This window comes from Mus caroli, unplaced genomic scaffold (genome assembly GCF_978045245.1).
Source record: "Mus caroli unplaced genomic scaffold, Mus_caroli_1 scaffold_15, whole genome shotgun sequence".
Taxonomy (NCBI): Eukaryota; Metazoa; Chordata; class Mammalia; order Rodentia; family Muridae; genus Mus; species Mus caroli.
In genome coordinates, this window is record NW_028227270.1 from 27,735,673 (window position 1) to 27,807,761 (window position 72,089).

The 72,089-nt window shown below is 43.9% G+C and overlaps 1 protein-coding gene across 1 annotated transcript; it reads left to right on the plus strand.

Annotated features, from left to right (window-relative positions):
* The first annotated feature begins 5,071 nt into the window (after nucleotides 1–5,071).
* Nucleotides 5,072–25,990, plus strand: LOC110307549 (betaine--homocysteine S-methyltransferase 1). Its single transcript, XM_021179785.3, has 8 exons — nucleotides 5,072–5,226; nucleotides 9,236–9,368; nucleotides 15,660–15,778; nucleotides 17,509–17,700; nucleotides 18,068–18,215; nucleotides 21,474–21,656; nucleotides 22,726–22,954; nucleotides 25,217–25,990. Exons 1-8 carry the CDS (start codon nucleotides 5,194–5,196, stop codon nucleotides 25,401–25,403), a joined length of 1,224 nt encoding a protein of 407 aa, XP_021035444.1. The 5' UTR covers nucleotides 5,072–5,193; the 3' UTR covers nucleotides 25,404–25,990.
* Nucleotides 25,991–72,089: the final 46,099 nt, after the last annotated feature.

Consider the following 72,089-nt stretch of genomic DNA (forward strand, 5'->3'; position numbering starts at 1 on the left):
TATTAAAGATTCCACACCGTGGGTTCTGTACATTAATATCTTACTTAGTGGGTAAACCAGTTTCTTCTCTCGTCTACATCTGGAAGCTTCCTTAAGTAAGTGTAAACAGAGATGTGTGTGTGTGTGAGAGAGAGAGAGAGAGAGAGAGAGAGAGAGAGAGAGAGAGAGCACCCAAACCCAGCCAAGAGCAGTTCCACTAGTATAAATATTCCTCCAAAGATATGTATAAGAATGTTTATGGCCGGGCAGTTGTGGTGCATGCCTTTAATCCCAGCACTTCGGAGGCAGAAGCAGGCAGATCTCTTGAGTTTGAGTTCAGCCTGGTCTATGGAGTGAGTTCCAGGACAGCCAGGGCTACACAGAGAAACCCTGTCTCGAAAAACCCAATTATATATATATACATACATATATGGTGGCCAAGGGTGGTAGTACATGCCTTTAATCCCAACACTCAAGAGGCAGAGGCAGGAGGTTCTCTGTGAATCCAAGGCCAGCCTGTTGCTCCCAAAGAGGATGCTCTGAGATTATCACAGCCAAGGTCACGGAAGGTCACACAGCTCTCAATCTGGCTAAAAGGCAACACTGCCATATGGGCTGGGCCTAGTCCTGCTGCTAACTGATTCAGGATGAGTAAGAGGAATGTCTCCCACTGTGCTAATAGCTTTTTTGTAGGAGAATAGAGTGTGCCTTTTAATAAAGAGCAGGTGGCTGGAGTTGGGGGCAGAGGGGCAGAAAAGAGACAGAAGGACAGAAGCAGGAGATGAGTAGCCTTATATTATACAGATGTCTCCATGTCTTTATTATTGAATTCCAAGGGGGACCCTTGAAAGCTCCCACAGTAGGTGTGTGCTTTCATGCCGACCTTCCTGCAGTTTTGAGGTTCGCAGACAGTGGGGCAATGACAATATTGGTTCTCGAGAATGTATTCCCACTTTCATAACTTGGCATTGCTTGTGTTCCTAGCAATAATTTTAAAGGTGACTCGGGTTACATACCAGTCTATCCCAGAGCAGTTCTTTACCTAGGCACAACTCTTAAAACCCCCTCTCAATTCCTCTTTTTTTTTTTTTCCAAGACAGGATTTCTCTGTATAGCTCTGGCTGTCCTGGAACTCACTTTGTAGACCAGGCTGGCCTCGAACTCAAAAGTCCACCTGCCTCTGCCTCCCAAGTGCCGGTATTAAAGGCATGTACCACCACTGCCCGGCTCAATTCCTCTTTAGGTGCAGTGGATTAGGAAATAGAAAAAGAGAATGGTGTGTGTGCGTGTGCGCACACACACATGTATGTGAAATGACATCCACACAGCATGTGCACCTACACACACATTAGCACACATGTACAGTCAACATATACATACACACAATCAGCACACACACAGTCAACGCACATACACACACACACATACTCACACAGTAGATTGCTCCTGTGAAGTTAAACTGCAAATTGACCTCTGATCTCCACAAGTACAAGGCTGTGCACACATACACACACCCACACCTACATGTATCTGCACACACAGTGGGTTTCAAACCCCCCTATGAGGCTGAGAGCAAGTCATGGGCTTTTCCCTGGGCTATGCGTCTCCAGATCAGGAACTACACATTTAGGCTCCTGTACTCAAAGATTTCAGGTGCCAATCTTGTGAAATGGGAGGTTGTGAGACTTCATTCCAGCCTTCCCCTTCACCCCCAGAATAAAAAAGCAGATAATAGACTAAGGCAGAAAGTTTGAGTTCAGTAGTTCAGAACTAGCCCGGGCAACACAGCAAAGAGGAGTGTTAGGGGAGTGGGGGTGGGAGAGAGAGAGAGAGAGAGAGAGAGAGAGAGAGAGAGAGAGAGAGAAGAGACTGCACTGTGAAGTTAAAGCAGAAATTGAGAAATTGACCTCTGCTCTCCACAAACACAAGCATGCATACACACTCACACCCTTCAGCAGAGGCTGAAAAGTGTACAAATCAGATGTATGTAGCACCCTGAGTATGGCGCGGATGGCACACAGGAAGGGGTGAATGCCCTGCACAAAGGAATCACAGTTTCCTTCTTAATAAACACTGGCTTTGCCAAAAGAAACATGGGCATTGGCTACACTTCTGTCACCAGTTTGCAAAGAGCTCTACACAGGTGTCAAATGTTATTAAACCCTGTATTAAAATACAAAGCACCTTCAATCATTTAGAGCTCAGAGACTCATGGTTTATAATAATAATTTTAAAAGATCTGAGAAAAGTCAGTTTCACATTTTGTTGCTTTATTTATTCGGTCATTCATTTATTTTTCTAAGAGGCGCTTGAGGTCAAATCCAGATGCTTCCTTCATGCATGCAAGGCAAGCACTGTACCTCGGAGCTACACCTCAGCCCCTACTCCATTTAAAAGGAAATCTCAACTGAACCGGAAACGAAGGCCCCCGACATTTGCCACCTACATATTGATAAGAAGGTCATTAACATTGATGCGGAACACTGTCTACTTCCTCTTTGGGGTACACAAAGAAGGGGGTGCTCTTCACCTCTACCTCCATGCACAGTGTCACAAATCCCCGCCTTACAGGCCTTCGTGTTTGCCAAGTGGGATTTAATAAACGTTTCTGAGGTTCTGGGCAGACCAAAGCCAGAACAATAATCTCTGCTTTTGAGGTTATGAAACTCAGGGGTAAAATTTCCAGATTGAACCCTCCTCTCTCCCTTGGGATTTATTTTTAACCCTGAACATTTTGCACTAGGTGAGGACTTCAGCTATTTGACCTCCCTCATCTTGTCTCGTTGTGGAAGCAGAGATCAAAGAACACAGGCGTTTTCCCAAGACCTGCCTATTACAGAGCATGCTGCCTCGGACTTAGTTCTTTGGGATCAGGGCAAAGGAACTGGAGATCTGCTGATTGTAAGAGTTCTTCCCATCTGCCTGTAGGGATGCACAGCCCTGCGGGGAAATAAATAACAACCTGGAGAAGACACATCGGATGCCTGGGCACCGGTAGCACTCAGCAAACTGTGGGTTTAGTATCCAGCACGGAAACAGCATTTCCATAGACCTAGTTGAGGGCTGGAAGAAAAGGTATAAACATCTCTCAGCAGCTGCCTGTAAATCATGTGGGGAAAGGACAAGTCCGTGAGCATTCAGAGAACAAAGACTCCCCACATTCAGATAAGAAGTCTAATAAACATGCTTATTCTCAAACAGGCATAGCATTTCCCCAGAAAGATGGTGGGCTGATCAGGGTGGTTACTTCCTGGGCTAGAAGAGATGGCTCAGCAGGAAAGAGCACCCCCTGCGTTTCCAGAGGACTTGGCTTGGCTTCTCAGCAGTCTACATCCAGATGCTAAAGCTCCAGGGCATCTGATATGCGACTGGTTCTTCACGGTCACCTGCACTTGTGTGCACACATGCATGCTCATATACATAATTCAAAGTCTTTTTTTTTTTTTAAAGATGGTTTTATCCAGAGCAAGGATTTGAATTTGCAACAGCAGCTAGGACAATCTTTTTTTTTTTTAATTGTTGTATGATTATATTATTGACTAAAACTTCATGATTTGTTTCCAATTTAAATCTACTAGGTTTTGTTTGTTTGTGCATTGCCATTTTGCCTGCATATATGTCTGTGTGAGGGGAGGATATCAGATCCCCTGGAACTGGAGTTGCAGACAGTTGTGGACTGCCATGTGAATGCTGGGTGTCAAACCCGAATCCTCTGGAAGAACAGCTAGTGCTCTTAACCACTGAGCTATCCTTCTAGCCCAAAGCTACTAGTTTAAAATCCCCACTGTTTTGTAGGGTTTGGATATGTGTGTAAACCCAGGTAAAGCCCTCTAGCGCCTGGAGTCCCCAGTGCAGTGCACCAATATTGGCTATTACTGCTATAGCCAGCAAGGACATTAACTATTACCTACTTAGCTTCTCCAGGACATTAGTAGGGGAAGATGTGGACCCTGCCAAAGACGGCATTAATGCACTGTGAATGTACCTCGTTCTTCCAGACTCCTGATAGTGTATAAGGTTGATGGATGGGGTGTCGGGGAGGGACAGTAAAATATTGTCTGTCACTTGAATTAATTTCAATATATCTTTTCTCTCTTTTTTTCCATTTTTAAGTTTTTACATATTTATCAGAGGGAAATGGACTTGTAAAAAAGTTTTCTCATTGTATATCATTCATACATCACTTTAAACTTTTACCAATGTGTTGTCTGCTACTGTAATTTCTTCTGCATGTGTGCAATTGAGACCATTGTTCCACAGGAGGAAAATACCCTCCGGTGCTTATTTGGATAAAAGGTTCTGACCCCACTCTTTTGTTGTCTTTAAGTATTTCCTAATATGTTGGGCAGTTTTTGTAGGTGAGATCTCTAGTGTTCTTAAATCATCGTGTTTTTTTTAAATATTTAGGGAATTATCATGACTCACCGAAAGGTTAAACACCTTTTTACATCAGCAGGTCGCTACACTCCACTGCACTGGAGGCTGCTTCCGGTTCCTCTCGGGTTTGCTTTGCTTTGGTTTTTCACATGGAGGTTTAAGGTCTTCAGGGTCTTTCCATTTTGCCTTTTACTTGTTAGACGCTGTGCTTGTTAGACGGTGCAGTATCCTACTAGAAGCTACGGTTACCAGAAACCGCCAAGCCTGCTTGTAAGGTCACTGAGAACAAACCCACTACTTGGAGGACTGGCACTGAGCGCTTCTGCAAAGGGCAAGTTATGTTACTTGTGCCAGATGTAGGTCACGCAGTTTACACTGTGCGAAGTTCTTGTGGGGCATCGCATCCTCATGCAATGATCTTGTATCTTCGCCTTTGTCAAATATTTGGTCACTGAGTGGAATTCTTGGGGGTATGGTCTGGCAGCTTAAGTGGGTCATGGGTACCTGACCCCAGATCAAGGTCAGAGGCCTGCTATTGGACAAAGGTCAGTGTGCAGACGAGCTAGCAGCGACCTCAGTATTTTTTCTTATCTTACTTCGTGTTTCCACCCATCTAGGAGACCAATCTCGACTTCTCCTCCCACAGGCAGCTTCCCAGCTAGACCCTGGCCTGATTCAAAGGCTGGTGGGCGTGTTCCCTGCCTGAGGCCATGTGTTGGACCTGGCCAAGGCTGGGGAACTCTAGCTGCTGTATAAAGAGACCAGCAGCGGCCCAGCAGCACAGACTTTGCTGGGGACAGCTACCCTCCAGTCCGCGCTACTCACTACACCGGAAAGATGGCACCGGTTGCTGGCAAGAAGGCCAAGAAGGTGAGTGTGCAGGGAGCCGGAGAGAGCTCTCAATACACCATCAGCTGGGTACCCCCAATATCAGCAAGTGCAGAGAGGTGCTTGGAGCCTGGCTGTGGCCCAGCATCCTTCTAGTTGGCAGTGTTAGGTCAAAAGGGACACTCAGAACTTTGAGTTCTGACTGGGGGTTCTCCTATTCTGTATGGTCTCTGGCCCTCCTGCACTTCTGGCTCCACGTTGGGCCAATCTGTGGAGTGATTGCCTTCTGGACACAAGGCACCCCCACAGCCACTTTGGATGTCAGGGCGCTCCCTTCAGCCCATCAGACTCAACCCTTCCTGAGTGCAGCACCCCTAAAGACCAGAGAAATATCCCAGAGAAGCTGCTCATGGATCCAGGGGTGCAATTTCCCACAGTGGGAGTTGGCTCTGGCTGGTAGCTTGCTGGGTGCAGGAGGGGCAGGCAGCTGCAGAGCCCGCCTGACTGTTTTAAGGTCTCAGAAACGAATAAGTAGAAGGGTTTTAAGACGCTGAGGAAGAACTGTTCACAGAATTCTAAAAAGCAAAATGCCTGCTGGACAGTCCAAATCTGACCTTCAGTGTTAGGGAATGTAGGCGTGGATGGGGAAGAGATAATATACTTGGATCTGATATCAAGCCTAGGCACACAAGACCCCAGGAGGTGGCTGGGAGACAGATGGAGCCAGGCTGACCATAACCCTCAGCTCTCCCCTGCTGGGAAACCACCTGAGTGTGCCCAGTTTGTAAAGGGACAAACACCAATTCAAAAAGACATCTATGGGAGGGGGAGGAAGAAAGTTAACCCTGTAGAAATGTAAACACCATGGCCCTGAGGGAGACTGCATGCCAGTGTGTGAGAAGGGTATGTGAGTCAAGTAAGGTTTCAATTACTGCCAGTCCATAGATTTACTAAATGATGTCCCCTGAAGACTGCAAAGATGGCTTGTCACACCACACATACAACACACACACACATGCCTTCTTTGGTCCCATTTGTAAAACCATGGATTCTAATCCACTCCCAAATTCAAGCTTACAAACGTCACCAGCCTCTCTACTAGGAGCTGATGGGGCATGGATGAAATCCCAGCACTCAGGAGAAAGAGGCAAGAGGTTCCAGAGTTCAAGACCAGTCTAGGTTACACAGTGCTACAATGTCTGAAAACACAATACAGTGGGGGGAGGGGCAAGATGGGGGAATTTTTACAGTGGGGGGAGAGGCAAGATGGGGGAATTTTTAGAGAATTATCAAGGACAGAACTGAGTGGCATAAGGGTACCTCCCCAATACCTCTGTTTCCATATAAATGTTAGAACGAGGGCTACAGCTATACAGAGAAACCCTGTCTCAAAAAAACAAAACAAACAAAAACAAAAACAAAAAAACCCCAAGGGTTATAGTATGCATTTGATATGACAAGGACACTTATTCATTGCCAAATAAAATCTGGATAAAATACAAAGAACAGCATCTGCAACATTTTGATATGCATTCTGCTAAGTTGTCCAGGCAAATATATGCTTTAAAAGAATAAGCTGATGTTAAATGTGTTCTTTTAATAGTTCACACACACACACACACACACTAAGCTTTTCATAGCGCATCTCACTGTTTAATTTAGAAACAACAAAAAATTCCGAGATTTAGGGAATTAAAAGCTAGTAGAATCTAAGTGTATGATGACATAATCACTCCACATGATTAGCATGATAAGGAAATTACCCCTATTTCCAAAGATCAGATTCCTGGCTATGCTGTGTGCTAAAATATTGTGTACTAAACTTGAAATTGTGTTCAATGAGATATGTTAATTGTCACTGTGTCACTATTTGCACTGGAAATGAGTCATAGCTATTTATAGGACCATTGTTTGTGTGATATATATTTATATTATATATGCTATATAGCTATATATCACTATCACATGCATATATTTATTAATTTATATATATACGTTTAATTTTAAATGTAGTATTTAGGCACATTGTAATCCTGATATATATTTGAATTTCAAAGTTCACATGAGCAATTCTGTATCTTTAGAGTTGTTTATTAACTCACAGACTTCCAGGCTTATCCATGGAGAGTGTACATCCTCATGGGATTTCCAGCTCCACAGGGAAGATGCCAATGGGTTCTCTCTGAGCCCTTGCAATCCTAACGGTGTGGGGTGGGGCTGGGGAGGAGGAGAGTTAAAAATGAAGGAGGCTCTACGGAGATACAGAGGAATTTTATTGCAAAAGCCTGTGGTCCCTCATGCTGTTTACGTGGCCTGTGTTCTCTTCACAGTTCTAAAGAGCCACCGGTTTGGCAAGCAAATAGGATGTCACAAAAAAGCACGTTCCAATGTATCCCCCAGGGATGTCACAATCGAGCATATTCCAATGTATCCCCCAGAGTTATTCACTCTCCTCTGCAGAGCTGCCCCACCCTCCCCCACCTCTATTTAAAATCAAATCTAAAAGCCACTCAAGGATGAGAGAGTCATTAGGACCTTGGATAAAGTATGTAGAGACTCTTGGCTTTAATTTCCCATTTCTAAAATCAGAGAGAGAGAACTTGAACATCAGGTATGTTTAATTTAAAGTTCATGATTCTTAGAAACTGCAAAAACAGTTGTACTAGTAAATTACTTTCCATCCTATAAAAACCCCTTTCCAATTCACAATTCAAAATTCATCTCCTGCACCTGAGCGCAGGGAAAATCGTACCACAGCACTAAAATGGCGTAGCTATGGAGCATGGCCCAGAAATCATCTCGTGAATGCTATGCCTGCCTCTTCCCTGATCTTGGCTCGGGGTACCGGGTGTATATTCTTACAAACTCCTGGGTGCATGACAGATCTGTCATGGCCAAGAGTGCCAAGAACAGAAGCCCATAAGTGATTTGTCCACCTCTGATCTATCTGAATCAGATGTCTCATGGCTTCTTAGTCTTCAAAATACCATACGGCATTCTGTGCTACCCCAAACTCTGACAGTGTTACCCCCCCCCCAGGCTATTGATAGAGTAAGAATATCAGCTGTCACCCTTTAAGAATGTGTGCCCCTCCTGTGACGCATCTCAGAGGAAGAGTGCTGGCCTAGAGTCAAAAAGACCCTGGGTTAAATGGCCAGCACTTCTAAAAGAGGAAGAGGACGGGCTTTGTCAGAGTAGCTATAGGGACAATATAGTATGCATTTTATACGGAACCGAAGGAAAGGAATCTAAGGGTCTCACCCCCCCCCCCAGATGATAAACAATTAAGGAGTTTCAAATCCTAACTGCCCTAATTTGCTCATTCACTGTATATGTGAGCTGAATTATTACAATATACAAATGGAAACTATGTGCTCTTTTTTTATTCTGCTCAGGTTATAACCCAGAGCCTCAAGCATGCTAGAAAAGTGTTTTACCTCCGTGGTCTACCAGACAATAACTTACCCTGTGTACTGAAGACTCCCAGGCTCTGCACACACCCACAAACCCAGCACATACACACGATCGTGCCAACTTCTAGTAGCTGAGCATTCTACCGTAAACTAATGTATAAAATACATATGCACCTTCCTGACGTTGATGCAAAAAACACAACACTTCAAAGGGACGGGGCAGTTTATTCGGGAGTTACTCTGAGTGATTAGGGCTCAGGAACCAAATTCCATGTTCCTAGGTCATAGCAGTTTGATGATTACCATCCGACAGCATTCGTGGCCCTTTGGTTGGTTGGAAACTGAGGCTCTGTTGGAACATTCCAGAGGATTTAACCTAATGGTCACAAAGATGTACAGAGGAAGACTATGTGCCGTTGGGGTTCAAACACATGCCAAGATTGGCTCTGGGTTTGCAACATTTCAACCCCTGCAGATCACTGAAGCTCTGATGAGCCAATCGGCCTCACAGAAGGTGGAAACTTTCACTCACACCAAGGGTGCTAAAGAAATTATACTTCTCAAGAATATACTTGCAAAATCATTAAAAATAGAACTTGACTTTGAAACTCCTTTCTCTCCCTCATCTGTAAATTCAGGGGATCTTAGAACGCTTAAATGCCGGAGAAGTTGTGATTGGAGATGGAGGATTTGTCTTTGCACTGGAAAAGAGGGGCTATGTAAAGGCTGGACCCTGGACCCCAGAAGCTGCCGTGGAGCACCCTGAGGCAGGTTGGTACACGCTCCATCCTAAACTATGATGATGTGTGCTATGTTGAATGAACTGTGAGAGCAAACCACGAGACAGGTGCATACCTGCAATGTTTACCGTCCCTGGTATTGATCCTGGGCACTGCCAACCATCAGTACAGACTCACATGCTGTGAAGCATAATGGCTCTCTCTGCTTCTGTCAGTGACCCACCCACCACCTGGCTCCTGCCCTTCACTTTGGATGAGTCTAGAACTTGGATCACTGTCTTTTTCTCTGCCACTCTCCCACTCACCAGTCTTCAGGGTTCATAGGGACAGTCCACTCAGCAGTTTGCTAATGCCTAAATCTCCCCAGGGACTTTTCCCTTCGCTGTGCCTCAGCCACCCACCCTAGAATTTGCCATTACCAAAAGATGTCCTTCTACAGTGTGCAGACAGCAAGCCCCTTTGACACTCTCCTCCTGTCTTTCTGCTCCCTCTCTGTGATTCTCCTCCTCCTCCATCTCCTCCAGACTCTCCATCTTTTGTTCTTGCCAGCTAAGTCTTTTTCCTCCATGTGTCTGTCCTTCTCTCATACACTTTATGATCCGTGGTACCACATTCCATCTCTCCATTGTATATTTGACAACTAGTCCAGCTCACTCTGCTGTAGCCCAGGCCATTTGCAGTCAGGAATCTACCTGCTCTATACAAATCCCCGTGTGCCTTATTCCCAAAACACCAAACACGGGTGACCAGGAAGGAGTAAGCAGCACCTTCCAAGGCGGAGGTCTTTGCAGAGTCTCAAGCGAGAGGGAAGCATTGTTCTTCAAAAGGGAGGATCTGGGACTGGAGAAATGTCTCTGTTGGTCAAGTGTTTTCTCCTCAAGCAGGAGGACCTGCATTCCACCACCCACCCTACACACACCCTGGAGAGGCAGAGATGGGAGGATCCCTGGGGCGGGGCTTGCTGTCTAGCCTGTCTAGCGGAATCAGTGAGCTTCAGGTTCAATGAGAGACCCTGTCTCAAAAACAACATATAAGGTAAATCAGAAATACACTCAGTATCAGCCTCTGGAGCACGCACACTCGTACGCTCGCACGCACGCACTCATTCATATACATAGCAGAGGAATGGACGACCTCTTCAGCCCAGAGCATTCTGGGAGGGATCTGCCTTCTCAGAGTTCTTGGATGAATCTACTTATATACTTCACCCCTGTCTTGAGGTCCCTTTTCTTTCTTTCTTTCTTTTTTCCTTTCTTCCTTTCTTTCTTTCCTTTCTTTTTGTTGGTTTGGTTTTTTTTTTTTTTTTTTTTTTTGGTTTTTCGAGACAGGGTTTCTCTGTACAGCTCTGGCTGTCCTGGAACTCACTTTGTAGAGCAGGCTGACCTCGAACTCAGAAATCCGCCTGCCTCTGCCTCCCGAGTACTGGGATTAAAGGTGTACACTGTAGCTGTCTTCAGACACTTTTTCTTCTTGCTCTGGCTCTGCTTGCTCAGACCCAAAGATTGATTTATTTATTATTATGTAAGTACACTGTAGCTGTCTTCAGACACCCCATAAGAGGGCACCAAATCTCATTACATATGGTTGTGAGGCACCATGTGGGTGCTGGGATTTGAACTCAGGGCCTCTGGAAGAGCAGTCAGTCAGTGCTCTTAACCACTGAGCCATCTCTGTAGAACCCCAAGTGTAAATAAATATTCTTATCTGAGCCTAGTTCCTGAGTCCCGGCACAAAGTCTGTTGATGGTACCCAACGGTAGATATAACATGGCCCCAACCGCACTCATCCATCTGAAAAACTGTCGCTATGAATGCTCTCCCCTTCAGAAGCAGCCACCACAGTTCACCACGGGTGAACATTTTAACTGTGTCACCTTGACAGCCTGTCAGGAGGTATCAGTGGGGGAGGGTGAGCACTCATTCCTGGCGTGGGAACGCTCACTATTCTGATCGTTATCATGATGATGTTGCGTTGATCTGGTCTGGTCCATCAAGCATGGGTCCGGGCTTACCCTTCTGGGAGGTGCATGCTTTTCAAGAATGAATGGAAACTCCATGACACTGAACCATTTGGTCTCATCTTTTCTGCCACAGACTGAAATCCCATATGGCACCTGGCTCTGCCAGTGCCCCCTCTGTCAGCCTCAGCTGACTCTGCGGGAGTCAGGAAAGACAGATCTGTGACACATCTTTCCTGGACCATTCTTACAGGATGGTGGCTGTTTGCCTTTTAGGGGGAGGTAAAAATAAATGAATATTTAAAACATTGATGCTGAGGGCTGGGGATGTAGCTAAGTATTAGAATTCTTGCCTGACATATCCAAGGGCCTGGGTTCAATCCTTCCCACTGTGCAAAAAGAAAAGAACAAAATACTCATGCTCCTAGTGGAGGGATGATTGGTGGCATGCATATTTTATGCACATAAAACAGTGAGTCTACAGGTGATTTTTTTTTTTTTTTTTTGTAAGTTTGACTGAGTGATAGCTAGAATTGACAGAGGCCCTGAAGAGCTTTCCTACAGGCTGGACTTGATCTGAAACATTTCTTGTGAGCAGAGCAAGACCTGAATTTTCAGTGCTGGAGGGAGACTGAGAAAGGAATGGATGCTGTTAGCCACCCACTACCCCACCCCCAGCCCTCACATGATGACATGCAAACCACACAGGGACCAACTGTGGGCGTGGCTTCTAGAGTCCTGAGGACTGCAGAAGACTGCTTCTATTATTGTGTCTTTGCTGCATGTTACACAGTAAAGGGGGCCCTAAAACGAGCCCCCCTAATCAAATACATTGATATTCCACCTGGCCCCCATACTGGGGCTTGAACTAAGGGCCTCACACAGGCTAGGCTTGTGTTTTAGCACTAAGTTACTTCTTCAGCCCCAAAATAAGTTTTATTTATTTGCTTAGTTTTGAGATGGAGCTTAGGCTGGCCTGAAATTCTTTTTGTTTTTTTTGTTTTTCTAAGACAGGGTTTCTCTGTATAGCCCTGGCTGTCCTAGAACTCACTTTGTAGAACAGGCTGGCCTCAAACTCCAAAATCCGCCTGCCTCTGCCTCCCGCGTGCTGGCATTAAAGGCGTGCACCACCACGCCCGGCCTTTTTCTTTTTTTTAACATCAATATATATGACTACTGACACTAATGTTTTGTGTTAGTTCAGGTCACATTTGGCTCCCGAGTGGTATTTCTGCCAACTTACATTCCACAGGAGAACTGTCTTTGAATCTGTAGGACAGTAGTTCTCAACCTGTGAGTCTTGACCTCTTTGGGAGGTCAAACGACCCTTTCAGAGAGGTCACCTGACACCATTGGAAAACAGGAATATTTACATTATGATTCATAAAAATAGCAACAAAAAAACTTTATGGTTGGGGAGGCACCATATCATGAGGAACTGTATTAAAGGGCCGCAGCAACAGAAAGGCTGAAAACTGCAGAATGTGCTTCGGGATTTCAAAAACTTAGATTTCTCAGCTGGGCAGTGGTGGCACACGCCTTTAAGCCTAGCACTTGGGAGGCAGAGGCAGGTGGAATTCTGTGAGTTCTAGGCCAGCATAGTAAATTCTAGGACTGCATAGTAAGATCCAAGAGAGGGAGGGAGAGAGGGAGGGAGAGAGGGAGAGAGAGAGAGAGAGAGAGAGAGAGAGAGAGAGAGAGAGAGAGAGAGAGAGAGAGAGAGAGAGAGAGAGAGAATGAGTTCAAAGTAAAGAGATCCCATCAGTTACCTTGGATCATTGCCCCATAGGAAACTCCATGAAAACAGACTTTCTGTGTTGTAGAATGTATATGTATGTGCACACACACACACACACACACACACACACACACCCTCTCCTCCCAGGATGCTTTCATGGGTCTTCTGGAAATCCACCCATAGACGACCTTAGTGGACTTTCTGGTGATAAATGATGCCATCCTAGTGCCTGGGATCCCAGTCTGCACTCCTAACCATTCTAAGATTCCTCCCTACTCACAACTGCTCTGTGTGTGTTTGATAGACAGGAACTCCCCATGGGTTGTTTTCATTTAATTCCTGTGCTAATTAAAATGAGCTTTAAAGCTTAGATGTGTGTTTTAAGCTCCTTGCCTACTGAGAGCTAAAGTTTCCATGATTAAAATCATGAAAGGGCTGGTTCCAAGCTTGGGAAGCTATTTTCTCAAATACAGAAGCTTTTTTTTTCTTCTTCTTCTTGTTTGTCCATTCACTTAAAAACAGAAACACAGGTTTCCATCTGAGTTCTAGGCACTCCACAGAGGCACGGGTACAGCTCCAGCCTTAGCCTCTATGTTCGGTGTCCCAGCTGTTTTCCAGGTTTCTGACATAGCTGCCCTTGACTGGGTTTTATAGGCCCCTGACATTTCAGAACTCCCTGCAGAGCTCGGTAGGATTGCTGGTTCGTTCCTTTGCCTGGCTAATTCCCTTGACAAAACAAACAGCAAGTTTCTCATTTTATAAGATGAGTGTTCCCCATCTGTCTTATGCATGACAGTTCTCAGGAAGGCTGGAAACAAGAACCAACCAGGGAACCTTCAAAAGGACAAAAACAGAAGACAAAAAGTGATGCCTGAATCTTCCCCCTAACCCCCAAGTAAGCCAGAATATCTGTGGGGTTGACGCACCCTCAAATCCATCATTTTTAGAAAAGCATGCAGGGGACTTGACGAGCTCCATAGGGTTAGAGGCAACACTTTAGAGCCGAGTAGTGCTCTTTAAACTGAACACCGGTAACTATAAGGGAAACACATACTTCTTCTTCAGCCATGAACGTGTTTGCACTTGCCATTCATTCAGGGCTTATAGTGGGAGCAGCGGCAGAAGCTGGAGCAGCAGCTGGGGCTCAGATATCACAAGAAGGTGGCCAAGTGAACCCCCAACATGGGGAGACTCCTTTTAAATCTCAAAACCGGCCCTCAGTGACACACTTCCTCCAACAAAGCTGCACTTCTCAACCCTTCCTAAAATAGTTCCAACGACTGGAAGCCAAGTATTCCAACATGAGATTGTGGGGGGCATTCTCAGTCAAAGTGCCACAGGATTCTTTCTCAAAAGAACAAGCAAAAAGCACTAGGTTAGGAGAGGGAGTGAGGGAAGAGTGGGGGGGGGGTAGCTGGAGGGGGCAGTGAGCAGGATGTAAAGTGAATAAGCAAAAAAATAAAAATTAAATTAAATTAAATTAAAAACCTAGCAAAAGCCACTGGGTTAGTCCCAGCTACCACCTAAGATTCAGAGCATGAACTGTGGGTACCAGGCTAGTAGGCCATTCGTCCTCTGCTCTAAGGTCCTCTTTTCAACTATATCGCCTACCACCTTTCCAACATCCCTTCAATGTCCCAGGTAGATTCCTGTCATTTCCCCAAATGCCAAACCTGATGCTACTTTGTGTTTGCTAAGGCTGTTCCACTGCGGGGGCTGCGCTTCCTCGCCTCCATGCAGTGAGAACCTGGAATCCTTCAGCTTGCAGCCCAATGGCTTCTCTTCCCATTAGAGAGCAGCTCATGCAGAGCCCACCCACATGGCACTTAGGTCAGATATCCTTGGTGGGTCATAACATTTTCCAAGGACAAGACAACAGAAAGTTCCCCCTCCTGCTAGTACTTTCCAAGATGAGCAAACTAAACCAAGAACACAAGGAGCCTGAGAGGGGCGGGGAATGCAGCACCATGAGCCCTCTCCGCTCTAATCATCCAGCTATCTAGTCATGACAGCTTTGAGGAAGGTTCCAGGAGACTCAGGTTTCCCTCTCCTTAGGCCCAGACATGCAAATGGCAAGCAGCTGGACCGGCCATTTTGGTGTTTGTTAACCCCTAAGCCTCTTGAAAGTGTTGCAGGTTGGTGAATGGATGAGTGAAATCATGGCTTTGCAAGTTGGTGGATGAGTGAAATCATGGCTTTGTAGGTTGGTAGATGGATGAGTGACATCATGACTTTGCAGGGTGGTGGATGGATAAGTGACATCATGGCTTTACAGGTTGGTGAATGAGTGAAATCATGGCTTTGTAGGTTGGTAGATGGATGAGTGACATCATGACTTTGCAGGATGGTGGATGGATGAGTGACATCATGGCTTTGCAGGTTGGTGGATGAGTGACATCATGGCTTTGAAGGTTGGTGGATGGATGAGTGACATCATGGCTTTGCAGGTTGGTGGATGAGTGACATCATGGCTTTGTAGGTTGGTGGATGAATGAGTGACATCATGGCTTTGCAGGTTGGTGGATGAGTGACATCATGGCTTTGTAGGTTGGTGGATGAATGAGTGACATCATGGCTTTGCAGGTTGGTGGATGAGTGACATCAGGGTTTTGCTTGTGTGCTCTCAGTTCGTCAGCTTCATCGGGAGTTCCTCAGAGCTGGATCGAACGTCATGCAGACCTTCACTTTCTATGCAAGTGAAGACAAGCTGGAAAACAGAGGAAACTATGTGGCAGAGAAGATTTCTGTGAGTACCACCCACCCACCAAGGCCACTACTTGTGAAGGGCATCACAGACACTCCACTACTCAAGTTCCCACAGAGGAAAGCTGGAACTTTGTTCTTTTGTTTGTTTGTTTGTTTGTTTTGTTTTGTTTTTCGAGACAGGGTTTCTCTGTGCAGCCCTGGCTGTCCTGGAACTCACTCTGTAGACCAGGCTGGCCTCAAACTCAGAAATCCACCTGCCTCTGCCTCCCAAGTGCTGGGATTAAAGGCGTGAGCCACCACGCCCGGCGAACTTTGTTCTTTTACCAGAATAAGAGGCATGTGACTCAGGTTTGTGCTGCACTCTTTAAAATTAACAGGAAGGCATTGGTGAAGCAGATTAAATCGACAATGAGTCCTGTCTGCTCTTATACTGCTAAGCAAAGTGGCATCTTTACAAGTCCATACATCTCCCTACGTTTCTGAGACAAGCTCTTAGTATGCAGCCTGGCTGACCTGGAACTCACTGAGATCTGCCTGCCTCTGCCTCCCAAGTGCTGTCATTAAAGGCATGCAGAGTACAGGGGCAGCAAGCTGAGACGCAGTCGCTTCTACCATTGCCAAATCACTCACCCATCAAGGCTGAGATCTGTCATATTTAAAATGAATCGGGAGATCTAAATTCCAAGTCTAAATGACCTGTGGTGATGGGTGTGCTTGGTTTTTTTTTTTTTGTTTGGGTATTTGGGGGTGATAGTGGGTTTGTTTTGCTTTGTTTTTTAAGGATAAGGGGGAGGATTTTGTGGTTGTCTGCAATGTGAAGGGTAGAGCCCAGTACCTCAGACATGCTAAGCAAGAGCCCTCCCCACAAGCTACACCCCAGACCAGGCAGGCTTGTTGGCCCCCTGTGTGCTCCTAGCCACTCAAGAGACTGAGGTAAGAGAATCCTTGAGCCCAGGAGTTAAGGCACAGGATGAGATTCTATCTCAGCACAAAGACAAGCTGGCCTGGCTTGTGCATGCCGTGATCTCAGCACTTGGGAGGTGAAGGCAGGAGAATCAGGAGTTCAAGTACAGCCTGGGATGAATGAGACTCCATTTCAAAAAAATAAAACAAACAGAAATGTCATTGTCCAGGACAGCTCAATCTTAAATGTCTAAATGACTACCGGGCAGGTATTTATTATGGGAGCAATGCACTGTAGTCATAAATTTGGTCATCATCCTAATTGAGTTTTAGTCATATTAATTACAAAAGCTATTATCCATTGTCACCACAATTATTTGCTAAGTACTGATCTAAGTGCAGGTTGGTATTAGAAAATTCCAGCCAGGCAGTGGTGGCATACACCAGCACTTGGGAGGCAGGGGCAGGTGGATTTCTGAGTTCCAGGACAGCCAGGGCTACAGAGTGAGTTCCAGGACAGCCAGGGCTACACAGAGAAACCCTGTCTCGAAAAAACAAAAGAAAAAAGAAAAAAAAGGAAAATTCCAGATTAGTCCGTTTTGTGTAGAAACCATTGTCCTCTCACAGACTGTTGACGATGTGCTGCTGTCTAGATATTACTCCTGTACCTACTGCTGTTCTCACGGTAGGAGTGTAGCTTTGCAGACTGCTCAACTCGATCAAGCATTGATCCACATAACCCTTGCTTCCTGGGGAAAAAAAACAATGACACTAAAAATAAAACTGAGAGGTGGGCGTGTGTGTAACAATATATTTTTCCAATTTCACCTGTAAATTTAGATGTGTCCTCCCACTTACCCACTTTAGGGGCAGAAAGTCAACGAAGCTGCTTGTGACATTGCACGGCAAGTGGCTGACGAAGGAGACGCTTTGGTTGCAGGAGGCGTGAGCCAGACGCCTTCATACCTTAGCTGCAAGAGTGAGATAGAAGTTAAAAAGATATTTCGCCAACAGCTAGAGGTGTTCATGAAGAAGAACGTGGACTTCCTCATTGCAGAGGTGAGCAAGGAAAATCCATTCAGACAGAAGAACCCTTCCTTACTCAGACAGAACCCTTCCTTACTCTCAGGAGGCCAGCACAGGATGCAGTTCAAACCTCAACAAGGAGCAACAATATCTACTTAGCTTTCCAGACCTTTGTCCATCTAAGATCTCTGCAGCCTCTGACTCAGTTCACCTAACAGAGCAGCTTTCAAATCGTTTGTCTTCTATTCACACTAAGAAACTGTCTCTTCCTTCTATTCTGGGTCAAAAATGCTTAGAAACCCAGTTACGACTAGACAGTTCCTCAAATAATAATCAGATTGTATTGCTATCGTTTTGTGGGAAACATGATTAAAGGTGTTCTGCCTTTCACTGGTTTCAGTATTTTGAACATGTTGAAGAAGCTGTGTGGGCAGTGGAAGCCTTAAAAACATCTGGTAAGCCCGTAGCAGCCACCATGTGCATCGGGCCCGAGGGAGATTTGCATGGCGTGCCCCCTGGAGAGTGTGCCGTGCGTCTAGTGAAAGCAGGTAAGACAGATTTCCATCAAGTTGCCACTGGTGAAATGTTTAATATAACATGAAGGAAACACACGCTGTTCATGTGTGCAAATGAGAGGGTGCATGTGGCATTTGTGTGCACACGTGGCGGTCTCCCTCTAGCTCTTCACCTTACTTCTTAGGACAGGGTCGCTCACTGAGCCTAGATCTCACTGATGACCTAGGCTGGCCTCCCCTCTGAGCTCCCAGAATCCACTTCTCTGTCTTGACCGCATAGCACCAGGGCTATCGGTGTGTGCTGCCATGCCCAGCGCTTGTGTGGGTGTTGGGATCTGAACTTAGGACCCATTTAGCCATCTCTCCATAAATGTATGTTTTTAAGGGACAGTAAGATGTCATTCTTGAATCCCCAAACCACATATTCACAGCAGCCCTGTGAAAAGGGTAGTCAGGCATGCTGGAGAGTTAATGTTTAGAAATAAGAAGAATGTTTGGGAAAACCAACAGAAATGTTAGGAGAAGCTGTGTTTTACTTAAACATGTCTCAAGTCGAGGCTCTTTAAACATTAATAACTTCAGAGTTAGTTGTCTCCTTGCCAAAGTTTTCCTTTTCTCATCGGCTAGTTTGCTTCGCTTCATGTAATTGGTATAATAAATCAAAAGAAACTTTGATATGAAATACTGACCACCTAATATATCTTTTTATCCAATTTCTGTTCCTAACATTGGGTTTCATTTCAATTAGGGGAAAGTCACAGGCTGTTTTCTAAACTGTCGCATTTTAAATCCAAGTTATAACTCAGTGTCGGGGGAGAGGGAACACACTTGGTGAACTAAAGACACACTGGTGATTTGTTTAATTTATGGTTCTTATCCACCTCTTGATTTTTCCATAAAAAACAATGTTTCATACTTGCCATTAACAGTAACAAACATTTGTATTTAGGAAGAAAATTGTATAATCCTAATTTTTATGGGAACTATAAAATGAGAGGGGATAAGTTAGCTATCTTCAAGATCAGCGGGGACTCTATCATTTGCTGTATATCTGGGAGGTGGGCTGGGCCTGCCGGTAGTCCTTTCCCATCATTTTTCTGGCCTTTTGTATCCTGTGCTCCAATTATAGGTAGCCTCATTTACATCATTTATCTGTTTCCAATCCCTCTCACTAGACTAACATGCATGAAGGTGAAGATTAGGTCTGCTGGGCTCAGCCCTGAGCTTTCTGTGTGGGACAGTGCCTAGCGCATCACAGATCTTTAACAACACCTGTCTAATAAACCCAGTCCCTCTTCCAATGCTTAGCTCGAATTCTACTTCCATGAATCTGATGGGAGCATCTCTAGCCCCTAAAACACATCACTTTCTAATTACACTACTCATTTAAAACGTCTTTTTCTATCTGTGAAAATGTCGGTAGGTCAGATGTAATTAGGTGACGCCACACTAAACTTACTTGTGCACGGATCTCCACTGTAGGCTTCTCAGAGTCTTTAGCATGTTATTGTATCTTGTTATACAAGAAGGAGATGTGATGTGGCTATGTGATGAATAGCCACTACCTCACATCATCCATCATAAAACTGTATGTTTATGGGCCAAATCTTGGCAAGCCCTGAGCTAAAATATAAAGTCTGTGATGTCAGAGAGCAAATTCTATTTACATTTCCTCTTACAAGGAACCCTACATCTATCAAGTATCTAATAAATAGCCAATATATAACTATCAATCAGTATGGCTACAATTAAGGAAAGAGAAACTACGGGTACTCCACATTCAAGATCAAAGTCAAAAGGTCAAGATTCAGATGAGAATGGGTGTGGTCCACACCCATAACCCCTGTCTTGGGAAGGCTAAAGCAGGGGGATTGATTACAGTTTGAGATCAGCCTGGGCTACAGGGTGAGACTCAGTCCTACAAAAACTCCAAGTGAAGATGTTAGGTGAGCAGAGGTAGGGTCTCTCTCACAGAACCTGAAAGCTATCTGTTAGGTCAGGCAGGATGGCCAGCAAAGCTGCTGGGATTGGCCTGGCTCCATCACCCCACGACAGACACCCAGTGCTGTGCTCACAAGCTTGCAAGGTGATGCCAGCAGGTTGGCGCTGGGGATTTGAACTCAGATCCTCTGATTTTCACAGCTCACCAGGCCACCCCCCGACCCTTTACTGAAAGTTCTTAAGTTCAAAATGACGAAAGGAAGCACTATTTGGGAATCCTCTCTTTTTAAGAGGGCAGAACTGTTAGCAGCATCCTGTCTCTCTCTTCAAATCTACAGGATGACAACATTTCCAAAGCCATACCTAACGACGGTCACGTCACAGCTGGGTATCCTGACTCCAGACACAGTTAAGGACAGAATGGCTACAAACATCTTTTTAAAAAATGAGACATCTAAAACATATTCTGTCTCATTAAATCAAACATCACAACAACAGATTTCAGAAGAACACATTAGGGTGCCAGCTCTGTTCCGCTTCTGGTCTGGGAGGCTGACGTGCCAATGAGCATTTTCTTTGATAGGTGTTAAAAAGATGAGTCACTTCAAGTTAAAGGAGTTTTTTGAGATCTTTTTTTCAAACCACTAATCCTGTCACAAAATTCCTTTTTGATAACAGATTTTTAAAACAAAACAAAAAAACAAAACAAAACAACAAAACAAAACAACAATAACAAAAACTTTCCTTAAGTGACTTTCTGTTTTTTGGTTTGGGGGGGGGGGTTGTTTGTTTGTTTTTGTTTTTTGTTTTTGTTTTGTTTTGTTTTGTTTTTTCGAGACAGGGTTTCTCTGTGTAGCCTTGGCTGGGCCCAAAGGGTCTTTGTGAACTTTCTAAACATGCCTGGTGAGAGGGCGCATTTATTCTGGCCTCGGATAACCAGTATAACGCTAAACACAGGTACAATCCGGCAGCTGGGAACATTGAACAATCACCGTGCTTGCCACATAATGTCACACAAGGAAAAACCAACTGCTGAAACTTAAGGGAGAGAGAAAAAAAACAAAGACAAAACAAACCTCTAATAATGATTTAACAAAATAAAAATAAAAAAGACAGAGAACCCAATGCACTCAAGTGACACTTCAATTTTATCCGACTCTTCTGAGCACTTTTCTCAGAAAACATTTCCGGGCTGCTCTGGACTGTTCTTCCTCGCAGGTGACAGAGGTTCTGTGACGGCCAAACGCTGTCCTTCAATTCTTGCTGAGTGCAAGCTTCTGATGGTGAAGGAAGCATGGAACCTGCCAGAATCTGGTGTCTGCCCACACTAACACGCCCCCTCACTTCCAGGCGCCTCCATTGTCGGCGTGAACTGCCACTTCGACCCCAGCATCAGCCTACAGACTGTGAAGCTCATGAAGGAGGGTTTGGAGGCTGCGCGGTTGAAAGCTTACCTGATGAGCCAGCCCCTGGCCTACCATACCCCTGACTGTGGCAAACAGGGATTTATTGATCTCCCAGAATTCCCCTTTGGTAAGACAGACGTTTTTATAAATTGTCTCAATATCTTTGCTTGAGAAATTTCAAATGAATTTATATAGCCGGAGAGTTTTTAATCGCAGGAGAGAAATCACTGTCATCTCTTGCCCCCGAGTTTCTGTCCCTAAAGTCAAAACTCCCTTTATTAGGCAGTGGAAGGACAAACAGAACCACGAAGGGGAACCACAACAACCATGAATTTAAGTGTGAAACCAGAGAGGACAACCAGTGAGTCATGCCTTAGAGGTGACGAAAAGCTGCCCTCTGTGGTGGGTGCACATGCAGAGAGCTCTTCCTGGTCCTGCCTCTGTTGCTGAAGTGTGTGACCTTATTTGTTTATTTTTTAAGTCACAAACATAAGATTAAATTATTTCCAAAGCCCTGCTCCCTCTTAAGAATTTTTATGTTAATTTTGTGTGTGTGCGTGTGCGCACGCGCAAGCGTTGCATGTTTACGAGTATTCATGTATTTACATGCAGAGGCCAGAGGAGGGCATCAAATATCCTGCTCTCTCACTTTCTACCCTTCTTTCTTTCTTTTTTTTTTTTTAATAGCTTCTAGGAAGAAGCTTTTTTGGTTGGTTGGTTGGTTGGTTGGTTGGTTTTTGTTTTTGTTTTTGTTTTTGTTTTCCGAGACAGGGTTTCTCTATCACCCTGGTTGTCCTAGAACTCACTCTGTAGACCAGGCTGGCCTCGAACTCAGAAATCTGCCTGCCTCTGCCTACCAAGTGCTGGGATCAAAGGTGTGCGCCACCACTGCCCGACTTTCTACCTTTCTTAAAGATTTATTTTTAATTATGTATGTGTGTGCATATGTGTGTGTCTGTGTGTGTGCGTGCACATGTATGTCTGTGTATGCATGCACAGTCCAGATCTGAAGCTGAAGCTATAGACTGTTATTTGTGAGCTGCCCAGCATGGTCCCAACACAGGTCCTCATGCCTGAGCAGCAAGTGATCATATTCATTTAGCTATCTCTCCAGCCCTTTGTTGTTTTTTGATTGTCTGTTTGTTTGTATATATATATATATATATATAACTCAAACATAATATTGTTTATTCCAGGATTGGAACCCCGAGTTGCCACTAGATGGGATATTCAAAAATACGCCAGAGAGGCCTACAACCTGGGGGTTAGGTACATTGGTGGCTGCTGCGGATTTGAGCCCTACCACATCAGGGCGATTGCAGAGGAGTTGGCCCCAGAAAGGGGATTTTTGCCACCGGCTTCAGAAAAACATGGCAGCTGGGGAAGTGGTTTGGACATGCACACCAAACCCTGGATCAGAGCAAGGTCAGTTCCTCCCCACTCCCACTGCTTCCCCGATGTCCAATTGAGGCCATGAAAGGTCCCTTGCCACTTCCCGTGTAAAGAGAATGGTCTAACTCCTCCACAGTTTCTCCCTGAGCCGCTTGTAAAGCATCTTCCCAGATGGCCCATGGAGAAGGTTAGGATATATCGCCATTTAAATAGTATGCAAATGTGAGTCTGTGTTCCAGGAAGGCATAGTCCACGAGGTGTCCACTCATGCTGACTTTTAAAGAGTGGTGGTACATACCTTGAAGTAGGTAGGGTAGGCGAATCTCTGAGTTCAAGGCCAGCCTGGTCTACAGAGTGAGTTCCAGGACAGCCAGGGCTACAAAGAGAAACCCTGCTTTAAAAAAAATAAAAATAAATAAATAAAAGAGTTGAGTATAACTCAGGCTTGGGGCAGTTCGGTGGGAAAGAGGTTTTATGATACATATCAAAGCTTGAGAAATAAGCTCCCGGCAGCATTTTAAAAATCAAAAATTGAGTATAGCTTGGCATTAATAATTTATACTAGTGCTAAGTGTTTTTGCGTCACAATTTTCAGAGCTGGGAATGAGTTTTTTGGTATGACAGGCAAGATCTCTCCTCATAGCTCACACTCCACTGGAGGAGATGAACAAGGGAATACCTCTGGTACTGGGCTAGACACCAACAACTAGGAACCTCTGATTTCTGACTCCGAGAGTCTCACAGGATCAAATGGCTCAGAAAATCAATGCTTGGCATGATGTTCCACACTTGTAATCCCAGCACTTAGGGCATGGGAAGGAGAAAGCAGGGAGTTCAAGGCCAGCCTTGACTACATAGCGAGTTTGAGTCCAGCAGGGTCTACCTGGGACACAGACACAGAATAAAAAGGGGAAAGCAACAAGAGGAAGATAAAGTCATTATACGACACCGTGACAGCTTGTGAGAAGTGAAGAAATGACTCTCTGCCAACCAGGACAACATCTTAGAATAGGGGCGCTTGAAAGCTGGATTTAGAAGGCTAAATAGGATCCCACTAGGTAGAAAAGAAGGATGGGCGCCCTAGTCCCCAAAGAGTTAAGCTAAAGACAGAGAAATAGACAAGGAAATTCAGATGACATGGTAAAGTTCAAGTACAGAGAGATGCGCAGCGTGTGGGGGCTCTGAGCTAACAGTCTATGGCAGCAAGAGGCAGAAGGGGAAGCTGCTGCAGCCAGAGCTGAGGTCTGAGGATGAGTTACATTGCCAGACAAAAGATCAGCCTCTGATGGGGGGCACTAAGAGGTGGGAGGAGGGAAGGAGAGGTGGGGAGGGAGGGAGGGCTATAAGTCTAAGAGTGGAGACAGTTTCATAGAAAGCAGACTCCAGGACTAGCAGGGGTTGGTCCATCATCCGCGTGCTCGCTGGTGCGTGACCTCATTCCCAAGGTGATGGGGAGCCTAGGGCAAGGTGAGCTTTTCAGGAGTCTAGCAGATGTAAGAACCAGTGTAGATGCTTTCTAGACGGGCTACCCGATGAGGCCTGAAGCAGGAGGAGACAGTGACAGTATAACAAAGGCGGATGGAGGCAGTGCCCAGCCACGGGGGCCAACTTGTCTCCAGACAAGTTCAGATGTGGCTGCAGATAGAGAGAGCTGCAGAAGAACAGAGGGGTGGGTATGATCAATGGATGTCATGCACGTGTGAGAGCGCCATAGAGAACACACATACACACACATACCACACATACACACACATACCACACATACACAGAGGTGAGAGCACCACAGCAAACACACACACATATGAGAGTGCCACAGGGAACACACACATACACACATGAAAGCACCATCGTGAAGCACATGATTCCCACAATTAATACATTCTAATAAAAGTTCTCTGTGTAGCCCTGGCTGTCCTGGAGCTCACTCTGTAGACCAGGCTGGCCTCAAACTCACAGATCTCTGCCTGCCCCTGCCTCCCAAGGGCTGGGATTAAAAGTGTGCACCACCACCACCCAGCTAATACAAGATTTTAAAATGTGGCCAGGACACCAGGACAGAAAGGTGGTATATACTGGATAGACGATAGCCTGTTTCTAAATTTTAGGCTTTTAATCTCTATGCTTGGGTTCAAAAGAGACCTAAAGGTCTAAGTGGTGGAATGCCTCAGTCTGGATTAGAAAACACATATTCATAGCCAGACTTCCAGAGACTGATAAAGGCTCTGAGGGTATTCTAGAGATCCTGTGTGTGCTGTGGGTGTATCATGGATCCTGATGCGTGTTTGGTTTCCACAGGGCCAGAAAGGAATACTGGCAGAATCTGCGAATAGCTTCCGGCAGGCCGTACAACCCTTCCATGTCCCGGCCAGATGCTTGGGGCGTGACCAAGGGAGCAGCCGAGCTGATGCAGCAGAAGGAAGCCACTACTGAGCAGCAGCTGAGGGAGCTCTTTGAAAAACAAAAATTCAAGTCTGCACAGTAGCCACAGGCAATGGTTTGGGGTAAATCCCTCCATGTCTGGGCCACAATGTGTGCCCGGAAGGAAAGGATAGCTGAAAGTCAGTGTTTGTGTTAATACCAGCCTACACCTATGATTGGCGCTAGTTAGACAAAATGGAATCACAAGTGATAGCATTTTACAGTTACAAAACTATGTTTTAGACATTTACTTAGAAGCAAAGAAAGGAAAAGTCCACAGTAAATCCTGAACAAATGTTCTAAGTACCTGCCGTGTAACAGTCATACAGAAGTCACTGCGGCAAACAGAAAGTCCCCCAGGTGTCATTCCCATTTCAGGTAGGAGTGTAGGACACAAACCACCATAAATGACATAGTAACTACTCAGGGACCATACCGTAAAGGACATAGCAACCGACTTTATCTAAGATGCTTCTGGCAGTGGATCCTAAGATCTTTTGAGCATGACCCTTAGAGAGAAACATCGTATGCACCAGCCCTGTAAAACTTGACATATAACCACAAAGAAGAAACAACGGATCCATTCTGGGGTTTTCTGTTCTGTCTGCTTCCATTCCATTTCATTAATAAAAACGTGCTGGTTGAAAAATCTTCAAGACAATTTTTTGGTGGCCCATTAATGGTCTTGATTATTGCAGCTGGGTGTGGTGGTGCACGCCTTTAATCCCAGCACTTGGGAGCAGGCGGACTTTTGGGTTCGAGGCCAGCCTGGTCTATAAAGTGAGTTCCAGGACAGCCAGGGCTATATGGAGAAACCCTGTCTCGAAAAAAACCAAAAAAAAAGCTGGGCCGTGGTGGCACATGCCTTTAATCCCAGCACTCCGGAGGCAGAGGCAGGTGGATCTTTGAGTTCAAGGCCAGCCTGGTCTACAGAGTGAGTTTCAGGACAGCCAGGGCTACACAGAGAAACCCTGTCTTGAAACCACCCCCCCCCCAAAAAAATTATTGCTATGGTAAATGTATATTTTTTTTGGATTTTCGAGATATATGTATATATATATATATATATATATATATATATATATATATATATATATATACCTACACACACACACACACACATATATATATATATATATATATATATATATATATACACACACACTTCTACAGGAATGTACCATCGTATTTAGGGTAGGCCTTCCATCCTCAAGTGATCCAGATTTAGGATGGGCTTTCCCACTTCAAATGATTTGATCAAGAAAGTCTTTCACAGGTGCGCCCATAGTGGCTTGTGCATTTATTCACAGCATTCAAGGTGCTGAGGTTGTGAGTTCAAGACCAGCCTGGTCCCCTTATGAAGTTCTAAGCCACCTGGGGCTACATAGTGAGACCCTGTCTCAAAAAAATAAGTAAATAAAAAATAAAAAATTTAAAGGACATGGCTGGAGAGACGGCTCAGTGGTTAAGAGAATGTATTTCTCTTTCAGAGAGTCCGACTTTATATGTGGGCACGCATGAGGCCATTTACCAGAGCAGGAGTAGCTTTATTGGGGCCAAATCCCTAAAGAAAACTGATTCTCCCACAGAAGGCATCCATTGCCAATACCTCTTCAGCTAGGGGTGGGACTTCATGAGTCCCTCCCACGCTAACGCTGGGAGTTTTGGCTGGATTGATCTTATACAGGTCTTTCACACGCGATCACAACTATTGTAAAGGAGTATGTGTCATGGCCTGTTGCATCCAGAAACCACTGCTGTGCTAACTAGTTTTATGTGAACATAATACAAGCTAGTCATTTGGGAAGAGGGAGCCTGGACTGAGAGGGTGCCCCCATCAGATTGGCCTGTGGGCAAGCCCAAGGGGCATTTTCTTTACTGATTATTGATGTGGGAAAGCCCAGCCCACTGTATGTGGTGCCAATCCTGGACAGGTGGTCCTGGGATGTGTAAGAAAGAAAACTGAGTAAGCCAGTGTTCTTTGTTGTTTTTTTTTTGTTTTTTTTTGTTTTTTTTTTTTGGTTTTTCGAGACAGGGTTTCTCTGTGTAGCCCTGGCTGTCCTGGCACTCACTTTGTAGACCAGGCTGGCCTCGAACTCAGAAATCCACCTGCCTCTGCCTCCCGAGTGCTGGGACTAAAGGCGTGCGCCTCCACGCCTGGCTTAAGCCAGTGTTCTTGCCTGGCTTCTGCATCAGTTCCTGCCTCTAGCTTCCTGCTTTTGAGTTCCTGTCCAGACTTCCCTAGATGAACGATGAGCTGAAGGATGATATAAGCCCTTTCCTTTCCAGATTGCTTCTGGGCGTGGCCTTTTATCACATCAGTAGAAATCCTAACTAAGGGCTGGAGAGATGGCTCAGTGGTTAAGAGCACTGACTGCCCTTCCAGAGGTCCTGAGTTCAATTCCCAGCAACCACATGGTGGCTCACAACCATCTGTAATGGGATCTGATGCCCTCTTCTGATGTGTCGGAAGACAGCTACAGTGGACTCACAACTAAACTTTTTTTTTTTTTAAGGAAAAAAAGATCTGAAAAACAAAAGAAATTCTAGCTAAGTCATACTCTTTCCTGGTAATACCTCTAGTTGCTTCAATCTTTCCACACCCTGTTTCCTGATGATACCTGAGCCTTAGGGAGACGGGAGTGAGATAGGTTACTCTGGGATTGAATACTCCACAGTCCAATCAGGAAGTGACTGACTACTCTCCCAGCATTCATGCCACCTTTGCTCCAGTGGAGTGGGAGAGAGGGGCTGACCTTGCCAGGCCAGTCGTTTGTATGCTCCTGCCTTCGCCCCTCCCCACCCCCACTCCCGCACCCAACAAAGTCCTAGCAGCACTTACTGCACTCAGTGGATGTTAAAAAGACTGCATGAAGTTGAGAGGGGAAAGTGGTGACGGGAATATGGGAGAAGCTGGGAGGGAATGGACTGTGCATACAATTTTCAAACAATAAAAAAGACAAATGAGACGTGAGGCTGTTTTGATTCTACTTGACTCGTTGTGGCTCTGTAATTCTAGTCCTGTACAAAATATCTACACCTCAATTTCTCCAGCTATAAAAAATTGCAGCACTGTTTACTTCATTGGAATGCTAGAATATTAAAACAGATAATGTGTTTGAAGGGGAAAAAAAAAACTTGTAAAATATTTTAGCAGTTAATTCCCTGCTCCCAGAATACAGAGCTAATGCCTTGAGAGCCCAACCTGGTTTTCTTTGCCAACTGCTATCTTCTATCTCTCTTACATTCTCAAAGCAAGCTCAGTATTTTTCCATCTTAGATGATAGAAAGGCTACTGGACTTCCAGATGTCTTACTCTGAAAAATGTATTTCCCTTTAATATCCTTTCCAGAACTTTATTACAGCACAAAATATTACAGCCTTTCATCATTCTTATGTCCTTTGATTTAAAAAATGTCATCAGAAGGAACGATTATGGTTAAGCTATTCTTGAACTGTATATCAACACTGTCTCCTAGTGGTGGGCTTCTCCATTTGACTTTAAAAATATATATACTCAGTCTCTCCTCCAAGCGCATATTGCTTCCAGAACTCATTAAAAGAGAAGGCTCATTTAAGGCCTAAGAGTTTATTTGAATTAAGTAGATGTTTCTTTTTAATAAAGATTTATTTATTTATTGCTTTTTTTTTTTTTTCGAGACAGGGTTTCTCTGTGTAGCCCTGGCTATCCTGGAACTCACTCTGTAGACCAGGCTGGCCTCGAACTCAGAAATCCGCCTGCCTCTGCCTCCCAAGTGCTGGGATTAAAGGCATGTGCCACCACCACCCGGCTAAAGTTTTTTTTTTTTTAATTAGGTATTTTCTTCATTTACATTTCCAATACTATCCCCAAAATCCCCCATAACCTCCCTCCCCCACTTCCCTACCCACCCACTCCCACTTCTTGGACTTGGTGTTCCTCTGTACTGAGGCATATAAAGTTTGTAAGACCAAGGGGCCTCTCTTTCCAATGTGGAATCAGAGCCCAGGTCCTGATCATCAACGTCCAAACGCTACCTTTTAAGGGCAGATACGTTTAGGCAAGATGCCAAGTCAGGAAGCGCTCCTTGCTAGTTCAGGGCTGCCAAGGAGGATGCGGTGGTTAACTTAGCCTCTTAGGAGAGTGGAGCCAGAACAGTTGGTTCCCGAAGCTAAGGAGACTTCTTCAACCCGGGTAAATAAAAATCCTTGGAGTTATTTGGATTCGACAGAAACTGAATAAACTTATCATATTATGGCACTTCTTCAAACTTGAGCAAAAACACATTTGCACAGGACAAAGGCAGCCCCTAGAGAATGAGACCTGGACTGGAACAAATCAAAAACTTCAGTTCCCAACGTTTCCAGATGGGGGCAGCAGCTCACCAGCAGGGAAGACCTGAAAAGCCCTGGCTTTGCTTTGAAGAGCTATTTCATGGGCATAGATTCATGTTACTTGGCAGAAATGTCTGTATCCCTTTTTGTTTTGGGCAGTTTTTTTTCCTAGTCCTAAGACATGTGAATCTTTGGATAACATCCAGGACAGCTAACCCAGCAAGAAAAGCCTTATATGTCTCCAACCAGATTCCCTAGAATTCTCCCCCACTGTGAGCACACTCACGTGCTTATCAACTTTACAGATTGTTTTCCCAAATAGCCACCGTTACTGAACAGCATGCCCTCAGTCACTCAGGACTTCCCACAAGCTGCCTACCAAAGCAATAAAGAAGGAAAATAGAAGCACCTATGAGCTGCTTCAGGAGTAGGCACACACGATCTTGTGTTAAAGAACTACCGGAACACAATGTAGTAGCCAGACATGGTGGCACACGACTTTAATCCCAGCACTCAGGAGGCAGAGGCAGGTGGATCTCTGAGTTCGAGGTCAGACTGGTCTACACAGTGAGTTCCAGGAGGCAGCCAGGGCTACACAGAGAAACCCTGTCTCGGAAAAACAAAAAACAAAACAAACAAACAAACAAAACAAAAAGCTACCGGATGAAGAGTCTCAAGTTTCTCAACATCTTCCGAATGAATATTCAGCAAAAATCGAAGATTCAAATGCAAGGATTTGTGACAAAGGCAACACAGGAGCGAAGTAACAGTCACAAATGTTTCTGGTTTCTAAGCACCTGGAGGCACTCTGCTGGCCTTGGAGACTGAAAAAGGGAGTAGAAAATGAAGGAGACAAATGTCATCGTTGTACTGCTGAGAGCTACAGAAATAGTGCTGACCCAGTGGAACACAGCTAAACTGGAGAGAGAGAGAGAGAGAGAGAGAGAGAGAGAGAGAGAGAGAGAGAGAGAGAGAGAGAGAGAGAACACTAGCCAAACTGTATTTTACTGATAACTATCCTTTTATGATAAGTCAAGGCTGATTAGGATGATCATGCAAGATTCTTGGGATGAAAGTGGCTATCCTTAATGTGTAGTAAAGAATTTGTGCTGCTTTAAAAAAAAAAAAAAAGACTAATTGGGCCATTCTGGGTTACTGTTGTTGTTTGTTTGTTTTCTCAGTGATTAAAATTGAACACACTGAGTGTACTGATGCACCCCTATAATTCCAATCCTGAGGGAGACCGAGGCTGATAGGCTACATAGGAAGACCTTGTCTCAAAACAACAAAGAAAGAAAAGGGAGGAGAAAGGGGGAAGGGAAGGAGGGGTAGAAGGGAGGGGGAGGAGGGAGAAGGAGGAGGAGAAGGAGGAGGGGGAAAGAGGAGGAGGAAAAGGAGGAGGAGGGATAATGGATGGGAGTCTCTCAGTTTTATTTGATTCTTATTTTAGCTTTATAGTCTGTCATTAAATTTGATTAATCTATATACCATTAAAGTCATGATAGTTTTAATGAGTTATTTGACCTATGTTTACTTTTAAATACGTGAGTTTCCTATGTACATTTTTACATAAAAATATGCTTTACTTACTTGTTTGTTTGTTTGCTTTGAGGCAGGGTTTCCTTGGCTGTCCTTGAACTCACTTTGTAGACCAGGCTATCCTTGAACTCACCCGCCTCAGCCTGCCTCCCAAGCACTGGGCTTAAAGGTGTGCACCACCACACTGCAAAAATAAGCTTTCAAATGAAAGAGTTAGCTTATTTTTAACAAAACAAAAACAACAAAACAAAAAAACACCTCCCCAAATTCGTAAAATATCTTTAGCAATCACCAGTTACATGAAACTATTAATGTGCCGTTTATAGAGCGCATAAATATTGTTTTCTGAGCCAGTTTGGTTAGACCTCCTCGGCCTCATTCTGTGCTTATTTGTTTTAATTTACTACACGGCCTTGAGAGGAAGACGCTGGGAATCTTTTTTTAAAAATAGCTCAAACCTTTCTCCAGCTCAGCCTAGATGTTGTTCTTCCAATTATTTGGACTTAATTAGACTTTACTGTTCTTTGGAGTAGCTGACATCACAAACTTCTGAACTAGTTTGGTGGGTCTCGGCCATTTCTCAAAAACACCAGGGCAACGAAGCAGGAAAAAAAAAAAAAAGGAGCAGGCGCCTTGAGAGCCAGGAGTTCTCCTGTCTTGTGAGAGGTCCAATAGGTCACCCTCCCCTCTGGCTCTCTGAACCTCACTTCCTTCTCTGTGAGGTTACAGAGCCTCAGACACCTGACTGTGGGATGTCATCACTTTCTCACTAATTTGATGATACCAGTAAAGAGCAGCCTCAGTCACTGTCAGTATTTACTGAGTGCCATTGGCAGTGTGTTTCCAGCAGATTTAATTGTTAATTAATTATTCCCCTGGCTAAACAGACATCAGACTAAAATAATGATATTGGGGGTGGGGTGGGGGGCGGGGACACCATAAGAGCATAGTGCTGCCTGATACGGAACACTGAAACCATTACGCGTACAAACAAAGGTACTGTTTCTTAAGGGGGTTGGGTCTGTGGCTTTTCACAGCATAGCTGTCTGTCTCCAGGACTGGGAGGTTTTTGTAAGTTTACATAAGCAATAGAAGTTCTAGAAACCGTTATGAGGATAATCCCTGCTCTAGAGTTCTGTGTCCTCCTAGGAAGAGACGGAGCTGGCTTCTCACATTTTAGGAAGAAGAGGAAAGTTTGGGAATGAGAAATCTCAGAATTATTCTAACTCATGAAGCTATTTTCAGCAGTGTGATGATTCCCAGAGTCTCCAGGCTGGACTGATCCCAAGAACGTAGGCACAGATCAGTACAGCCTGGTGGCCCATGCCAGCATGGCTGCCTAGGCCCCATGTCCCTTCTCAGGGTTACTCAGACAGTGGTCCCAACCTGGACCAGTTCCTACATGGCTTCTGGTAGCCTGTGGTACCTTCATCAAAACTCTCTCCTCCTCTAGGCTAGGAATGGCCACTGCCAACTGTGCCCCCTGGGAGAGGCATCTGGACCCTGAATCCGATGACACAGGACCATTCCTGGTTTCTCCCCTTCTGGTCTCAGTGCCCTTCTGCATTTGATTTTCTTATCCTTCACCTGCATCCTACCCTGAGAAGCCCTGGGTGCCAGGAGGGGAAGGACCCCAGGGACTGGATGATTGCCATTAGCCAGCAGGTGTTCCTGTCACCAGGTCCAGTGAGAATGGGTTACCTAGTGTGGGACTCTAGCTTGGACTGTTTTCATGTCAGGACAAGGTCAAGGTTCCGGGCCACAGAAGTTCCTCTGCTGGCCCTTGCCTTGAATGGCATTATGGAGACTGCATCGCTGCTCCAGCGTACAGTGCTGCTCACAGTGGTTCAGTCACCCCTCACAGGGTCCATTGCCCTGTCAGGCCTTCTCCTCTGAGCTTACGGGGTCAACAGGCTACTACAGTCAGTGTCCCTGGCCTCATGGAGGCCATGCCATTGTGCTCTCTAGGCTGGCCTGAAGTCATATGAGATGACGAAGAGACATTCCTCGTGTGTGTGAGACCTCTCCTCTAGTCTCATGCAGCTAAGAGTGCAGCCAAAAAATCCAAGGAGGTCACATTTTCCTGCCAATACCTAAAGAATTAAAGACAAGTTTTAAAAATGTGTTCTTCCATACTTAGACTATAAAATTCCAAATGATAGGGGCTGGAGAGGTGGCTCAGTGGTTAAGAGAACTTGTTGTTCGTCCAGAGGATCAGGGCTCTGTTTCCAGCACCCACATGAAGCAGTTCACAATTATCTGTAACTCCTGCTCCTGGGAATCCAACACCATCCTCTGGCGTCTGCAGAAACCCCGCACACATGTAGCATACATGTATGTGTAAGCAAACACACATGTGCACACACACAAATAATTTTTAAAAGAAATTCCAAGTGATAAATCTGACAGAACTTTCCTCTGTCAATGAATTACTGACAGGTTCCAGGGTTCTTGGTAAGATCTGCCCTTGTCCCATCAATGGTTAACCAATGATGATATCACGTGAGAGTCATAACACAACCAGCATTAAACAGATGGTTTTGGAGTGCTACAAAAGCAAGATCATAGTGTTCCCAAAGGCCCTTGGCATTGTGGGTAATATTAACGGTGCTACCTTTTCTTGCGGTGGGAGATGCAAATGTAGAATATTTGCCAACAAAGACAAAGAGGCCTCTCTACTCTTCTTCCTCATTAGGAGCAGGTAGGCCTGCCGTGATGGACTTCGATGAACACTGCTGGCAAAAAGCCATTCTAGACTATTCTCAATTCTCAACTATTCTAAACCTTCTCAGCCACGTCATCAGACCCCACAGGGGAGTGCCCTTTATTCTTTAAAGCTCTCTGAGCTGTTTTGCTCCTCAGGCAGGCATGTGATGCTCTGCAGATTTCCATAAGGTGCTGGCTTCCTGCCATTCATGCCAGATGAAACTCTTTCTAGAAGTCCCTTTTCAGTGCTCAAAGTGATCCACCCACTTCAGTGCCCACCTTCGAGTCACTTGGCCAAACAGCCTTGCTCTCATCCTGGAGAGTGTTCACAAAACCTGCTTCTTTCCTGCAGTATCTCCTGGGGCCTATGCCTTAAGCCCTGGGAGGACAAGGACATTGTCCCGCTCGTAGGTCACTGTGACCAAAGATTTGACAGAAGGGAGGGGACATTTATTTGGGCTCATGGTTACAGGTATGGGAGTGAAGCCACAGAAGGCATGGCAGAGAGTGTGGCAGAGGCTCTCACACCTGGTGGATCAGGAGGAAAAGTGTTAGATAGGCACCAGAAATAACTGTGATGGTTTGCATATGCTTGGCCCAGGGAGTGGCACTATTAGGTGTGGCCTTGTTGGAGGAAGTGTATCACTGTGGGAATGGGCTTGGAGACCCTCCTCCTAACTGCCTGAGGATGCCCAGTCTATTTCTGGCTTCCTTCCGATAAAGATGTAGAATTCTTAGTATCTCCTGCACCATGCCTGCCTGGATGCTGCAATGCTATCACCTTGATGATAATGGACTGAACCTATAAGCCGGCCCAAATTAAATGTTGTCATTTGTAAGACTTGCCTTGGTCATGGTGTCTGTTCACAGCAGTAAAACCCTAACTAAGTCACCCACATTGAAGGCCCATGGCCAGAAGCCACTGCTGCTCTGTAGGCTAGGTGTCTCTAAGCATCACGGGGAAGCACATGTTCAAAAGCGTGAGCCTGCTCCAGCCAGACATTCCACATTTCAACCACAGCCTGCTGTATGTAGCTCCTGCACATTCAAGAAGTCCAGGCACATATGAGGGGCTTAACAGTACCATTTGGAGGATTATTTGAGAAATAATGATGCTTCTACAGAGACATAGCAAGTGGAAGCCTATCAGTGTGGAGATGAGAGCCAGCATTTTACATCAGAGGAAAGCATGTTGTGTGCATGTGCGTGTGCATGCGAGTGTTGGGCCAGGTGAAGAAGAATAAGATACAGAGAATGTGTCAGGGCCACCCTCCCTACTGTGTGCCAGGCCAGGTGACACACAGGGAGCATGTGGCAGGGCCACCCTCCCTACTGTGTGCCAGACCAGGTGACACACAGAGAGAGTGTAGCAGGGCCACCCTCCCTACTGTGTGCCAGCCCAGGTGACACACAGGGAGCATGTGGCAGGGCCACCCTCCCTACTGTGTGCCAGGCCAGGTGACACACAGAGTGTAGCAGGTCAGCCTTCCCTACTGTGTGCCAGCCCAGGTGACACACAGAGTATAGCAGGTCAGCCCTCCCTAATGCGTGCCAGCCCAGGTAAGACACAGAGTGTAGCAGGTCAGCCCTCCCTAATGTGTGCCAGCTCAGGTGACACAGAGAGAGAGTGTAGCAGGTCAGTCCTCCTGACTAGGTGTCAGACCAAGTTCATCCACTTCGTCTGAACAGCTGCTACATCTTCCACATATTTTTGTCTGCAACCTGCAGGGCTCCACAGGAGTCATCTTGGGCTAGTACGTTACCAGAGCAACAAATTACTGTTTACAAGGTAGATGAGAAAAGAAGAACAACATAGGGACAGCACAATATCTGAAAGAATGTGCAGAATGTTAGAAAAATGAGAAAAAATGCTATCAAAAAACAAACAAAGAAACAAAATCCCAAGCCCACTGGGGTGGGAGAAGGACTACAAATACCTTTAAGGTATAGACAAGCAGCTGGAATTCTGACCCATCTTCTGCCTGGAAAACAAGGGTGACACATCACACTACTGTGAAGCATAAGCGCTATTACAGAATAGTGTCTCCAGGTGACTGCCCAGGGGCATCCACCTGTCGGAAGCATATGACGGTCGGGATGAATCAGAGTTGAGTAAATTAGCCAGCAAGTACATTGTAGGCAGAAATATGTGTTGGTGAGAGACAGGAGCCTTGAATCTGTGGGCAGGAGTGGGCGTGCAGAGAATGAAAAACAGCCAGGAAAAGAACAAAACAAATTCCCAATTCTTCACTTTGACTGTGTGTGCAATTCAGTATCTGGGCCTGAGTTTTCAAACAGGATAAAAAAACGGCCAATAGCAACATCAGCTACATTAAACCCAGAGAACGGCTTCCGTGCGTCTCACACCAGGGAGCAAGTATAAGACAGAACAGTGGTGTTTACTTTGAAGGAAACTCAAGTACACATTTCCTCAAGCAACTCAAGACTGTTCAAGCAAGCAGGCAGAGTGGCTCATTGATAAGAGCCTTTCAGGCTTCATTAAGCTTTCAAGTTGTAATAACCCACAGGCTCAACTTAGTGCTTAAGAGCGAAGAACAGGATGTATGTCAGTATGAAGAGCACATTAAACCAAGGGCAGTGGTACACACCTGCAATAGTAGCAGAGGAGAGATTGAGGCAGTAGGATCAGGAATGTGAGGCCAGCCTGGGCTACATTTAGAGACCCTGTCTCTAAAAGCAAAACCAAACAGAAAAAGAATGCATCGGCAGTTCAGGCTACACATGCGAACAGGATGTTCTCTTCCATGTTCCCTTTATCAATCCATATATATTGTCCTTGGCAGATGTGGTCAGAGGCAGAGGGGGCTGGCGAGAGGGGAGCAAACACAAAGAGATCTCAAGGAAGACCTTGGAGGCCTGAGACTCGAGCCACGCACCTCGGAAAGTTGAAGAAGTGACCTTTCAGCCCAGCCCATCACCCCCGATGGTAGAAGAAAATGACCTGGCAATGATGTGTGTTCTGCGGTCCTAATGACTTTGATTTCAGCACGACTCTAAAGCCATAGTTTCCCACGTCCTCTTGGGAATCTTCAAAGATGTAAAAGGCTTTTCCTACTAGATCATTATGTTTCTAGGAAACCTTCAGATTTCCTGGAACTATTTTGTATAATTTATAAAGAGCCTACAAATTCCCACACCAAAGACTCTGCTAATAAAAGAGATGGTAAAAATGTTTGAATAGACAAAAAGCTGTCTGACAGGAAGATTTATGACTCCTCTAAACAGTAAGAGAAAGAACCGTGTTAAAGATATGTGGCAATATAACACATTACACGGGGTAATTGGAGCTGTATGAGAATAACCTGCCAGCCATGTCCTGACTTTTATCCACAAATGGGATGGATCATTAAGATGGGTGTTGCTTTCTCTTGTTTGCCAATTTGTTTGCTGATTCAATAGCATTTATTGAGTGTCTGCTTCTCTATGCTGGCATTGTTCTAGGTGCCTGGGTGGAAGAAGAAAAACATTTGTGATAATAATAACATCATTGCTTGGGTGCTTGTTGCATGGCTGTCGCTTAGAGTCCTGAAGCAAGAATATGAGCAGCCAAACATTGTTGTTTTCCAGGAGAAGAAATTGAGGCTTGCCTAAAGCCTACCGTGTCTACACCCTGAGAAGAATACACCCCGAGTCTAACTAAAAGTGGCCAAGTGTTTGCTAATCTTTCCTGATTTTACGCACACCTTCCTGCAATGAACTGATTAGTTTAGAATTCATTTCAAGATCTCCGGCTGCCAATACATTCTTGGCACATACTAGACTCAATAAATATTTGCTAAATAAAACATTTAGCTAAATTGACAACTGAAAATATTTGCTAAACTTAATAATTAAAATGAATGGTATAAATTGAAAATATCAAATTAAATCATTGAAGACACCGAAAATATTTGCTGAATGGGAAATGAATCATCAAGCCACCAAATAGTTTCATTTCCGTCTAATTCCATAAAAGTGTGAGACTTACGTGCTGAATGTGGTTTTGAGGAATCTTACTCTTACCAATTGCCTATAAATATCATGTTGGCCATCCAGCTGCAGTCCCTGGACCTCCAGGATAATAGGTTCCCCACACTAAACTGTCTAATTTACAAGTGTGTGTCAGATCATTACAGAGCTCAACACTCCTTCTCTTCACTGGGTTATTCAAAGTTTGGTCTTGACTGCTGCTGCTGGAGCTCTGAAAACTAACCATGCTTAAGTATTTCATCACACACGCGCGCGCGCACACGCACGCACACACACACACACACACACACACACACACACACACATACCACACGCGCGCACGCAAAGGTTAGAGAAGTGTGGCCCGCACACTTAGGTCCCATCCACGTCTTCCATAACTCATGGTGGGACCACTGAAGCACACAGCTCTGTACCTGATTCAAAACGTGTAGTTTTCCCACCGGGGCTGGGACAGTCCTCTGGGAGACATAAGTGGTTATTCAGTTTCCATTTCAAAGAGTTCTCTCCACCATTCATCTTCCAGGAAACTCACCCCTGGGTCCTCTTGCCCACCTTTCCTCTAGTAATGACTCTTTGCCATTAAAACAAAACCCTAAGGGGACACTGTGCAGCCCTCCCAAGCCTATGTACTTGATGTAAAACCCAGCTTGTCCAGAGATGTAAAACCCTTCTGGACCCCACACACAGAAGACTACTGACACTGGCGCTGCGGAGATGAGCAACTTTAATGAGTGATTGAGTGACCTTTCAAGTCTGGTAGTTCTCCTGACTTGTCAACAGTCTCAGGTAGCGGCTGGTGTTCTATTGCTAATTGTATTACCCAAAAAACCTGTGTGTGGCAAAAAGGAAGCCTGCCCCGCAGCTGGCTCTGATTGGTAATAAAGAATTGCCAAACAGCCAATGACTGGGCAGACGGAGACTGGGGGGGGACCTTTAGATTTGCACTGGCTAGGAACTGGAAAAGGGGAGACACAAAATCGCCATGATTTGGAGGGAGATGGATCAGATTTAGAGCTGCAGAAGGAAAAGCATCCGAAACGTCGTTGAGAAGGAATGCAGTCCCCAGAAGGACTGCCCAGAAGCGTCTTGGACAGCAAAGACTAGGGAGCCGCCCAGAAGGAGCCAGGGCAACAAAGATAAAATACAGAATTAGAGGGCGTTAAGCCAGAATTACAGGAAGGAAATGTGTGCTAGCTACGGGAAGGATTAGAACTGCCCAGCCTTTGAGCTAGTCGAGGCATTTTAAAATTAACTCGTGTGGGTGTGTGTGTGTCTTCCCTTCGCGAACCCAGATAGCTCTTGGGCGAGTGCGTGCATGTGACCCTCCGGGAGCCAAAGTGGTGTGGCCAACTACTAGAGCAGGGTGTTCAAGCTGGCGGAGCACCACTAAGTCTTAGTGACATGTCGCTGTACAGTTTTGGAAGTAACACTTGGAAGGAGACACCACAAGTAGCAAGGGATCTCATAGCTGGGGAATAGATTAGTGTGGTTGTAGATCTGCCCAATCTAGGTGTACAGCCTATAAATATTATAACCGAGTTGTGTGTGTTTTTGCACGGGCTTATTGAGGTTAGAGATCTACTATAACACCACACCACATATAACATGCACACAGGGCATATCCTGCATATATACCCCATCACATACCCCAAAGCCCAAACACTTAAAAATGCTCCCCAAAATTAAAGCTATTAAATGTCTATTTAATAAATAATAAATATTGAATCTATATTTAATATGTAATAAATATTAACAATCCTAAAATGTTCATGAAATTACTAACAATGAATAATGAAACATAAAAGTTGTTTCTTATTTGTTACATTGAAAATGTCACACAATTATTGTGTATGAGGAGGTAATGAATGAGAGTATACCAGAATCATATGGTGAACAAAAATGTATTTTTCAGGTAATCAATAAAAATGTGCATTGTTCTTCTGGCTGGGCTATTTAACAAGTTTTTAGCTTTGCTGTGATTTCCTTTTCTAACTGGTATTTGCTTTTGTAGGACTTTTGTTTTGTTTTGTTTTTCAAGACAGGGTTTCTCTGTGTAGCCCTGGCTGTCCTGGAACTCACTGTGTAGCCCAGGCTGGCCTTGAACTCAGAAATCTGCCTGCCTCTGCCTCCCGAGTGCTGGGATTAAAGGCATGCACCACCACTACTCGGTTTGTATGACTTTTTAGATGTTCAGTTTTGTATTCTTTTCCTCAAATTATATGAGCTTCCATATCTACAAAACATCTGGGGTTCTGGGGTGGAACTACTTGAGCTGGAAGGATCTACAAAACCCTTCCCAGTTGTTAACTTGAATGTGGTGACCATTCCTGGAGGAAATGGTGTGCGAGCGACTCTGAGGGGAGAAGGCGGGAGGCAGGAAGGTTGATGGTAGCAGCTCCCTTCGGCTATGATCACTGCTGGGAAGCCTGGGTCTCATTCTCCATGCCACATATAACCATGTGGTTGACACTTAAACAGCAACATCAGTGTGACGTGTGGAATATCAAACTGGCCTGCGGTGGGTGCTAAAGGTGCCTGCCTTAGCTTGGGTTTCATTCCTGCGGAGAAACACCATGACCACAGCAACTCTTACAAAGGAAAACTCTTAGTTGGGGCTGGCTTACAGTTACAAAGGTTTAGTCCATTATTTGTTTAGGCAGGAAACATGGTGGCATGCGGGCAGACATGGGGCTAGGGAAGGAGCTAGGAGTTCTGCATCGTGAGCTGCAGGTAGCAGCAGGAGACTGTGAGCCACACTGGGAATAGAGTTCAGATCCCACAGCGATCCCCTTCCTCCAGCAAGCCCACACCTCCTAATAGTGCCTGCCACTCCTTAGGCCAAGCATTCAAATACAGGAATCTACAGGGTTCGGTCATATTTAAACCATCACAGCATCTACTTAAACATGTGCACCTTCTCATTTGCAGGAGCATTGCATCATTGATTCTTATGGCAAAGGCTATGCTCCTTAGAGCCTTTTAAAAAAATAAAACCAAGTGTGGTGGTACACGCCTGCAGACCCAGCTTCAGTAGCCTGAGGCAGGGGAATCTCTAGTTTGAAGCCAGCCTTGGCTATACTGTAAGACACTGTCTCAAAAACAAACAAGCCTCCGGCTTGGTGGCACACGCCTTTAATCCCAGCACTTGGGAGGCAGAGGCAGGCGGATTTCTGAGTTCGAGGCCAGCCTGGGCTACACAGTGAGTTCCAGGACAGCCAGGGCTACACAGAGAAACCCTGTCTCGAAAACAAACAAACAAACAAACAAACAAACAAAAGACAAAAAGACCCAAACAAGCCAAATAGAAACAACAGAGAAAGAACAATCGCTAGGCTAATATAACAAGATTTTGTTAAAAAAAAAACAAAAACTAAAACACAAAAATTCAGAATAACATGGCTTTTGAAGAAAGAGTTTTCCTTGACTTTTTCTCCCCACAAAATATAAAACCAAAAATACCCAAATTTCTAGAAAATATAAAATTTAAGGCAATAGAATTACCAGTACAACTTTTAAGTTGTGTTTTCAATCTGAGAATACTAAGCCCAGACCCCAATAAGTGATCTAGACCAGCGCACAGGACCATCCATTACAATTGGCTTTGAGGGCCCAGGAGGCATTTTCTGCCCTCCCATCTTTCCTTGGTCCCTTACTAGTTCCCTTGTGTTCTCACTCTCCCCATCCTTTTCCCCCTTCACCCACCCCTGGCAAGTGTTCACTGTATGACTCTGGTGGGCGCACACACAGCATTCGGGCATCACCTGAAAACATACCAGGCAGGTAATCTTCCCATTGCACTCATACTGTTTGCTCCATTGCAAAACGAAGAGAGGCCCCCATCACACCACACCTCTCTGAGGACAACAAGGGAAAGGTCTGGCTGATGTAATACAGTAGCCTCAAAAGGGAATTGAGAATTGAGCAAGGAGAGGGCAGGGGACGGACACTCCCAGCAGGGGAACAGCAGTGACAGAGACCACAGGATGCGAAGGAGAATGGGCTCCAAAGAACTAAGATGACCAGGGAAAGAGGAGGAACACTGAATGACAGGTGGGAAGAGGCGGGTGGAGGTTATGGCACAACACAATGTGACAAAGACTTTGGACTTACAACAATGGGAGAATGGTAAAGCATTAAAGAAAGGGGTCAAACACTTGGTTTTGTCTTTTTGGTTGCAAGTGAAAACAAAAAACAAAAAAACTAGTTCCCCATTACCTCTCCACCTAGATACCTGACTTGGGGGGACCCAGTTTACTAGGATTTGTAAATCTATACAGACCGGACATTTATGCATAACCTACAAGCTTGTCAGCCTTTTCATTGTGTAGGATATATAGATAGTATTTTATACACACTGTCTAAATCTAAAACTCTCTCTCTCTGTCTCTCTCTCTGCGTGTGTGTGTGTGTGTGTGTGTGTGTGTGTGTGATTAGATTTATGAGTTGAGACGTTTGCTTGTTTGAATGTCTATACATCACGTGTGTGCCTGCTGCATGTGGAGTTCAAAGAGGCCATCGGTTCTCCTGGACCTGGAGTTACAGATAGTCATGAGCTGCCATGTGAGTGCTGGGAACTGAACCAGGGTCCTCTGCAAGAACAGTTCTTAAACATTGACCCATCTCTTTGGCCCCCTTTTTTCTTGATAATGTATTTTAGCAACTGTGCCATATCAGAACACAAAGAGCTGCCTCCCTTCTCCCTCTGGACTATATTGCCCCATGTGTGGCTAGTCCATTACTTATAAGCCAATCCCTTAGAGGGGACATGGAGGCTGTCCTAGGGCTTTTGCTACTTTTCCAATGGGATAGTGATGCTCTAATAACTCCTGCCAGGCGACTTCTATAGGGGCACTTGCTGCCCCAGGGAGTGTGCTTGTGACACCAGTAGATATTGCCAGAATGCCTTAACTGGTTCAGTTTACGCGACCAACAGTCAGGATGTGGCAGGTGGAAAACAGGGCTCTCAAAAGAGCTTTAATTTGAACCTCTTCTTTTCCTAAATTGAGCCTGAGCAGATTTGCTCTGATTAAGGAGAGAACTTGTTATGAATTAAAAATGACCCAATTAGGCTGAGAGCCAAGTAAAAGCCTACAGCTAGAAATGATTCAACAGTCCAGCAGCTTCTAAGAAGCCACCCTTTACTAGGCGCGGCTTTACTAGTCGCTAATGACTGAGGTAGGAGGCCGCGTGCCCTGGATGAGCTTCAGTCTAGTGAAGAAGGTGTGGAGGGGTGCTCAACAAGGCCATGATTATTAGCAGCACGGAGGGATGGCGTGGCCGTTGCAATGAGATGACCCACATAGTCTCAGCATATAACACTGGGTCCCCATTAGTAGAGCTGTTTGAGAGGTGTGGCCTCGTGGAGGAAGTGCGTCAGTGGGGGTGGGGGTGGGCTTTGCCGTTTCAAAAGCCTACCACATTCCCTGTCAGTGCTCAGCTTCCTGTACCTGCCACCCTGTCTGATGCTTGTGATGTTGTGGTTCCCTGTCATGATGGAGGCTTATGTCCAGGTGGCCTTGGCCATGGTGTTTTATCACAACAACAGAAAAGTAACTAATACAGATGGGGACAGTGGCAATGACTGTGCTAATCCCTCATGTGCGTTTCCTTGGGCACCAGGCAATTAGTGCAGTTTCATTTGTTAAGGTTGACTTGAAATTCTTTAAAAATGTGCCTATCTGGGCTATCAAAAGTATCCATGGTTGATTTAATAGAGCTGAGGTAATAAGAATGTTTAAATAATGATTTAAAATTACAGTATAATACACAAGCCAGTGGCATAGTCATTATTATTATTATTATTATTATTATTATTATTGCCATGTTCTGTGTGCTATATAGAGGCGTGTGCTCTGATCCTCCTGAAATGGCAGGTCAGCTGGCCTATTTTCACCAGCAACACAACCATGTGAGTCTATGGCACCCAGGTATGACTAGAAGGTAGGAATTTTCCAGCAACTTCTTTAGCTATCATAGCCCATATTTGACTGAAACATTAGTGGGAAGTTGACCATATGCAGTAGGTACTTACTTAGTGATGCTTAGTACTAAATTGGGAACTTAGTACTAAACTGGGAACACAACATCCTATACTTTCTCAATGGCTTGTGGAAGAACAAAAGATCAAAATAGAAGTCAGAAAGAGTGGGTCCTAACGTACATGTTTTTTTAAGTTCAAGGAGGAAAGAACTGAGGGGTTCAGGACACTACAGCAAAAGGATGCTACAGGCACCACCTTGCCAACCACCAGTGAGGTGAGGTGAGAGCCAGCGCTTCAGTGCATACCTTGAGCAGGCTTCCTTTTCTGACCAGCCTGAGTATCCATCCAGGCAGCTGGATGGGGACCTGAGTTCGCATGGGTGAGGGTGAGGGGTAAGTTTTACCTGGTTCTGGATTACGAGCCTGTGCCTCTTGGGCAGGTATCTATAACAAATAGGATCAGGGACTCACCACGTGTAGATTTTTTTCTATACCATGCGTAGATATTACTCACAGATATGTGAATTTGTTTCTAGTGAATACCATGAAGGCTTACCAGATTTATCAAATGTAACCAAAAGCTGAACCTTGGACCCTGAGGATGTTTGCCTGTCTTCTGTGAAGTCTATCTTGATCCTACTTCTGCCGAAGGTGTTTTAGAAAGTTGACAAGTCTTAATAGAATTCTGTTTTAGTTTGTATTTATGTATATGCTTGTGAGCTTGTGTTTGAGCACATGCACATGTGCAGGCAGGCACCTGATGGAAGCACAAGATGGCACTGGATGCCCTGGAACTAGGTTTCAGGTGATTGTGAGCCACCGGATATGGGTTCTGAGAACTGACTCATGTCCTCTGGGAGAGCACAAATGCTCTTAGCCTCTAAGCCATCTCTCAGGTCCCTAGAAGTGTTAATTGAGGCTTTTTATTGACAACTTATCTATACATGACTTGTTAGGCTCCATCTTTGTCCATGGAAGGATTTTCCTCTTATATATGTGGGCTTTGTCTGTATCATGGCTTCAGAGATCTTTCATTCTATTTCATTCTATTCCACCAATCTTCTCCACAAACACTATAAGCTGGGGACTGCCTATCACCATTTTACATATGGAGGGTTGTCTGTCTTTCTGTTGGGGAATGCAGGGCCTTGCCATGTAGCCCAGGCTAGCCTTGAACTTCTACTCTTTCTCCCTTCAGCCTCCTAAGTGCTGAGATTACAACGCAAGCACCACTGGGCTCAACTGTGGGACTGACTGCCTTTCTTCCCTACTGATTCACGTGTATACAAAAGAAATTTAAGGCTAGAGATTGTCATGAATCTGCCACTTCCTTCTTTCTGAGGCTCAAAGGAGAGAGTGGTTAACTTTCTGTGGAGAATAGAAGGCAGAAGTTCTTTTTGAGAAACAGGTATCAACTATCATGAAAAATGAAGAAGGGGAGGATGGAGCAGAGCAAGAAATTTCAGGAGATGTTACACAAGCAGAATTTTAAAAATTATAAAGTAATAAACATAAAATATTTATTATAATATTAAAAATGATTTGCCAATGAACACTTTGAAATGGCTAAGGGTTGTTTATATTTCCATCAACCATTACCTATGACATCCTCAGAAGGCCCCTGACACTCTCCAGGTGTGGGGGTGGATGCCTTTAACCCCGACACTCGGGAGGCAAAAGCAGGGGAATCCCTGAGTTCAGGGTTAGCCTGGTCTACAAAATGAGTCCCAAGAGAGCTATGGCTATACAGGAAAACCCTTCCTCAAAACACAAACAAACAAAAAAAGACGACAGACTCTTTACTAGATGCCAGAATGAAAGGAATAGAAAGTGAGCATAAGAAAGCTGTCTGCTCTCAACCTTTGGGTTGAAAGAAGATGTAAGTTTAGAGCATGGTAAATGTAATGAAGAACACACCAGATGGAGCAACCTAGAGGGTCTCAACCTTCCTAATGCTGCAACCCTTTAATACAGCTTCCCATGTTGTGCTGACCCCCAACCATATCATTATTTTGTTGCTACTTCATAACTGTAATTTTGCTACTGTTATGAATTGTAATGTAAATATCTGATATTCGACCCCAAAGGGGCGGCCACTCACATGATGAGAATCGCTGGAGTTTGCATGGTGTCCAGGAAGATGTTTAGCTCTTATTCTAGATAAGATGGGATTTCGGAATGCTTTAAGAAGGCATTGTAGTGGTCTGAATGAGGATGGCTCCCATAAGCTCATATAATTGAATGCATAGTCACCAGGGAGTGGAACTCGTCCATAGGGTTAGAAGAATTAGGGGGTGAGGAAGTGTGTCACTGGGGCCAGGCTTTGAGGTGCCAGGCCCAGGCCCCCCAGTCTCTCTCTCTCTCTCTCTCTCTCTCTCTCTCTCTCTCTCTCTCTCTCTCTGAGCCCCCCCCCTCCATGGGTCAGGATGTAGTTTTCAGCTGCTGGTCCAATGTCTGCCTGCATGCTACCATGCTTCCCACCATGATGATAATGGACTAAACCTCTGAAACTGTAAACAAGTCCCAGTTAAAGGTTTTCTTTCCTAAGAGTTGGCTTGGTGGTGGCTCTTCACAGAAATAAAACAATGACCAAGGCAGGCATGGTCTACATGGCTTTTAGAATTACTGTGACAAGCCTTGTGAAAGACAGATGAAAAGACATCAAGAGGAATAGAGGCTACCATGGGTCTCCAGTTTAATAAAACTAGGAAACAGGCCAGGGGGTAGAGGCATGCCCTCTTTGTCCCAGCTCTTGGGAGGCAGAGGCAGGCAGATCTCTGAGTTTGAGGCCAGCCTGGTCTTCAGGACAGCCAAGGCAATACAGAGAAACCCTGTCTCAAAGACCAAAAATCTGAGAAAGAGATCCAACCTGAATCTTCCTTTTCTTGCACCTCCATCTAGCATATCCCGACTTGTCTAGTCATAAGCTCTCCATCATTCATAGCTGTGTCTGAAAAACAGAACCCACACCACACAGCTCAGTTGAAGGAATTTTTTTCCTTTTTCTTTTTTTAAAGGTTTATTTATTGTTATATGTAAGTACACTGTAGCTGTCTTCAGACACACCAGAAGAGGGCATCAGATCTCATTACAGATGGTTGTGAGCCACCATGTGGTTGCTGGGATTTGAACTCAGGACCTTCAGAAGAGCAGTCGGTGCTCTTAACTGCTGAGCCATCTCGCCAGGAATTTTTTTTTTAATTCAAATGTAATAGCATTTCCTTATTTATTTATTTATTTATTATATGTAAGTACACTGTAGCTGTCTTCAGACACACCAGAAGAGGGCATCAGATCTCATTATGGGTGGTTATGAGCCACCATGTGGTTGCTGGGATTTGAACTTCGGACCTTCGGAAGAGCAGTCGGGTGCTCTTACCTTCTGAGCTATCTCACTAGCCCTCGCCAGGAATTTTTATTAATTGTACAAAGTGTAGGGTTTCGTGATGGCACTTCCAGACGTGACATGCATATGCTATACTTTGAACAAAGTGTGTACACAGTTTGTACAGTACTATACTATGATTATGGCAGTGGTTGCAGAAGGATAAACAAAGCTCAAAGAGGAAACAGGCAGCTGAGGCAGCCCACAGACTGGAGACAGGAGGAAGTGGCTTTCACCCCAAAGCTGAAGCATCATAGACGTGTGTTAGTCAGAGAGCTGGGAGGTGAACTTTGTCATGCTAGAGAACAAAGGACATTCAACCACTGTTGCTGGTGCCACTGAGCATGAGATTGGGACAGAGGTGCTGGCTGGTTTTTATGTCACCCTTACGTAGTTCAGGTTTTATTGCTGTGAAGAGAGACCATGGTCCACTCTTACAAACAAAAACATTTCATTGGGACTGGCTTATGGCTTCTGAAATTTGGTTCATTATCATTATGACAGGAAGCATTGTGACATGCAGGCAGACATGGGGCTGGAGGAGCACAGAGTCCTACATCTTGATCCAAAGGCAGCCAGAAGGAGACTCAAACACTGGCCATAACTTGAGTTTAGGAAACCTCAAAGCCTGCCCCCACAGTTACAAACTTCCTCCACAAGGCCACACCTATTCCAACAAAGATACACCTTCTAATAGTGCCACTCCCCAAGCATTCAAGCACATGAGTCTACGGGGGCCATACCTATTCAACCCACTACACTGACACAAGCCAGTCATCTGGGAAGAAACTCCAACTGAGAGAATGACTCCATAAGATCAAGCTGTGGGCAAGCCTGCAGGGCATTTTCTTAATTAATGGCTGATAAGAGTAGCCAACTGGGGGCAGGGCTGTCCCTGAGCTGGTAGTCTTGGGTTCTATAAAAATCTGATTTAAAAAGTCCAAAGGAGTAACCAGTAAGTAGCACTCCTCTGTGGCCCCCGAAACAGCTCCTGCCTCCAGGTTCCCATCTGATTTGAGTTCCTACCATGGCTTTCCTCAAGGGACTGCCATTCAGGATATGTAAGACAAACTCTTTCTTCCCAAAGTTGTTTCTGCCCATGTTGTTTCACACAGCAGTAGAAACCCTAAGATGGCTTCTCTCCTGCTCCAATCTTTTTGTGATTCTGGTTGACCAAAGCCAAATGATGTGGGAGCTGGACACTGCAGTTTTAAGGGTCAGCTCCCCAGCAAGCATAGGAAGGAAGGGCAGGAGACAGGTCTGCCAGACATTAAGGCTGAGAGGTGAGTGATTGGCACAGCAGTCCATTAGTTAGTCGTCCTCAAATATAGAGAAGACATACCTATTTGGTCAGTTCACCATGATGAAAGTCACCCTAGCTGGGCGGTGGTGGTGCACCTTTAATCCCAGCACTTGGGAGACAGAGGCAGGTGGATTTCTGAGTTCGAGGCCAGCCTGGTCTACAAAGTAAGTTCCAGGACAGCCAGGGCCACACAGAGAAGCCCTGTCTTAAAAAACAAAACAAAACAAATCTCCCCTATTCTGGAGTGCACTTATATATACAGTGTACTTATATATAATAAATAAATAAATCTTAAAAAAAATAAAAGATCCAGCTATCACCCTGGGTCATATGCCCAAGGGTTGCTCCATCCTACCACAAGGACACTTCCCAACCACATCCGTTGCTGCTTTATTCGGAACAGCCAGAGACTGTAAACAACCTAGAAGTCCCTCGAGTGAAGAGTGGATAAAGAAAATGTGGAACATTTACATAATGGAGTATTACTCACCTGTTAATAAAATGACATCATGAAATTTGAAGCAAATGGATGGAACTAGAAAAAAAAAAAACAGCCTGAGTGAGATAACCCAGACCCCAGAAAGATGAATTATGGTATGCATTCACTTGTGGATACATACAAGTAGATATTAGCCATTATATAAATGATAACCAAGCTATAATCCATATACCCAGCAAGGTTAGGCATAGAGAAAGGGACTAGAGGGACATATAGATCTCTCTAGGAAAGGGAAATAGAATAGATTTTATAGTTGGACAGGAACTGATGTGGTGGTGGTGGGGCAAGAATGGAAGGAGCAGGTGGGAATGGGGAGGGGAGATGGGATTAAGGGATCAAATGAAAGAAGAGACAGCTAGAATTGAGGGACATTTGAGGGGTGGTATGGGAACCTAATTCAGTGGAAATTCCCTACAAAGTGGAATTTTCCTAACAAAATCTCCAAATAATGAGAGAGATGGAGTCCCATCCAGTTATCTCTTGTCACCAAACAAAGCTTCCAGTGTTGGGACTGGGTTACATCCAATTGAGTTGTTATCCAGAAGGGTCCCATGAAAATTCTTAACCCAAGCTGTTGCCAAAACACTAGGTTGATCTTCACAAACTGGCAGCCCCATTGCTGAAGGCAATGCTCTCACAATTCATTGAACATGGAAGTTGAGCTGGTGCCTACATAGAAACTTCACTTGGTGTTATAGTGTCTTTGACATAGAAAGGTACTTTGAAGGTTACCAAAAGAGAACATAAGCAACCACAAAACCTTTGATCTCTTAATCTATCCTGCTTGTAAAATATGCTAGGACGATGATGCCACAAATCTCCCGATGTCTGATTTGACTTAAGACTCACACCATGAGATGGACCCCATACCTGCCACTACTTGGATGACTACAAACCAGAGAATAGAAAGCCTAGAGACATAGAGTAAGAGGGGGAAGGGATATTTGTCCCTGAAAGACAAAGGCCTATCTCTGGATAGAGAAGAGACGGACATGGCCCGTAGGCAAATGGCAATTTATAAAGGAAAAATGGGAAACCCTGTGGACAGAGGAGTTGCTTTGTTTTGATTAGCATGTTAGTTAGGGCTCCCAAAAGCGCAAGGTTGGGGGTGAACTGCTGGGCTTCGATACTTTGATAGCTGGACCTTGGTAGTGAGCCTCAGAAGGAGGATGTGGTCAAATAAGAGAATGGACCTTTGGGGCTAGCTTTAGGAATGCAATCTAATGGTTTCTACCAAGGAGGAACAAAGAGGGACGGGCATGACCTGCCAGAGACATGATTGCCACGCTAGGGCCATGAGAGCTCGACAGAGGACACCGGGAGCTCAAGGCCTTCTCAAACAACTGAGCAAAGCGCATATGAATTCACAGAGAGCGAAGCAGCGTGCACGGGATCTCCAGAGGTCTCTCCCAGGTCCTCTCCGTTTAGTACCGAGATCCCTGAGGGTGGATGAGCAGGTCTCTGATGCTTGTGTCCTCTCCTGGAGACCTTTTATTTCTCTGTCAGGTTGTCTTATCCAATTTTATATTATCTTACTATGTTTTATTTTGTTATGTTTTGTTATGTCTTAGAAGCCGTTCTTTTTAATGAGAAACAGGATGCACATGGAAGTGAAGGTATGGAGGAACTGGGAAGAGTGAGGGACTGTATTCAGATTATATTGAACAAGAAAATAATCTATGTTTAATAAAAAAGAGGGATCTTTTCTTAAAAAAAAAAAAGACGTATTTATTATTATATCTAAGTACACTGTAGCTGTCTTCAGACCCACCAGAAGAGGGTGTCAGACCTCATGACGGATGGTTGTGAGCCACCGTGTGGCTGCTGAGATTTGGACTCAGGACCTTTGGAAAAGCAGTCAGTGTTCTTAACTGCTGAGCCATCTCTCCAGCCCCCAAGGGATCTCTTCTTGCCGCTGTGGTGGCACTACTTTTAATCCCAACACTTGGAAGGCAGAGGTAGATGATCTCTGTGTATACAGAGAGTTCCAGGCCAGCCAGAGCTACACAGTTAGACCCTACCTCAAAAATAAAATAAAATAAAATAAATTTAAATTAAATAAATAAAAATCTCTTCTTTCTTCTGGACTTAAAAAAAATCAAAACAAAATTTAAAAAAACCTGTGAGAAGTCCACCCCCTAAGGGATAAGTGGGACCCTGCTATTTGCTGTGCTGTGCTGTGCTAGAGGAGCAGGTGAGTCCCTTCTGAGGCAGCTTGCTGGATGCTTTTTTAATGCCCTGCACTATTTATGCCAAGTCCTCACTGGTTCTAGATCCCCAAGGGTCTCCTCCATTGGGCTCTGTGGCTGGCTTTTGTGTTTTGTTGTTGTTCTTGTCTTTTGTTTGTTTCATTTTGTTTTGTTTTTTTTTTTTTTTCGAGACAAGGTTTTTCTGTATAGCCCTGGCTGTCCTGGAACTCACTCTATAGATGAGGCTGGCCTCAGACTCAGAGATCCCCCTGCCTCTGCCCCCTGGGTGCTGGATTAGAGTGTGCCACTACCACCTGGCCACTGCCAGCTTTTATAAATAATATTTTATTGGAGCAGAGCCATTCTCACTAATTTACATATTGCCTGTGGCTGTTTTCACAGGACTGAGTGGTTGTCATGGAGGCCCTCAGCCCACAAAACCTAAAATATGTGCTCCTTGGTGGAAAAGATTTGTCACCACCTGACTTCCATGGTTCCCTAAAAGGATTTCAAGATTTGAGCTCAGTGCTTGACGTACACCAGGCATTCAGTAAATGCTATTCAATTATCTAGAAAGACATAGTGTGTAGGTTCTAGAAGAGAAAAATGAGCTGAAGAGATGGCTCAGTCTGCAGAAGCTCGGGGACTTCAGGACCCCTGTTTGGGTCCCCAGCAGCCACGCACATAGCTGGGCATGGAAACAATGCCCTGTACTGGGAATGCAGAAACAGCAGCTCCCTGGCCAGGCACCCTAGCCAAATCAGTGAGTTTCTGGTCCAGGAAAAAACCATCTCAAAATTAAAAGTAGAGTGACTCAGGAAAGGCACTTAATATCTGTCTTCTACATGTATGTGCTTATACATGCACCCTGTTACACACTTATACACACCCATATTAACAAGTACATACACAATACACAAACACAAAGAGTGGAAAGGGGGGGGGGAGAAGGAGGAGAAAAAGCCATAAACAAAAGACAAGCTTAAGGGCTAGTGAGATGATGCTGTCTTAACTTCTTGTGTCAAAGCAATTGCAGAAGCAGTGGTGCTAGGTTTTGTTTGTTTGTTTGTTTGTTTGTTTGTTATTTTGAGACACAGTTTCTCTGTATAGCCCTGGCTGTCCTGGAACTCACTCTTGTAGACCAGGCTGGCCTTGAACTCAGAAATCTGCCTGCTTCTGCCTCCCGAGTGATGGGATTAAAGGCGTGTGCCATCACGCCCAGCAACATCCAAATTTCAAAAATTTTAAATAAATTAAAATAAAAAGAACATGATTTTTAAATGTTTGTGGTGTATGGGGATATAATTCCCCCTTTTTTATTTTATGAAGATATTGTTCCACAATACTTTGTCCTTGAGGAGTATAAGGCATCCCAGTAATATGAGTAATATTAAATTGTTGACAGAACATCTCAAATTCTTGACTGCAGTAACAAGTTCCATTATCTGTTTTAATCTGATTTGGAACACCCAGCATAGAAAAACAACATAGGCAATAAATAATTACATTTTTAGTTGCTTCTCCTGGTCAAGCAGTTGCAACAAGAAAGCCTGAGAAGTTGTCAATAGTCACATGTACATATTTTAATTTTCCAAAATCAGAAATATGAGTAACATCCATTTACCATAACTGATTAGGTATAAGTCCTCAAGGACAAACATTATTATGTGGTACAGGTAGAAATTGAGGGCATTCAGGAAAAGTCTTTACAATTTGACATGCACATTCTCTAGAAATGCCAAATTGTTGTCTCAAGCTACTACTATTTTAATGGTATAAAGAATGAGATTGTTGGGCTGGTTGTTACTGTGTAAGGCTTATAATCTGCCTGGTATGTAAACCTGCTGTGGCATTGCATTCACTAAGAGGTCTGGACATTCCAGTATGGGCTCTTAAATGTCCTATAAGGCAAGGAACATTATGTTCTCTCTCTCTCTCTCTCTCTCTCTCTCTCTCAAGATTTATTTATTTATTTATTTATTTATTTATTTATTTATTTATTTATTTATTTAATGTATATGAGTACATTGTAGCTGTACAGGTTTTTGTGAGCCATCATGTGGTTGCTGGGAATTGAATTTAGGAGTTCTGCTCATTCCAGCCGACCCTGCTCAGTCCAACCCAAAGATTTTTATTTATTATTATAAATAAGTATACTGTAGCTGTCTTCAGACATACCAGAAGAGGGCGTCAGATCTCATTACGGATGGTCGTGAGCCACCACGTGGTTGCTGGGATTTGAACTCAGGACCTACGGAAGAGCAGTCAGTGCTCTTACCCTCTGAGCCATCTCTCCAGTCCTGTATGACCTCTTAAATGGTGTTGTATTTGCATAAATAATTGCAAAATTTAAGAATGAATAGAATCTTTAAAAAGTAACCATTTCAAGACATTGTAAACCATGAGTTGTACATTTACTATCAGTATACAAATTAAAAGCCTGGTTTTTTCAGCATTTCAAAAACAATGGCTACAGCACATAATTCAATTATTTGTGCTGGAGCAGGGGGAAACTCAAGAGAATGAACATGTGATCCACTTACATATGCTGCCTTCCCACTCGATGAGCCATCTGTAAATACAGGAAGCACATTCTCTATGGGCTGTATGTGCAATTTATAGGAAACAGAAAAGCATGCATAGAGGCAAATTGTAACAGCTTGTCTTTGGATAATGATTATCAGTTTTGTCTGAAAAGTTTGCAATAGGCCAAATATCAGTATTCTGCAATAACCAATTTAATTGCTGTTTGGAATAAGGAATAAATATTTTATCAGGCTCTTCCCTGATTCTATCCTACAATATCTGAATATCCTGATTCTTTTGTGATTCTATCCTACAATTCTGTTTTAACACAGCAACTGCTTCATAATAGGGGGTTATAACTTTATTTGGAGATGAAGAAAGATGAATCCACATTAATGGTCCCTTATGCCAAAGAACTGCTGTGGGTGCATGAGAAGTAGCAAGAACCAAACAGTCAACAATTGATCATAGTCTATATATAAGGTATCTGCTGTCAACTAATAGATTCCTCTACTTTCTGCAAAGCTATCTGTCCCTCATCAGTTAATTGTCTAGGGAAATTAGGATTTGCATCCCCCTTGAGAATATCAAACAGAGGTTTAGGTTCTCCTGTGGTAAGCTTAAGATGAGGTTATAGCCAATTAACATCTCCTAACAACTTTTGAAAATCATTTAAAGTAAGTAAACTATCTTTTCTTATTTGAATTTTCTGTGCCACAATTTGTTTAAGATATAACTGATGTCCCAGATATTAAAAAGGATATTGTCTTTGAATTTTTTTCTGAAGCAACAACTACTCCCCCAAATTTTAAAGCGTGTATAAAAGCAAAGGCTTATATTAAAACACCTTCAGAGAGATCAGCTAATAAAACATCCATATAATGAATACTATACACAGACGATTTCAAAGTCCTAACTTCTAGTGTTAAAGCAACAACAACTTTTTGACATAAAGTAGGGCTCTTGGTCATTCCTTGAGGCAAAACTTTCCAATGATATTGCTTCATGTGTTCTTTAAAATTACAAGCAGATAGACTAAATGCAAACCTTTTACAAGCATGAGGATGCAGAGGAATAGTATAAAAACAATCTTTTAAATCTATAATAGTTTTATACGTAGTTTTTTGGAATGGCAACTGGAGTAGTTAAGCCAGGTTGTAATGCTCCCATTAGTTCCATAGTTTCATTAACCTTTCATAAAATTTTCAATAATGTCCACTTGCCTGATTTTTTTTCTTAATTACAAATATAGGTGAATTAAAATCTTGAGTTGTGACTGAATTGTAAACTACAGTTAATGGAACATTGGAAGTTAAACTATAATTTTTAAAGTTTCTTTTGCAATATTTGAGCATAACCATAATTTTGGGAAGCAAACCCCAATTTTTAACAGTGTAAAAAATCCATTCTCTCTAAAATCAATACCAAGTACATCACTTTCATAGTCCAAAATTTGGCTGCCAGTTCTTATATATGAATGCATGATGCATAATACCTCATTAAAGAAACATTGTTTAAAGATAGGAATCTTTTATAAGTCTGGTTTCTAGAATAGGAGTTACATAAAATATTATTCCAATTTAGAGGTATCTTTAGAGCCCTGTTTCCCTGGGGTTGGCTCATACCATGTGTTGATGTCTAGAATGACTCCAACCCTGAGTTATCAGTTTTAAGCCAACTTTCTGTTACCAATGTTACAAAATTTAACCATACCCAATAACTTTTTGTTTGTTTGTTTGTTTGTTTTTGTTTTTGTTTTTCGAGACAGGATTTCTCTGTATAGCTCTGGATGCCCTGGAACTCACTCTGTAGACCAGGCTGGCCTTGAACTCAGAAATCTGCCTGCCTCTGCCTCCCAAGTGCTGGGATTAAAGGTGTGTGCCACCACTGCCCGGCTCATACCCAATAATTTATAAGCCAATAATCTATAAGCAAGACATGCAGAGCATATTTATACATTTAAAGTCAGTCAGAAACAAACATGAATGGGTACACACATTTACTTATTTAGACGAGACAAACTTTCGTACTTTTTCTAGCTGTAATTTCAAGGAAGGAGCACCTTGTCACCTGCTGAACCCAATAATCACAGTCACAGAGATCTTTCTAGGGAAAACCACCATAGACGCTGAGAAGCTGCTGGCTCCTTTAAGAGCAGCTTGTGCAGATAATCAGCCCCTGGCAGGGCTTCTCCAGCTATGCTCTCCTATCTATGGGAGCAGAGCTCTTTGTTGTTGTTGTCGTTGTTGTTGTTGCTGTTGTTAACATGAGATAAAACTAAATCAAGGGGTGAACAACCAGCAGATAAAGTTTTAACCGTTTTTTTTTTTCTTTTGAACATCAATAAACAAACAATGAAACGAAAACACAAACATAAACTGACAGACATGGATAGATTGGTGTACCAAGGACAGACAATAGACAGAGAGGGAAGAGAACTAGATGTGCCAAAGGGACCGGATATCTTACCTAAGAGACACAGAACCAGAACTAAACATTTCCCAGTGGGAGCCAGAGAAGAAGCAGAGCATCTCCTGACCTCCTCCTGTCCCTCAGAGAGCTCTGGAACAGCTTGTGTTGTTCATCTTCCTTCTGTTTCCCCAAAGCATCCCCTGATAGGCGGGGAGGACTGCTTTTCTCAAACCCATACTCTCTCATGTCTACAGTCTAAACTATCTCTAGTCAGGGTCCAAAGACTAAAAGCATCTATGAGAATGATCTTTGCTCCCTTAGGTTTTAGCATAACTCCAAACACATACACAGAAAGTGTTCTATCATTACCTTGCCCCTTTTTACAGGATTTATTCACCACTGACCCAAATTTCCCTTTGGGCGAGCTTCCTATTCCTGGTATCCTTCACTGTATCCCCCCCCCCATTTTGGGGAGGTTGTTTTTGTTTTTGTTTTTTTGAGACAGGGTTTCTTTGTATAGCTCTGGCTGTCCTAGAACTCACTTTGTAGGCCAGGCTGGCCTCGAACTCAGAAATCTGCCTGCCTCTGCCTCCCGAGTGCTGGGATTTAAGGTGTGTGCCACCACACCCGGTCACTGTATCCCTTTTACTTGAGCTCCAAGCCAGCTCAGTCAGTCAACTGGGTCTCAGGGAGGGAGTAAGAATTGAAAAGAAAAGGAAAATTAAATTAGACAACCTTATAACATGACTCCAGCCAGTGCTGAGGCTGAAGCCATGTTTGTTTGTTTGTTTTTTTCCCCAGTCTGCTTTTATGCCATCCTAGGTACATGCAAAGAATAAGGTCAGTCCTAGGTCAAGGAACAGACAAGGCAATACACAATGTCCCATGATCACTCTTTCTAGAGGCTTACCAGGATGACCAAGACAAAAGGAATGCCACACAGTCTTCAGGTGAGTTTACCTTGAGCTTTGCATTAGCCCAAATGTAAATATTCTCTTTTTTAATTATTATATATATACATATATATATATATATATATATATATATATATATATATGTGTGTGTGTGTGTGTGTGTGTGTATATATATATATATTGCAGCTGTCTTCAGACACACCAGAAGAGGCCATCAGATCTCATTACAGATGGTTGTGAACCACCATGTGGTTGCTGAGAATTGAACTCAGGACCTCTAGAAAAGCAGTCAGTGCTCTTAACCACTGAGCCATCTCTGCAGAATCCCAAATATAAATATTCTTATCTGAGTCTAATTCCTAAGTCCCAGCCCAAAGTCAAGTCCTGCCTGACCCTACTTCCCTGTCCTAGCCCAATGTCAAATTCCTACCAAATTCCTACAAGGCGGCCCCAAAAGTTCTCCACACTTGAACTAGCCTGGACTACAGAGTATGACTCTGTCTTACAAAAACAAAACAAACAAAAAGAGCATTCTGGAAAGCAATCTGGCATGAACCTCAATATATATATATGTGTGTGTGTGTATATATATATGTGTGTGTGTGTGTGTGTGTGTATGTGTATGTGCATACCTGTGCCTGTAGGTCAGAGGTGAACATCAAACATTTTCTTCAATCACTTTGAACTTATAGACTGAAGCAGGATGCTAATTTAGCTAGTCTAGCCACCCACACTGCTCTGTCCATACCACCCACTGGGTGGGATTTGAGGAGCGATGCACCTACCCAGCACTGACATAGGCTCTGGGCATCCAAACTCCAGTTGTCACATTTCCCTGGCAAGTAAGCATGGCAAGCACTTCTACTGAGCCATGTTCTCAAACTTCCAATCTACTTGGTTGGTTGGTTCGTTGGTTGATTGGTTGGTTGGTTGGTTTTTCATGACAGGGTTTCTTAGTGTAACCCAAGCTGTCCTGAAACTTACTCTATAGACCAGGCTGGCCTCTACCTCAGAGATCCACCTGCCTCTGCTTCCCAAGTGCTGGGATTAAAGACATGTGCTACCACCACCCAGCTTCAATCTATAATTTTTAAGTGGGAATACTTTTACCAATTTCAGATATGTTCAAAATAAAGATAATGTCTCTGAATGGTATTCATTTCAGCACAATTTCATAGAGTGGTGGGGAAATTTTCTTGTGCCTCTAAAACTCAATGCTATGGCCCATGTACAAATAGACACTTTGCTCTTCAGGAATTCTCAATCACAAGGGTCATCTAAAGGGTTAGTATTTCTCACCAGACTTCTGGGTCTCTGTGTGATCCTGTGCAGCAGGCAGCAACAATCTCTCCTTGTCTTTTTCATCTCCTAGTTTGAGCTAATAGGTCTGCACGAACTCGTCCTTAGATGATGGAACAATTCTGTTGCATCTTAGCGCACTCCTCCAATTTCTTTTCTCCCAGCCATAGTCTCTGTCCTTCATGTTTCTGGCCACTTGTCATAAAGAGGGTAGGACACAGGCCTGAACCACCCCCACCCCCCCCGAACTCCTTCATGAAGCCGCTCTCCTCTCAAAGGTAAGTTCTGTGCGATCTATTTCAATGCAACTGTGCTGAGGAGCCCAGAGGTGAAAACAGGCTGAGATTTCTGTTTATCTCCTGTTGTATTATGACCTTGAAATCTTGGCTGTGTGAGAAAGAAAATTCCTTCTTGGTTCCAGTTCCAAGGGATACAAGTGTCCACGTGTACCAGGTGGTCAAGCTAAAAGGACCAGGAAACTTGAGGCCACGCATTCTGTAAAGGTTGGCTTGATCATAAATACAAGGAAAGCCCAATGGCAGAAGGGCCTTTCAGTGCTGCCAATCAGCAGGTCCCAGAGTGTGCACTGCTCCCGTCCTGCCAATCAGGATGTAAGTGTTTAACTACTACTCCAGCAACATGCCTGCCTGCCTGCCTGCCTGCCTGCTGCCTGCCTGCCTGCTGCCTGCTGCCTGCCTGCCTGCCTGCTGCCTGCCTGCCTGCTGCCTGCCTGCCTGCCTGCCTGCTGCCTTCCTGCCTGCCTGCCTGCCTGCCTGCTGCCTGCTGCCTGCCTGCTGCCTGCCTGCCTGCCTGCTGCCTGCCTGCCTGCCTGCCTGCTGCCTGCCTGCCTGCCTGCCTGCCTGCCTGCCTGCCTGGCACCTATCAACATAGTCCTGGAGGAGGAGGAGGAGGAGGAGGAGGAGGAGGAGGAGGAGGAGGAGGAGGAGGAGGAGGAGGAGGAGGAGTTGTCCACATGCCCCTGAAGGTGTCTGTACATCGAGCATCATTCTAAAGCTCCTTTGCAACTCTTTTTAAAGTCAACTTCTGGGAGTGAATTTGGGGACATCATGGGGTCTTTATCTTCTTCAGGACTGCTTTCTGCCTTTGTGGTAAAAATGTATTCCTGATATATCCATAAAGAGATTGAGTTGCTTATGAATAAATGATCACCGTGGATCTTATTTGCCTAGACAATGGATCATCTATTTTTAAAGAAAAGAATTTGGGAGCATCTCAGCCTTTCATGATGTGGTGTGTGTGTGTGTGTGTGTGTGTGTGTGTGTGTGTGTGTGTGTATGCTCAGCCTGTGTGTGTGTGCATGCTCAGCCTGTGTGTGTGTTTGTGTGAAGCATCTCTCTGAGATTTACATTTTTAGGCTAAGGGTGAGGTTCTTCTGGTATGGAAGTTTACAAACTAAGAAGGCACAGAGTGGCTGGGCCTGAGTTTTTGCTCAACACACGTAAAGCCCTGAGTTCAATCCCCAGCACTGCATGATCTGAGAATGGTTGCTCAAGCCTGTATGTAGTTCCAGCACTCTGGGAAATGGAATTAGGATGAGAAGTTCAAGGTTATCCGCAGGCATATGGCGAGTTTGAAGCCACATACCCACATTAGACACCACCTCACAAAAACAGAATCAAACCAAACAACATGAACAGCAGCACAGAGAAATACAGCAAGCTTTTAAGTAAGGAGGTGAAAGGGCTTGGGGAGGGGCATGTTGGTGCTTGTCTGTTACATATCTAAGTATGCAGAGTGAACATTGGCAAGTGGAAGAGTCCAAACTGAACATGGCCAGTGGAATAGTCTGGACCCTGAGAGAAGGAGGGAGTGAGAGAGGAAGAGAAGAGATAGGAGAGAAGGAGCGAAGAGGAACCAAGACAGTACGTGGGAACCTAGAAGGAATAGCCAAAATGGCTGAGCTATATAGGGATCAGGCTTGGGGAGGGGAAGCCCAGGCCCTGGATTGGAGGAGTTTTGGGTAGGGGGAAGAGTGAGGAGGAATGCCAAGAGCCACAGGGACTGGGTGATTCTTGTCCTAGGTTTCTTTGGGACCTGACACTAGTCACTGGCTTCTCTTTAAAAACTAAACTTATCCCCATTGCTCCTCTAAGACCCCATCTTCTCCTTTTGCTTCAACCTCTCCTTCCTTTTACCTTGAAGAGCACAGAAAACGAGCTACAGACCTTCTTCTGTTTTCTACATGGAGCCCTGACTATCAAAGGTAGATTCCTCTTTGATCTAAAACCCTGATCTCTTTAGATTAAGCCCTCATTCAGAGGCCTAGTTAAGAAATGCAAACTAGGGTAAAAGCCACCATTCTATCTGGAACAGGTTTCTGAATTTTCTGCTAGAACCGTCTGCCGAAATAAAAAGCTACAAGCCCTTGTTGCCATCTCCATTCTTAGGTATACAAATGTGAATGTGGGGGCTAGAGGGTTAGCCCAGTGATAAGGTGCGTGCCTGCATGTGCAGTATGTCCTGTCAGCATGCTCATTCATACCTATATATGTATTTACATTTTGACTGCATGGTATCAGGTTGTTTTTTTTTTTTTTTTTTCCAGAAACACATAACAAAACAAAAGCAGCTCAGCGAGGTAATTTCTTTTTGCAGAGTTTGCACCAGAACCAAAAACCAGCTAGTAAGCACACAGGGCAAAAAGTAGGTTTTTATTCTTTTTTTTTTAATTTTTAATATTTTTATTACATATTTTCCTCAATTACATTTCCAATGCTATCCCAAAAGTCCCCCATAGCGCCCCCCACTTCCCTACCCACCCATTCCCATTCTTTTGGCCCTGGCATTCCCCTATATTGGGGCATATAAAGTTTGCAAGTCCAATGGGCCTCTCTTTCCATTGATGGCTGACTAGGTCATCTTTCGATACATATGCAGCTAGAGACAAGAGCTCCGGGGTTGTGGTTAGTACATCATGTTGTTCCAACAATAGGGTTGCAGATCCCTTTAGCTCCTTGGGTACTTTCTCTAGCTTCTCCATTGGGAGCCCTGTGATACATCCAATAGCTGACTGTGAACATCCACTCCTGTGTTTGCTAGGCCCCGGCATCGTCTCACAAGAGACAGCTATATTTGGGTCCTTTCAGCAAAATCTTGCTAGTGTATGCAATGGTGTCAGCGTTTAGAAGCTGATTATGGGATGGATCCCTGGATACGGCAGTCTCTAAATGGTCCATCCTTTCATCACAGCTACGAACTTTGTCTCTGTAACTCCTTCCCTGGGTGTTTTGTTCCCAATTCGAAGAAGGTGCACAGTGTCCACACTTTGGTCTTCATTCTTCTTGAGTTTCATGCGTTTAGCAAATTGTATCTTATATCTTGGGTATCCTAAGTTTTGGGCTAATATCCACTTATCAGTGAATACATATTGTGTGAGTTCTTTTGTGATTGTGTTACTTCACTCAAGATGATGCCCTCCAGGTCCATCCATTTGGCTAGGAATTTCATAAATTCATTCTTTTTAATAGCTGAGTAGTACTCCATTGTGTAAATGTACCATAATTTCTGTATCCATTCCTCTGTTGAGGGACATCTGGGTTCTTTCCAGCTTCTGGCTATTATAAATAGGGCTGCTATGAACATAGTGGAGCATGTGTCCTTTTTACCGGTTGGGACATCTTCTGGATATATGCCCAGGAGAGGTATTGCTGGATCCTCCGGTAGTACTATGTCCAATTTTCTGAGGAACCGCCAGACTGATTTCCAGAGTGGTTGTACAAGCTTGCAATCCCACCAACAATGGAGGAGTGTTCTTCTTTCTCCACATCCTCGCCAGCATCTGCTGTCACCTGAATTTTTGATCTTAGCCATTCTGACTGGTGTGAGGTGGAATCTCAGGGTTGTTTTGATTTGCATTTCCCTGATGATTAAGGATGTTGAACATTTTTTCAGGTGCTTCTCTGCCATTCGGTATTCCTCAGGTGAGAATTATTTGTTCAGTTCTGAGCCCCATTTTTTAATGGGGTTATTTGACTTTCTGGAGTCCACCTTCTTGAGTTCTTTATATATATTGGATATTAATCCCTTATCTGATTTAGGATAGGTGAAGATCCTTTCCCAAACTGTTGGTGGTTTTTTTGTCTTATTGATGGTGTCTTTAGCCTTGCAGAAGCTTTGTAGTTTCATGAGGTCCCACTTGTCAATTCTCCATCTTACAGCACAAGCCATTACTGTTCTATTCAGGAATTTTTCCCCTGTGCCCATATCTTCAAGGCTTTTCCCCACTTTCTCCTCTATAAGTTTCAGTGTCTCTGGTTTTATGTGAAGTTCCTTGATCCACTTAGACTTGACCTTAGTACAAGGAGATAGGAATGGATCGATTCGCATTCTTCTACATGTTAACAACCAGTTGTGCCAGCACCATTTGTTGAAAATGCTGTCTTTCTTCCACTGGATGTTTTTAGCTCCCTTGTCGAAGATCAAGTGACCATAGGTGTGTGGGTTCATTTCTGGGTCTTCAATTCTATTCCATTGGTCTATTTGTCTGTCACTATACCAGTACCATGCAGTTTTTATCACAATTGCTCTGTAGTAGAGCTTTAGGTCCGGCATGGTGATTCCACCAGAGGTTCTTTTATCCTTGAGAAGAGTTTTTGCTATCCTAGGTTTTTTGTTATTCCAGATGAATTTGCAGATTGCACTTTCTAATTCGTTGAAGAATTGATTTGGAATTTTGATGGGGATTGCATTGAATCTGTAGATTGCTTTTGGCAAGATAGCCATTTTTACAATGTTGATCCTGCCAATCCATGAGCATGGGAGATCTTTCCATCTTCTGAGATCTTCTATAATTTCTTTCTTCAGAGACTTGAAGTTTTTATTATACAGATCTTTCACTTCCTTAGTTAGAGTCACGCCAAGATATTTAATATTATTTGTGACTATTGAGAAGGGTGTTGTTTCCCTAATTTCTTTCTCAGCCTGTTTATTCTTTGTGTAGAGAAAGGCCATTGATTTGTTTGAGTTAATTTTATATCCAGCTACTTCACCGAAGCTGTTTATCAGGCTTAGGAGTTCTCTGGTGGAATTTTTAGGGTCACTTATATATACTATCATATCATCTGCAAAGAGTGATATTTTGACTTCATCTTTTCCAATTTGTATCCCTTTGATCTCCTTTTGTTGTCGACTTGCTCTGGCTAGGACTTCAAGTACAATGTTGAATAGGTATGGAGAAAGTGGACAGCCTTGTCTAGTCCCTGATTTTAGAGGGATTGCTTCAAGCTTCTCACCATTTACTTTGATGTTGGCTACTGGTTTGCTGTAGATTGCTTTTATCATGTTTAGGTATGGGCCTTGAATTCCTGATCTTTCCAAGACTTTTATCATGAATGGGATCTTGTCAAATGCTTTTTCCGCATCTAACGAGATGACCATGTGGTTTTTGTCTTTGAGTTTGTTTATATACTGGATTACGTTGATGGATTTCCGTATATTGAACCATCCCTGCATCCCTGGGATGAAACCTACTTGGTCAGGATGGATGATTGTTTTGATGTGTTCTTGGATTCGGTTAGCAAGAACTTTATTGAGGATTTTTGCATCAATATTCATAAGGGATATTGGTCTGAAGTTTTCTATCTTTGTTGGGTCTTTTTGTGGTTTAGGTATCAGAGTAATTGTGGCTTCATAGAATGAGTTGGGTAGAGTACCTTCTGTTTCTATTTTGTGGAATAGTTTGTGAAGAACTGGGATTAGATCTTCTTTGAAGGTTTGATAGAACTCTGCACTAAACCCATCTGGTCCTGGGCTTTTTTTAGTTGGGAGACTATTAATGACTGCTTCTATTTCTTTGGGGGATATAGGGCTGTTTAGATCATTAACCTGATCTTGATTTAACTTTGGTACCTGGTATCTGTCTAGGAACTTCTCCATTTCATCCAGGTTCTCCAGTTTTGTTGAGTATAGCCTTTGGTAGAAGGATCTGATGGTGTTTTGGATGTCTTCAGGATCTGTTGTTATGTCTCCTTTTTCATTTCTGATTTTGTTAATTAGGATGCTTTCCCTGTGCCCTCTAGTGAGTCTGGCTAAGGGTTTATCTATCTTGTTGATTTTCTCAAAGAACCAGCTCCTTGATTGGTTGATTCTTTGAATAGTTTTTCTTGTTTCCACTTGGTTGATTTCGCCCCTGAGTTTGATTATTTCCTGCCGTCTACTCCTCTTGGGTGAATTTGCTTCCTTTTGTTCTAGTGCTTTTAGGTGTGTTGTCAAGCTGCTAATGTGTGCTCTCTCTAGTTTCCTTTTGGAGGCACTCAGAGCTATGAGTTTTCCTCTTAGAAATGCTTTCATTGCGTCCCATAAGTTTGGGTATGTTGTGGCTTCATTTTCATTGAACTCTAAAAAGTCCTTAATTTCTTTCTTTATTCCTTCCTTGACCAAGGTATCATTGAGAAGAGTGTTGTTCAGTTTCCACGTGAAGGTTGGCTTTCTATTATTTATTTTGTTATTGAAGATCAGCCTTAGTCCATGGTGATCTGATAGGATGCATGGGACAACTTCAATATTTTTGTATCTGTTGAGGCCTGTATTGTGACCAATTATGTGGTCAATTTTGGAGAAGGTACCATGAGGTGCTGAGAAAAAGGTATATCCTTTTGTTTTAGGATAGAATGTTCTGTAGATATCTGCCAGATCCATTTGATTCATAATTTCTCTTAGTTTCTCTGTGTCCCTGTTTAGTTTCTGTTTCCATGATCTGTCCATTGGTGAAAGTGGTGTGTTGAAGTCTCCCACTATTATTGTATGAGGTGCAATGTGTGCTTTGAGATTTACTAAAGTTTCTTTAATGAATGTGGCTGCCTTTGTATTTGGAGCATAGATATTCAGGATTGATAGTTCCTCTTGGAGGATTTTACCTTTGATGAGTATGAAGTGTCCCTCCCTGTCTTTTTTAATGACTTTGGGTTGGAAGTCAATCTTATCAGATATTAGAATGGCTACTCCAGCTTGTTTCTTCATACCATTTGCTTGGAAAATTGTTTTCCAGCCTTTCATTCTGAGGTAGTGTCTATCTTTTTCTCTGAGATGAGTTTCCTGTAAGCAGCAAAATGTTGGGTCTTGTTTGTGTAGCCAGTTTGTTAGTCTATGTCTTTTTATCGGGGAGTTGAGTCCATTGATATTAAGAGATATTAAGGAAAAGTAATTGTTGTTTCCTGTTATTTTTGTTGTTAAAGTTGGCATTCTGTTCTTGTGGCTGTCTTCTTTTAGGTTTGTTGAGGGATTACCTTCTTGTTGTTTCTAGGGCGTGGTTCCTGTCCTTGTATTGGTTTTTTTCTGTTATTATCCTTTGAAGGGCTGGATTCGTGGAGAGATAATGTGTGAATTTGGTTTTGTCGTGGAATACTTTGGTTTCTCCATCTATGTTAATTGAGAGTTTGGCTGGGTATAGTAGCCTGGGCTGGAATTTGTGTTCTTTTAGTGTCTGTATAACATCCGTCCAGGATCTTCTGGCTTTCATAGTCTCTGGTGAAAAATCTGGTGTAATTCTGATAGGCTTGCCTTTATATGTTACTTGGCCTTTTTCTCTTACTGCTTTTAGTATTCTATCTTTATTTAGTGCATTTGTTGTTCTGATTATTATGTGTCGGGAGGTATTTCTTTTCTGGTCCAGTCTATTTGGAGTTCTGTAGGCTTTTTGTATGTTCATGGGCATCTCTTTCTTTAGATTTGGGAAGTTTTCTTCTATAATTTTGTTGAAGATGTTTGCTGGTCCTTTGAGTTGAAAATCTTCATTCTCATCCACTCCTATTATCCGTAGGTTTGGTCTTCTCATTGTGTCCTGTATTTCTTGGATGTTTTGAGTTAGGATCTTTTTGCATTTTACATTTTCCTTGATTGTTGTGCCGATGTTCTCTATGGAATCTTCTGCACCTGAGATTCTCTCTTCCATCTCTTGTATTCTGTTGCTGATGCTCGTATCTATGGTTCCAGATTTCTTTCCTAGGGTTTCTATCTCCAGTGTTGCCTCATTTTGGGTTTTCTTTATTGTGTCTACTTCCCTTTTTAGGTCTAGTATGGTTTTGTTCATTTCCATCATCTGTTTGGATGTGTTTTCCTGTTTTTCATTAAGGACTTCTACCTGTTTGATTAGGTTATCCTGTTTTTCTTTAAGGATTTGTAACTCTTTAGCAGTGTTCTTCTGCAATTCTTTAAGGGATTTTTGTGCTTCCTCTTTATTGTCTTCTACCTGTTTACCAGTGTTCCTTTGTATTTCTTTAAGTGTGTTATTAAAGTCCTTCTTGAAGTCCTCTACCATCATCAGGAGATATGCTTTTATATCCGTGTCTAGCTTTTCCGGTGTGTTGGGGTGCCCTGGACTGGGCAAAGTGGGAGTGCTGGGTTCTGATGATGGTGAGTGGTCTTGGTTTCTGTTAGTAAGATTATTACGTTTACCTTTCGCCATCTGGTAATCTCTGGGGTTAGTTGTTGTCGTTGTCACTGTTTAAAGATTGGAGAAGAAGCTGTGTTCCACTCACCAGCAGTCTCAAAATCCTGTGGCGGGGGTCGTGGGTAGCTGGCAGTACCCCGGTGCTGGTCCAGCCGGAAGAGGCCTGTGGTCCTACTCAGGCCGGTTTTCTGCTTCCCTAACTAATGCAGTCTCAGGTCCCGCGCGCAATTGGATTGGAGCAGAAACTGTGTTCCACTCTCCAGAAGTCTTAAGATCCTGTGGCGGGTGTTGTGGGTAGCTGGCGAGTGTCAGCCGACCCTGTGCCCTAGCTACCCCGGTGCTTTTCTGACCGGAAGAGCGTAGGTTTTTATTCTAACACAGCTGGTGGCTCTGTCTTTTCCTCACCTCATCCCCATTGGCTAGAGTCCTACCTCACAATCTTTCTCAGTTTAGTTATTCTTTTGTATTGTTTTGTTCTAAGGTTTGTTTTATTTACACTGCTGTGTGAATTCCTGCCACATATGTGCAGGTACTCACAGAAGCCAGAAGAAGGCAGCAGAGCCCCAAAGCTGGAGTTGTGAGCTGCCTTTAGTTATTTTTTTGTATTGTTTTGTTCTAAGGTTTGTTTTATTTACACTGCTGTGTGAATTCCTGCCACATATGTGCAGGTACCCACAGAAGCCAGAAGAAGGCAGCAGAGCCCCAAAGCTGGAGTTGTGAGCTGCCTCTGGGGCTGCTGAGAACTGAGTTCATCTTCCAGAAGAGCAGTACTTTTCTTCTTCTTCTTCTTCTTCTTCTTCTTCTTCTTCTTCTTCTTCTTCTTCTTCTTCCTTCTTCCTTCTTCCTTCTTCCTTCCTCCTTCCTCCTTCCTCCTTCCTCCTTCCTCCTTCCTCCTTCCTCCTTCCTCCTTCCTCCTTCCTCCTTCCTCCTTCCTCCTTCCTCCTTCCTCCTTCCTCTTTCTTTCTTTCTTTCTTTCTTTCTTTCTTTCTTTCTTTTTTTCTTTCTTCTTCTTCTTCTTCTTCTTCTTCTTCTTCTTCTTCTTCTTCTTCTTCTTCTTCTTCTTCTTCTCTTCTTCTTCTTTTCTTCTTCTTTAGTGCTGGGATTAAAGGCATGCGCCACCACGCCCGGTGCAGTACTAACTCTTAATGATGCTTCACTGAGCTACCTCTCCTGGCCATGAATAGCTGGTTTGTACTCCCAGTCATCATCCTCCAGGAAGCAGTGCAGGGATTGGGTAAATAAAAGTCTTAAAGGGTGGGAAGAGTAAAAGATTTGCATAGATGTTTCACAAAGTGGAAAGATTAAAGATTAAAGATTTATAAAATATTGGCCCTTGACAGTCTAGCCTGGGCTACATAATGAGTGCCAGTCTAGCCAGGACTACATGGTAAGACCCTATTTTTTTGGGGGGGGGGGGGTTCGAGACAGGGTTTCTCTGTGTAGCCCTGGCTGTCCTGGAGCTCACTTTGTAGACCAGGCTGGCCTCGAACTCAGAAATCCGCCTGCCTCTGCCTCCCGAGTGCTGGGATTAAAGGCGTGTGCCACCACGCCTGGCCTATTTTTTTTAATTAACAATTTTAATATAGCTGTCTCCTGAGAAGCCCTGCCAGAGCCTTACAAATACAGAGACAGATGCTCACAACCAACTATTGGATTGAGAGAGGGGTCCCCAATAGAGGAGTTAGAGAAAGGACCAAAGGAGTTGAAGGGGATTGCAACCCCACAGGAAGAACAACAATATCAACCAACCAGACAGACCCCACCCTCACCCCCCAGAGCTCCCAGGGACTAAGCCATCAACAAAGGAGTACACATGGCTCCAGCTGCATATGTAGCAGAGGATGGCCTTGTCAGGCATCAATGGGAGGAGAGGTTCTTGGTCCTGTGAAGGTTCGATAGATGTCCCAGTGTAGGGGAACTGAGGGTGGGGAGGTAGGGGTGGGTGTGTGGATGGAGGGACACCCTCATAGAAGCAGGGGGAGGGAAGATGGGATAGGGAGTTTCAGGGGCAGGTGAACCAGGAAAGGGGATAACATTTGAAATGTAAATGAAGAAAATATCCAATTAAAAAAGAAAGAGCCGGGCGCGGTGGCGCACGCCTTTAATCCCAGCACTCGGGAGGCAGAGGCAGGCGGATTTCTGAGTTCGAGGCCAGCCTGGTCTACAAAGTGAGTGCCAGGACAGCCAGGGCTACACAGAGAAACCCTGTCTGGAAAAACCAAAAATAAAATAAAATAAAAAATAAAAAAGAAAGAAAGGAAGAAAGAAAGAAAGAAAAAGCAAAAAGAATCATTGGCGAATTCTCATGGCCAGCTGGTAAAGGTTCCTGACAGATGGTCCCTGCCCTCACTCACGACAGTTTTTTACAGTTCTGTTTGAAAGTACTGGAGGCTCTAGAGAGCTGTTGTGGTCAGGATACATCAAAGTGCAGTTGTTGGGAAGCAAAGGGCTTCCTTGTGTAAAGTCTCCTGCAACTAAACGTGAGTAGCCTACTTTCAAATGCATCATATTTGGAGCAATGAAGATAGGACTCTTCTCTTTTTGTCTCTGGTAGGTACTGGTGCTAAGTACATCTTGTGTTCACTGGCACCTGATTCTCCCAGTGGGTGTAAGCTTGAGGTTGAGCGTTTATAAACTGTTCAGGTTCTGTTATTGTCTGCCGCACATAGTTGCCTTTCTTTCTTTTTTTTTTTTTAAGGCAAATCTAGTTTTGTATACAGATAAATGTTACTTATTTTTTCCCCCCAAGGATGAAAAGAGCAGAGGAGGTAGGCATGGAATAGCACTTGTGGTATTGTTGAGATTCTATTGTGTAGGAAGGTATGTCTTTTATAAATAAAATAAAAGCAAACCAAAACAACCATTCTAACTAAAATAAAAAAAATTAACAATTTTAAACTAACATTTGTAGATTGACATCATCTTATACTCCATAAAATTGCAATTTGTTGTGGAATAGGGCATGTTTACTTCAGATTCAAACATAATTAGTTTTCCTATTAATCTAAGAAGCCCAAAATATTTGAACTCATATTTCTTAATTAACATTTTAACATTTCATGTTATCTGAAAATGTCCTATAACTTTAACTTGGGAAAATAATTTAAGGATTAGAAAAATCTTTCAAATAAATGTTATGAAACATAATTATTAATCAAAAGGATCTTTATAAATTGTTTTATATCTACTTCTTCTTTTTTTTTTTTTTCCAAGACAGGGTTTCTCTGTATAGCCCTGGCTGTCCTGGAACTCACTTTGTAGACCAGGCTGGCCTCAAACTCAGAAATCTGCCTGCTTCTGCCTCCCGAGTGTTGGGATTAAAAGTGTGTGCCACCACACCCGGTTTATATCTACTTCTTTACTTTATCCTCTCTCTCTTTTTTGTTTGTTTTGTTTGTTTGTTTGTTTGTTTCTTGAGACAAGGTGTCCCATTGTAGTCCTTGCCTGGAATCTACTATGTCATCCACATTGGTGTAGCACTGTGGAAATCCTCCTGCCTCTGCCTCCTGAGTGCTGGGATTAAAGCATGCTCAACCGCTAAGAATTAAGATCCTCACAACAGGCTTCTAAATTTATGAGAAGAATGATTTAATGGCCTTTTCAGATATAAAAATGTCATAATTTTGTGTTTTGTGTAGTTTTGTTTGAGTCCGGGTCTCACTATCATGTAGCCCTGACTGCTCAAGAACTTGCAATGTAAACTGACTCTTGGTTTGTTTGGTCTTTTTTTTTTTTTTTTAAATCTTAGCTGGGAGTAGTCATGTGCACCTTTAACCCCAGAACTCTGGAGGCAGATGTAGGCAGATCTCGGAGTTCAAAACCAGATCTCTGTGAGTTCAAGGCCAGCCAGTTCTACATAGTAACTTTCAAGGTAACTAAAGTTACATATAATAGAGATCTTGTCTCAAATAAATATTAAAAAAAAAAAAAAAAAACGGGAACTTTTGCCAGGCAGTGGTGGTGCACGCCTTTAATCCCAGCACTTGGGAGGCAGAGGCAGGCAGATTTCTAAATTCAAGGCCAGCCTGGTCTACGGAGTAAGTTCAAGACAACCAGGACTACACAGAGAAACCCTGTCTCCAAAAACAAAACAAGCAAGCAAACAAACAAACCCTTTTCCTTTTCTTCTTTGGGGTTACTGAGAGCTGGCAGTGATTGATAAAAGTGCATTTTTTGGTGAGCAAAAGTTAAAGGTTATAGCTTTCTTCTAGGCTGTAACTCAGAGTTAGAACACTCGCCTGGCACGCACAGGTACTGGGTTGGATTTCCTACACAACAAAAATAACCGTAATGACATAAAGCCTCTCTCCAATTAGTCCCCTGGAGTTTGAAAACTTGAGTATTTCTAGCTTTATAGAATGTGGCGTTTGCATAAATTCACAGGGACCTGCTCTTGGAACTGGACACACGTGGACCCCCGGTTGTGTGGTCAAGGTTTCTGGTCAGACAACCTGCTGTGAGGAGCTGAGGGCCCTCTAAGTGGAGCCAATAGAAAAGCTAACCTTGCTCTGCATGACCACAGTCCTGTGCAGGTTTGCTGGCCCCGCAGTAAACCAAGAATGTCACTTTCTTGGTGGTCACCATCTGGGTATTGATGTGTTCGTACGTGCGAGTGTCGTTTCAGAAAGGAAGAATGAGTGTGGGAAGGAAGGGGCTGCAGTTGGATTCCTTCCTTGTTAAAAGTTCAGCCGGGGAAGTTTGAAAGAGCAGAGATGGCCGCTTCTTCACTGTGCTTTGAACAAATAATTAGGCCAAGTTTAATGAGACTAAAACCTCATTTTGCAAACAAATTGAATTTACTTGACTCTCATCGATAAAGTTGGAGGAACTAAAAGAAAAATTATGTTTCAGAAAAGTACTATAATTCACTTGTTATTAGATTTCACCTTTCTTCACTTTTTTTTTTTTTTGTTGTTTGTTTTTTGAAATGTCATTATACACCTGTAGTTTGAGCCAGATCCCGAATTCTTCCTTGGGTACAACGTTACTTTAATCAGCTTTTCATCACCGTAGTAAAATGCTTGAGGCAGCTAACTTCAGTGAGCCCTGTGGTTTATTTAGCTCAGAGTTTTGGGATATTCAAAGCCTTGGTACTGCAATTGGCTGGCTGGCTCTGCTCTGGTAAACATTTACAGTGAGTCAGAGATGGTAATCCAAGCTTGGGGTGTAGGACCCCCGAAGGGAGACCCTCACTCAAGTCTCAGGGATCTCGAGCCCAGAAAGCTACAACAGTCAAGCTTGCTGCAAACACACGAGGTTTTAGTGGCACACAAACCAGCATGCTGAGG

Bases quoted from the DNA above. Each gene is read 5' to 3' on its own strand.
- LOC110307549 (XM_021179785.3), top strand. From the start codon at position 5,194: ATGGCACCGGTTGCTGGCAAGAAGGCCAAGAAG. The intron at 5,227-9,235 runs GTGAGTGTGCAG...CTGTAAATTCAG, and splicing joins CTGGCAAGAAGGCCAAGAAG to GGGATCTTAGAACGCTTAAA. The intron at 15,779-17,508 runs GTGAGTACCACC...TACCCACTTTAG, and splicing joins ATGTGGCAGAGAAGATTTCT to GGGCAGAAAGTCAACGAAGC.